The following is a 71777-nucleotide window of genomic DNA, read 5'->3' on the forward strand; positions in this document are numbered from 1 at the left end:
GAGCAGTGGCCATGGCTTGGTCTCCAACGGGTGCCAGCCCAACGAGATGCTCACTCAGGGTAGGGTTTGTGGGTGCAGCCATCCCTGCAGGGCTCGGGGCTGGTTGCATTGCCATGGCTGGGACACCAACGTCTCTCCTGAGCTTAGATAACCATCATGTTGGGGCAGGGCACAGCGCTCGTTCTGCTCCAAGGGTTGCCTACACCTGAGATGCTGCATTTGAACAAACAACCTTGCGATGATGAAATGGGGGAGCTAAATCAGAGAGACAGGAGCCAGTTAAACCATGAAGAGAATGTCTGAGATGAGGGTCAGATGAGGGTGCAGGCCAGTGCGAGGTGTCCCTAGCCTGAAACTGTCTCTCAGCGAGTGCCCAGTCCAAGACTGCTCTCTATAAGATCTCTTCTGGGCCGTTTCCCTAGGTCCAATCCAATCCGCTTGCCAGTAGGTCTAGAAAGCACTTCAGCTCCTAGCTGCTTCTCTGGGCAAGTCCTTGTGTCCTCCCACTGCTGGTAGTGCTGTGCTGCTGAGTGCTTCCATCATTGACCTGCCCTATTCTTTTCCGTGCCAACTCAATCCATGTCTCTACCTCCCGTTTCAGCGGGTTGTGTGGCGAGCGACGAAGTGCTCAGAGGAGGACACCAACAGAAGACAAGTCCTGCAATAGCTTTGAGCGTCAGCAGGAAAACTTCACTTTCTCAGCTCTCCTTTGCTCCGTCTCTTACTGACACCTGCAGGACTTGGGACTTTTCTTTTTGCCAAACCCTCCCTGATGCACCCTGGAGCGGTGACCAACGGGAACACATACAACGCTACCTCGTTAGGAGTTTGTTTGAACGTTGCCACGGAACAAGTCACGGGGCCAGCGCGAGGCCCTGCTTGCATAGTTACCCACACAGGAAAAAGAGATTTCTCCTGAAAAACATGCCCTTTCATGTGGAAAGGGCACACAACGTTCAGGTTGGAGGCTGCAGACACTGAAGGCATGAGCGGTGCTGGATGTGGTGGGGCGTCTGCCACGACTCGCCTGCCTCGAACACCATCACAAATGCTCCTCAGCAACGTTTTTTTTGCACCTTGCAAATGCACGTTGAGCTCAGCAGCCAAATAGTCATAATGACTAATGATTAAAATAGATTATCAGCCTGCATCCTCAGCTGCAAGCGAATACTGCTGCTATTGAAGGCCAGTAAAAGAAGGTGACATCATGACACCCCAGAGGGAGAGCAAACATCCCACGGCTCACTGGCGCAGGTCAGCATCTGCCCAGGCCACGGCTGTGTCCTGCCGTGGCTTTGCTGTCTGCCTCCATAACTGCTTAAAGGACCTGTTTTTCTGCCCATTTGTGGATGTTTTGGCATGGCCAAAGTTTTGCTGTTGCTCTCCTTGCCCCCAGGCTGCCCTCGCTGGTGGTGCTGGGTTGGATCAGGTCCCGCATCCTTCCACCCTGGATGGAGGCCTGCTCTGCACCCAACTGGATGCAGCTCCCTTCCCTCCCTGGCATCGCTGTCACGAAGGCAACGTCCTCTGCTCCACCAAAAACAGGGTAGAAAAAAGCCTGGCCTGATTGAAGATTAGTGTTGGCGACCGATGAGTGCCAGAAAAAGGGCTGTCACTGCCATCCTGCACGGGAGAGGGGGAAAATTACACCTCCTGCCCACCCCCTGGTTGCTAATATGCTGAATAATAAAGTGGTAACATCTCACTGCTCATGCAAAGTCATCCCCGGGGTAAAAGGTGTGTCCCAGCTGGGACACACAAAGCACCACTGTAAAACACATCCCTCTTGCAAGGTTTGGTCGCTACAAACCCTGGAAAATGCAACATTAGTGTTTGCAAAGGATCCTCACAACTGGGAAAAAACCCCAAATTTAATAACTTGTTTATTTATTTATTATTATTATTATTTTTTGGTAAAAGTAAGTTTGCCATGTTAACAAAAACAGAATAGTTTTATTTAGTGTTCGTCTCACACCTGTGACAGCTGCAGCTGTCAGGCACAGAAGTACAGTATTAAAATAAACTAAACAGAGTTGCTCATTGAAAAATCACGCTATGCAAACCTGTGGATTGTAGCATCAACAGTATAAAATGTAACAAAATGGAACTTTTTAAATTTTTTAAGCTTTTAAAGATAACAGTCCAGGCTATAAAACTATATAAGCATTGAATAAGAAATGTTAAGTCAACAAGTCTACAACAGATACATCTTGTAAAAACTCAATAAATTATATATATATTTATAATATCTAGTAACATTTGAAATCATGCACAGTTTTGTACATTTTCTTTTTTCAGTACAAGAAACTCACTGCTTCGAGTACCTGGAATGTACACAATTAGCAGACATTTGTAAGAAAATACCCCCAAATTCTTTTTTTTTAATCCAAAACAAAACAAAAAAAAACTAGAGATCTACCTTCTCAAACTTCCACTGAAGTAACCTCAAACTATAAATTATTTATTTTAGGATAAGGATTTTGTGGCTCTAAGAAGAAAAAAAAATCTTAAAATGAGATGTTTTCATCGTGTTATTCTGAAACATTGATATGTAATATGCACCAGAGAAAAATGGAAAGCAAAAATTCAGGATGCAATTATCCTTGCTTCTTTGTGGCAGTAGATAAACTCTTCTGGACAGGAAAAAACAACAGAACAAACAAACAAAGCCCCCAAAACAGCCATACCTCCCCCCTTGTCAGCTTGATCCATACTAAAATTTCCCTGTTCAATCGTGTGCTTTTAAACAGAAATATCCACCATAGAGGAACAAAACAGCACAGCATTTTCAGCCCAGCATCCCAGGCTTTTTTTTTTTTCCAACATGTTAAATGCAAAAGAAATATGCAGTCATTGCATCTCCCTTACAGAGAGCGTCACTCCTCTATTTTGCGCATGCAAACCCCAAATACAACGGTACCGGCAATGGGGGGAAAAAAAAATTAGCACGCATCATCCAAAGTCAACACTGAGCGTTGCTGCATACTCGTCATTAAGTCGACCACAAAGAATACCTTCATTCGAAAATAGAAAAATAAACACCCACGCCCCCTTAATGCACAGTGGTTAAACTGATGGAAGAAATCTTGGCCTTGGTTTTTTTCTGAAATATGCAAAAATCATCTCTCTGCTGCTATTTGTTTGGTTTTAACCACTGGTGCTGTATTGAAAAATAAACTTACCTTTACTCACTGCAATCCAGGATAAACTAATATTTTTTTAAAATGAATACATATATATATATATTTATAACATTAAATGTAATTTGTTAAAGGACTGTACATCTATACATTCTTTCAATATTTCCCATAAACACAAAAGAAAAATTTGATTAATATATTTTTCTCCGTTTTTAATAAGTTAAAAAAAAAACCCTTAAGCTCGGTGAAATTTTAAAGTTTACAGTAACACTACACTATTTAAACCAATGAACAGATATGTTAATGTCTATAAATAACTTTACAAATATACATGTTAAGGCACAATTTTTAAAACAAAACTGTGAAGATATAAAACAGAACAAAAAAAAATCTCTTCTGTCGCCCAAATCAGTATATCCTAGATTGCAATGCTCATATTCCGAGACTCTCTCCCAGTACGGCTTTACGTTGCATTAGTATAATACATTCTTTTATGTTTTTAATATATTTATTTATATATATACAGGCTATATTTATAGATATATACACAGATTCTCTGGAATAAACCTTTTTGATATAAGTTAAAGGCTCTTGCCTACAGGTACCCGTAACTTCTCTCTCCAGGGCGCCGCGCGGAGCCGGAGCCGCGTCGCCTGCGCGGGAGGGCAGAGGAGCCGGCCCCCCGCGTCTCATCCCGGCGTATCCCGCGGGGACGCCGGCATTCCGCCCTCGGGAGCCGCGCGGACCCCGCCGGCACGGGCAGCTCGGCACCGCGGCGCTGCCGTTCGCTCTTGAAGCTGACTTCACCGTCTTTCTTTTTTTTAAAAAAAGAAATTATTATTACTTGCGTCTTATTTATTTTTTCTTCTTCTTTAAAAAAAAGAAAAAAAGAAAAAAAGAAAAAAAAAAGGATTCCTTCTATGTAGCTGGGTAGTAGATCACGAAGCTATAAAAACAACAACAACAAAAATATAGATATTCTTTATAAATATATGAATCCCTGCAGGCAACGTGGCTTTTCAGCTCCACCAAAAAGGTTCATGTACAGATTGCATAAGCAAAGAATTTCTACATTCTTTACACATTTTTTTTAAAGGAAGATTTTGTGTCTCTTCTTCGTATTGCAGGCACAGAACGGCTACTCTGGCACTCGAGAATACAATACCGGAGCTGGGAAGGTCAGTACCCCCCCGGATTTAACATTCTGTTTAGAAAAAAAAATAATAATAATAAAAAATTATATACGATATATAATCTTGGCAAGAGATTAGTTCCTTCAGGCCAAACAGTGCTTCTTGACTTTTTATACAGCAAATGGGGAAAAAAAAAATTACCCTGAACAGCTCAACAACAACAAAAGTCTTCTGGAATTACCAAGCAGTTTCATGGAAAGATCCTTCACGACGGTTTGTCCTCGGCCCCCGCCATGCCCACGCCTCCGCGGGTCTGCTGTCCGTCCGTCCGTCCGTCCGTGGGTGCGCGTGGCGGCCCTCACGTCCTGACGACGCCGTTGCACTGCGGGTGCTTGGGGAGGCACGGCTCGTCGGGCGGGAGGTCATGTGCAAAGATGGAGTCGTCCCCCGAGGAGCAGGTACTGTGAGTGTCCTCGCAAGCCGGCGAATACTGCTCGAAGGGCATCGACAGGTCCAGGTACTCCTGTGAGGGGAGAAACCCAGGAGACGTTAACGCAGGGATGGATGCGATGCTGAGCCTTGGAGGAGCAGCCGTCCCTCCCCGCGCCCTGCGCCGGAGCCGCACTTACATCGGCGGACGTCACGGTGAGGACCCTGTCCAGATCTTCCACCAGCTGCTTGAAGGTGGGCCGCTGCGACGGCACTGCATGCCAGCACTCCCTCATGATCATGTAGCTGTGGGGAGGGGAAGAGGTCATCACCTGGGTGCCATGGGGCACCTCTTGGAGTCCCTTTCACACCCACCACCCCACCAGGATCAAGGTGGGTGGCAGGAGGACCTGACATCTCTTTAGGTGGTTTCTGAAAGCAGGAGACTCCGGCAATCTCTCTAATCCCAGTAAAATGCTATGGGCTGTGCTGCTTCCAAGACGGACCAGGCAGGTCCTGCTTGTCCCGCTGCTTTTTCCTGCTTGGATCCCTGTGGGAAGTCCCATATGTGCACGGAGACATTCCCTAAAGCTTGGGAAGTTACTGTTGCTGAAGTACCAAGGAAGGAGCCAACTGGAACTGTGACATTTTCTGGGGTACCAAAGGCGCCTCCGAGCAACGCTTCCATCCCTGAGGGGCGTCCCTGCCGCGCGGTGCCAGCAGCAGGAGGAAGAGCTCAGTATGGTTCTCCTGCCAGCGGGGCCGTACGCGCTCCTGGCTCACTCCTCTCTCCACTCCCCCGCGCAAATGGAGTCCATTGTTGGACTAGATGATCTTGAAGGTCTTTTCCAACCATAACGATTCAATGACAGTGGTGGAGCCGGTGGCCAGAGGTTCCCAGGAGGAACCTCAGATTGACCGAGCATTGGGTGGGGAAAGATGGTGGGGGGCGAGCTGCATCTGTGACGTTTCCTCAGGCCCCGGGGAGGCCGGGGAGAGGGCGAGTGGCGCTCGGGACGAGGGGAGGAGAGCCGTGGGGACGCGGGTTACTTACAGGTCGTGAGTGCAGTTGGCGGGTTTGTCCATCCGATGGCCTTCTTTCAAGAGCTTGAAGAGTTCCTCGACAGGAATTCCCGGGTATGGAGACCCTCCCAGGGTAAAGATCTCCCATAGTAGCACTCCAAAAGACCAGCTGGAAACCAAAGAAAGATCTTTAAAATTCAATGAGGTTTTCTCTGCTGGCCTCCCTGCCCCCCCCTCCTCGCCCTGCTTTCTTTCTGTGCAGCCATGCATAGCTAACAAAGTCATCAATAGCATGACTAATTGCCTAGGCCATTTTTACTAGTTACTTGGAGATCTCTGCTGATCCAACTCAATAGCAAAGAAATCCCAGGCACCAAGTCTGAAATTGAAATGAGCATTTAATCAGATAGGTGACAGCCCATCTATTACCCCCAGCTCTTTGTTAGGTCTTCCACCAGCTCCACTGAATGGAACAAATCAAATTATTCATGCACAGCTTCACTGAATCGCTGCCTTGGAACCACAGGCCACTAATTGTGCAAGCCGATACCAAAACTTGCTTGTTACAACACTCATTTCACTGGCCAAGCTGGGAGAAAAATCCCCCAGCAAAAATCAGCGCAGCACTAATGTTACACACTCCGGTCCTGCAGCTGTCCTCTGGTTAAAAGTCCTTTTTCAAGAATATCCTTTGCCTTCTTAGTTTTCTTTTTAAAGACAGGGATTATCTGTCTCTGCTTCTCTTTCATCACACTCACTCTCTTTCCCTAGCTTTGATTTATCTATCATGCCCAATGCAACGTTACCTAAGCATGGGAACGCTGATTTAAGATCAATAAAGCCAAAACAAGTAAAATTTACTGAAATAGAAAATATAAATTTGCTTGTTTCTAAACAGTGAACTCTGGGGAGTGTGCAGGCAGCCTGCTGAATTAGTGTAAAAATGCCATTATCAACCAAATATTGAAATAAAAAAGCCAGCGTGCATATTGAGCTCCTTCAGTCCTAGTAAAGTGGAAACATGATGTCAAACTGTTTCTTAGGCTGCTGTACTTTCCATTCAAGCCAGGAAAAGCAAAGAGCAATCTTTAAGATAGAAGTTTGATAGATTCATTATCTCTTGCAGGCTCTGCTTGCTTACAGCAAGGAGGTACTAAAATGGACAAGAAAAAGAAAGGCAAATTAAGTGAAGCAGCGCAGTTAATCAGTAAATGCCTGTGCCGAGTATTCTCTGATCACTTCTGCTAACACTGGCAAGAATATCTCAGGCTCATCTCACCTACTCCAGTGACCTGCAACCATCTGGGTCACAGCATGAAGGAAGTCAAGGGTAACTTTTTGCACAAATCTTTTTTTTTTTTTTTTTCTAACATGAACTTTTTTGACTGCAGAATGAATCTCCTCATCTATAAACCGGATGAGGAATACCTGCCTGCCTTCCTACAATGTCTCAGAAGCTCCTGGACATCCTCAGATGAAAGCAACTAGATAAGAGTAAAGCAAAACCACATGTGCAAAGCTGTGGCTCCATCCCCTCTGCATCCCCACATCCCGCCAGCGGTGCACGAGCCTTGCTTGTGTTCACAGTGCGCTTGCCTTTGGGATCCCAGGGTGTTTATTTTGCTTTTATTTCATTTTTTTGTTTGTTTTAAGTGTGGGTAATGCTTACACATCGCTCTGGTGAGTGTAGACCCGGTCGAACAATGCTTCTGGAGCCATCCATTTCACAGGCAGCCGACCCTGTAATTAGGAGGACAAAGGCAACGTCCCATCAGCATATTCGCTCAGCCACAACGGCACCATCTGAATCTTCTGTTCTAATCCAGTTTGAAACATTTTCATTAACAATCACATCTGCCTTCCCGGTCACTGGGCAAAGCAAGAGTGGCCACTTGTAAACAGATTAGAGCATTTGATCCCTGGATCTCCCCTGGCTATTTTAGCAGTAAACACACTCTCTGTAGTGGACTCTAAGTCACTGCCAAGGCAGGTTTATGGTATCAGAGCATCTAAATCTTCGCATGGGAACAGCATCCACTGCTCATAAATGCAGCTACTCAGAAGCAGTGCATGCGACAACATTTTCCATCTCTGTGCTTTGAAGCAACAGTCTGGTTTGCAGTCCAAGTGCTGCTTCTGCTGAACAAGAGGGGAAACTTCCCAGAGTAAATTCAAGGGCCAGATCCTCTATGAACCTAATCTTGATCCCCCAGAGTCCAAAGACCAGAGACCTGATGCCAGGTCTCTTAAATCAGGATGCTCTGGTTGACCCCGGAGGGGTCAGAGCAGATTCTTTCTTGCCTGAGCAAGGTTTCTTGCCTATAATTTGGCTTAGGGAAGACGTTATCGTCTTCTCAACCACTATCTTACTGGGGGACACAGCTAAAGATGGGACTTATGTGGGCTCCACAAAGGGTGTTACAGTGTGAGTTTTCCACGAGGTGTAAATCCATTGGAGCCAAAATTATGATTCCAAAGATAACGACTGGCAATTAAGGGAGGTTTCTCTCGGGTGATGTTGGAAAGGATCAGTAGGATTCTGGGCTGGGTTTGCCTGGTTGTTGCTGTGGCAAGGGCAAGGTGGGCTTCCTAGGACCAGCTGTGTATTGAAACTCCTTGCAGTTGCAAGGCTCTTGGGTTCTGCAATACCCTGAACCTCTCCCGTCAGTGCCTTCATGCTACATTACAGTTACAGCTTTGTTCTGTTGCCGCTTCGCCCTTTGAAATAAAAAAAGTTTCTCTTAGTCAAGAGCATCTTTGGCAAAAACGACTCCTTTCAAACAACTGCTAGCACCAGCAGTATCTGTCAGTGAGAAAATGGATGGTGGGCAAGCTCCTGGGGCCAGCCTGTCTACAGGTCAGGGCACCCGCAGATTTCTTCCTCCCAAGGCCCACTAAAACAGGAAATGTGGAATTAGGGCCATTTGCTGTAGTGATGGTCTATTTCCCTGCCAGAAGGAAAACTACACATGCTTGGTAGCTCAGTACTTACATTGGTGGTTTTCTTGTAATAGTCGATGTTGTGAACATCTCTAGCGAGGCCAAAATCAGCTATTTTCATCACATTGTCTTCAGTGACTAGCACGTTCCTGGCTGCCAAGTCGCGATGAATGCACTGCGAAAGGTGAGCAAGTAAATAGATTTGGGCTTGTTAGCTGCTTATGCCCGGAAACACCAGTAACGAGGGGTTTATGAGCTGCTGTTTCATTGACTCCCAAGCTCATAAAGCTGTGGGCACTGCTTAATTCCTCACTTTCCGTGTCACTGCCGCATCATGCATGCTCAACGGGAAGCACCTCTTAGCAACACCTAATCAGTGGTGCCATGGCCACACAGCTCCTCTCGCCAAAGGAGCTGCGCGGATGGGAATCAAACCCTCCTCTTCTGCAGGGCATCTACTGTGACATGAAGCTGCCTCGCTATCCCACTTCCTCCAAGAAGGAGAGTGCAGGTTGATGTTTGGAAAAAAAATACTCAAATTAAGGCATCCTCAGTATATCTTCACTGAGCTTGTTATCTGAGAAAAGAGCTAAATTAATTGCTCTGTGCTGGTAGGGATTTTAAAGCCATCATGAACCAACAGCTCTGACCTAGAGTTACAGGCCAATACAGCTTAAACCTGAAGCCGAACTTGCTTTTGCCTTATATTTCCCTGCCCCAAGAAGATGTCACAGCAGCTGGCACATGGCCCAGTAAGCCCACAGGCCAGATTCTCCGCTTGCTGACGTCAGGGTAGATGAGACGCAACCCCGGAGGCAGGACATGCGCCAACGCAGCAGCCAGCTCGGTGCCAACAACGTACTCCCCGGTGAGCACCCCGGGCCTGGCCACGCAGCGAGCCAAATCCACCAGCAGCTCCGCTCCAACCCAGCCTACACACGCTTGCCACAGCCACAGGCACGTGTGCTACATGCAGGATCCCCATTCCTATTGAGTGCTCTGTGTTTTCAGCAGTCTCAGAAGGCAGCTGGGGGGAACAAGGCTGCACGCAGCTCTTTAATCTAAAGTAATCCCTGCCAAGGTGACCTCCTCTTGTGCTGACACCAGGGAGACGAGAAACTTACAACCTGTGCAATGCTCAGCATGACCACTGCCCATCAAGGATAAGGATTGCCCAGGAGAAAGTCAATTACTCCTACGAGTGGTAGCAGTTCCATTGCTGAGGACGGGTGCTGAGGTTGGGGTTGCTTATGTTTATACAGCTGTGCCTCTTGGAGATGCTAGTGGGCCTGTGGGTGACAGCCAGGGCTCTGGAGCTGCACAGCTCAGGAATGCAGCCTCCACACACTTTCTAGGACTTAAATCTTTTGCAAAAAACAAGGCACTTCATGCTGAAAAAAAGCCCTCTGAAGGCAAAGTCTGCAGTGTTTTGCCTGCACACATGCTGTATTGCAAATATGTGAAAACATGGGTTTAACCAACACTTTCATTGATTTGGGTTTCTCAACTCACTTTCTGAGATGCCAAGTACTCCATGCCACGGGCCACCTGGTAGGCACAGGAAACCAGGTCCTTAAATGTTAGCTGCTCTTCTGGCAGCTTGCAGGTATCGAAAGAATAGTCCATGCCGGGTGGGCGACGTGCCCTGAGGTATTCCCGCAAGTTCCCTTTCGACGCGTACTCCACCAACACGTAGAGGGGTCCTGCAAGCAACGGCACGGTCAGCAGCTGGCACAGCAAAAGCAAGCACCACGTATGGGCCGGGTGAGCTAGGACCTCGCATCTCCATGCCCTCAAAAGTCATGTGGTCAACTATTTGGCCATCCATGAGGCACAGATAGGTGGCTCATTCATGATAAATTTGGAGCAAGCAGGAAAAGACCCTCAGCACAGATGAGATTAAGTGGCTCCAGCCACCAGCCCCTATTCCCAGGGGGACCTGCTGCGGGAGAACAAAGATGTGCACGTGGTGGTGACTGGTGGGATGGAGCCTGGTGGCACCGCAAGGTTTCCACTGCCCCGCAAGTGCCTGCCGGGCATCGAGACGTACCGTCCTGCGTGCAGGCACCGAGGAGGTTAATGATGTTTTTGTGTTTCCCAATCATTTTCATCATTTCCATCTCAGAGACCAGATCAGACAGGTCCTTGTCAGTAGCATCATCTGGAAAAAGCAAGAGAGGAGGAGGAAGAAAATGTCAGAGAGAAAATGTGTGTTTTGTGAAGGAATTTATACAATTGTGGTGTAGCTAAATGGGATTTCGATTGGAAGTGAGTGCTTTAAAAACTTCATTTTTCCTTTTCTTCCACTTTGGGGAGAAGAGTCAAAATAAAAGAAAAGAAACTACCAAAAAATAAGAATATCTTGGTCAAAAAGGAAATCTTCGACCAAAAAGAAAATCTGAATAAATGCAGAGAAAAGTTAATATGCAACTAAGTGAAACCTTTCATCTTCTGTTTCATTTTGATACCTATTAAAACGCAGTTTGGGGATCTGGGACTCATTTGTAGAGCTCATTAGAAGTGAAGGTGATTCCCCTTCTCCTCAGTGCCCCTTAGCAGAAACTTGGGTATTTTCCCATTTTCTTTCCCTGCCAGGATTTACATCTTTACATCCTCTCTAAGGGGAGAGACCTCACCCTCAGGCCTGGGTGGAGTGGGAGAAAGGTTGTTCTTGGTTTCTCCTACTGGATCTGTTTGTATAAAACATGTAAAACTGCTTTGAGAAAAAGTGGGAAAAGGAGAGGAAACTCCACTGCAATATGTCATCCTGCCTTCCAAGGAATCCTCATACCTTTTAACATCTTGACAGCCACCGTGATGGCCTTGTTTGGCTTGTCCTTATCAATCCCAATCGCTTCTGCCATCACCACCTGGCCAAAACACCCTTCTCCAAGTGGCTTCCCCAAGGTCAGGCTGAAGAGAGGAACAAACATGGGTTAGTGGGCACCAGCAAGGTGAGGCTCCTGGGGAGAAGGGGGACCCAGCCCATGGGTTTGACCTACCGAGATCGTGCCAGCTCCCACTTGGGATCAGGAGGCAACTCCAGCTCCGAGACGTTAGCCAGCATTGGCCCTTCGCTGGAGGAGAGGCGCGTGATCCTGACCAGGGGCGTATTGGAGTTCATGGAAGAGTTGGACTCCAGTGACACCTGCTTGGGTAGAGCAAATGAAGTGTTATTGCCAACTGCACTCTGCGCGTAAGTGGAGAAGGCTCATGCCTGAGACATCCCTCTGGGATTTTGAACTAGCTCTATGCACTGATGCCATTCCATAATTCTAAGTTAGAAATGCCACCCTCTTCCCTCACTTCCCCCCATCCTTGCAGGAATGCAGGAGCTCAGCATACATGGTCATGGTCACATCTAAAGCAGCATACACGAGTGGGGGAACTCCCAGCAGCCACATATAACCCTCTGCTCTGCGTGCGCTGGCACAGTAAATGCCCACCAGGATTGGTGGGCTTGCAGCCCGAGCCATGAAACCCATATAACCTCAATCCCTGGTTTTCTGGAGTGCTTTTGCTCGTGTCCTTCTGCAACTATGAGCGGCAGAGCACTTCCGCCTTGCGTGGAGAAAGGGGACCCTCTCCTGCCTCCAGGAGCACTGCTATGAGTCTGCCAGCACCTCACTGAAAGCAGGAGGTGTCACCAACTACAATGCGGTCGTAACAGAAGCAAATGAATAAGATAGGGTTCTGCTGCTAAATTGCAGCCCAGTTATGCCCCTCTCCAGCAACGTCTTTTTGGCAGAGTTTCTTGCCTGGAAATAAAAGCTCCATGAAAGGAAAAATAAACAAACAAAAACCCTCAAAAAAACCCAAAACAAACAAAAAACAAGTGACCTAAGCAAGAAATAGGAATCTTGTATCTACTTTCTGTTACCTGTCTCTTGAGTGGAAATTTGGAGACTTTCTGTACAGTGGGTGTGTTCATGGCTTTTTTGTTTGGCATTTTCATCCTGCAGATAATCACAATGAGCAGCACCAGGATGAAGAGAACAAAGCCAGTGCCGTAACTGAGAATGCCGGCGTACACCGAGCCCGAGTCATCCATTTCCATGAGCTCCTCTGCTGCAAGGCGACAAGAGACGGGAGTCAGGAGAAGGCGGGCGGCTGCCCTCGCTCCGCTCCACACATGCAACACCCACAGTCTGGGGAGGACTTGCTCATCTAAGCCCCTTCTTGGACTAACTACAGCAAAGTGACTCTCCTAGGCCAGTGGTTTTCCACCTTTAGTGATTTCTAGTGCAGTGGGTTTTGTGGTAGCAAACTGAGCTTGCTGATGTTGGCGTGGCTTGTGTTTTTGGGGGGTAATTTTACTGCCCTTTTACGCAATCCTTGGGCTTCTCCAGGCCTTCAGACCACTGGTTGAAAACCACTGCTCTAGACAGAATCTTCACACGTCTGTGCAGTCCCTCCAAACCAGATCTTGCTTCTCCACACATCCACACTAAAAAATCCTGGATGTCTTGGATGTGCGAAGACTGCAGGATGGGGTTTCGCTCTACTTTGCCTACCAGGCCACACTGACAAGAGATGCCGTGTGGACATGGGACTCGAGCAAAGATTTCCACCAGATGAGTGCCTGCCTTGAAGGAGCAAGGGGCTCAAAGGGCATCCAGGGGAAAGGCATCAAACCAGGGAAAAAGTCTCCCGAGAGAAATCTACATAATTATTTCAGAATAATTCAATTCTTTGGGAAAGAGCCAGAAGGGCTGGCCCAGGAGGATTGCTGAGCTGGGAGAAGATGGCACGACCCCATCAGCACTACAGCTGATGGCTACCAGCTAGCAGAGCCTTTTCGGCATGCACGAACCTCAGCTGTGCATCTCCCCTTGGTCCTCTCAGGACAGGCACTTCTACCGCAGAAAGGGGACACAGTGGGGCTGGTTTTCTGTTCCCCAAGGCCGGGTTGGCACCTGAGGAACATCTGGCAGTGGAACGCTTTATAATGAAGTCTTACTGGCGGCGTTGCTGCGTTGACAGCTGCCCTTCATTTCACTATAAAGTTCCATTTCAGGCTTTTTTTTTTTCTTTTGTTCTTTGCTTAAATAGGACGTGTGAGTTCATACATTCTGAAAACATTTTGTAATGGTCGAATGATACAATATTGGAAAATCCTTAAAATAACAGAAACATTAGCACTCTAACCAAAGGGGTTGATTTCTCATCCAGGGGATGGCAGAAGCAGAAACAGAATCAGACACCAAGCTGCTTTAGAGCTGGCAAATAAAGAGAGGTAAGACCAGCAGATCCCACCTGCAGCAGGGGCAGGTATGGAGGAAACCCTCTTGAGCCCCAGTAAAAGTGAGTATGACCGAACCACCGACAGAGTTGAAGTCAAGATTAGAAATGCCAAAGTTTCCAGTTACAAAACACACCTGGAAATGGATGTGTTTGCAAGATAGATCCAAATGTGGTCTATAGCCAGGGAGTCCAAGTAAGACATTGGGATTTCATGTGCCTGCTGCTTTTATAGGGAGCTCCTGAGAATACTCCAGGTCTTTTCCTGCAGGCTCTGCAGGCATATCACCCATCAGCTTCAGCATGAATATTGCCTGAGATGCCTTACAGGATGGTGTTTCCCTTCTCCAATAGCCAATTGTGCAGGTGATGGGACACCAAAGCCTCTTCCCCTTCTCCTGGAGGGCAGATCCCGCTGTTGCATATTCTGTGCTGGCTTCATTGTCGACCAGGGCTTTGCACATGAAAAGCACACAAAATTGAGGTCACTCTGCCTTCGGCTTTTAAGCCTGCTGCAGCTTTCATTGATTTCAGCTGGAGCAAGCAGCATTCAACGCCTCCGGGAGCCAGGACTCCGGGGTTCGGCCCGCAGATGCCTCTTATCGACCTTCTGTTTAAGATATTTATCTGGGCCTGGTCATCCATGAAGCGGAAATAATGCTGCAGGCAGGGAAGGGGGTATCACACCCAGCACTCATGAATCTAATTTTAGGCAGGACAGGAGGTTACACAGAAAGGTTCCTCCACAAGATAATGCACAGGCAGGGTCCAATTTAGGTGCCCTGGCTCATCTGATGGGAGAGTTTCCTTCTCCTGTTGATTACAGAGGCGACATAAGACGAAAAAGTTCTTAATTTTGGCACCTAAATACAGACTCCTTAAAGCAAATGCTGTGAATACCTCCCTGCTATCTGAACCGAAATGTTCCAGGGCATTTTGTATCATTACTGCAATCTAGAAAACGCATTTAAGCCCTGAGATGAAATGCAAAATGAATATGCCAGCTATTAATATGCAACAGGGCTACCTGTGGCTCTCCCTCCTACACCAGCTGTGCAGCGGCACATGCACCCTCTTCTAAGCAAGGGAGCTTTGGCAGAAACTTGGCATTTCTAAGTTAAACATCAGGGCATCCTTGAGAGGAAAGGATAGGACAGCGCAGAAGGAAATACCTGGTAGAACCGTCAGCCAAGCAGAGTGATGTGAGAACCCAATAGAATTCCCTGCGAGACAAGTATATTCCCCAGCATCCTCAAAAGTAACATTTCGCAAGTACAGAATCTCTAGCTCCTTATCCGTTGTGTTAACACCTGCCGTCTAGGGGGGAAAAAAAATACACACATATAGAAAGAGGGAAAACAGAGAATGAGCCACATTCCCAGCAAGTGTGAGGACACCACAGGCAAATTTCAAAAGCAGATTAAGATTTTTTTTTTCCAATGGCCCATCTTCCACATTTATTTATTCATTCCCCTTTGCAACCTGTAGTCAAAAGCAAAAAAAAAAAAAAAAAAAAAAAAAAAGTTCCCTTCACCAGGTTCTTACTCTGTCCCACTAAAGAAGCATGCAAGCAAAAGCGTCCAAACGAAAAATTGCCCCCACAATATGACTGACTGGGGGTTAGTAGGGTGAGTACAGGGGGAAGAGGCGTGTAAGGAAAAAAAGAAAGACAGAAAGAAACAAGAAAGGAGGGGAGATTAGTGGGGAAAGACTCAAGTGCTGATCAGATGAACATCTGATATTTTATCAGTTCATCATGTATCGAAAGACTTTTTGGAATTATTTTCAGAACGGGCATTTTGAAGCCCGTTTCACATATTCACTGTCCAGGTCTTGGAGCTGCAGTGTTGGCTGGTTGCAGGAAGGTGCCTCACGAGGAGCTTTCCTGCAGCATCACTGAGCCGCGCTGCCCGTTTGCTTGCATGAGTCAATGTCGATACGTATTTCCCAAGTGCTACTCAAAAGGAGCAGAGCATGTGTACTCATTTGATCAGTTTTACGGGCAAAACTCTTTAAATGGCTTAGTTTTCCAGAGCTTTGAGCGTCATAGGTCATTAGCATGCAATTCTGTTATCAGCACTCAATTGTAAGGAAGAGAAAGGAATAAAAGCATGAGGGGTTGATAGCAAAATTTGACAGTCATTTTATTGTGGGAATTTTTCTGTGGCAATTGCTGTGTAAGCATTACATTCTTGTAAAAAAAATAGCAAGAAAATAAGATAAAGCCATTCAGCATCAGTTGACAGGGTATAATATAAAATGAATAGTAATTTTAATCACTAGCTTCTTAAAATGTTATAGCTCATTCTTGCAGTTGCCAGGGCCTTGGGACAGAGTCTGTGGTTTACCTGGTTTTGGTTTGCGAATGTGGAGCCAAAATGGTTTTTCGGCTATGCCTACGAAATTGTTGGCTCTACACAGATATTCTCCTTCATCTTGTTCTGTCACATTGAACAGATTTAGGTTAGCATCGGCTTCAGCGTTTTTACTGATCCAAGACTGCAGGAATAGACAGAAACCTGAACTTCAGTAAACCAAACAATACCTCCATCCAACCTATATCAGCTAGGATTGACTATCCATGACTTTTCTCTTTGACTGTGGAAACAACCCCTGTTCACCCTGCGGTGAGAGACCCACCGAAGACCTGGGTGAAGAAAAGAAGTTGCATTTGGCCCCCAACCACATGTAACTCAATTCCCTTCCCTTTCCGGGTGTCCCTCGTGCTTGAGATGCACACGAAATTTCTTTTTTCATAAAACATAACAATTTCCCACTCATCCATCTGACAGCAGTCGCAGACGCAATCGTTTCTTAATAACTCAGCAGACAGGAGCACCAGAGAGGGCTTAAGCAAAGATCTGTGTTTGCAACCCAGCTCAGCAAATACTGTTTCAATTATCAGATTCCAAAATAGCATTTGGAAACAAAATATAAGCAGCGGCGGTCTGAAACTCGCTGCTGACTTTGCCTTTCAGAAACTAGCTGTAATTTTTTCCACTGCTTATAGGAGCCTCTTCTTTACTAAATAAAGCGGTGCATGTAAATCAAGCAAACTTCAGTCTGCAAAGCAGGCTTTTATTTCTCCTCTTCCAAGCTGCCACAACAGCACATTAACTTGTTCCTAAACAGTTGTCTTTCTTTCGGTCGAAAACGCACAACTGTTTCGGGTGGCCTCAGGTAGCTTAGGGAAACTCTAGAAAAATATCAGTTTGATTCTGGAAAAAGCATATAAAATGCTTGCCTTTCCCCGTTTTGTTGTCAGTCTCTCCCATCCAAACTTAGTGCTTCCAGTTGTGGGCCCTGATCCTGCCAACATGATTCAGAGCCTGTTAAAATCAAACTCGGTCCAATCTATAGGGCACTAGAAACTGAGCCCGGAGGCGGCCTGCTGCTGCTGTCTGCAAAGACACCGTGCAGGTTTCCACACCAAAAATGCACGCTGGCCTTGGAAAAGAAGCAGGCCAGGGAAGAGCCTGCGGACAGGACCCTGCTCCAGCTGCGTCAAAACAGCAGCATCTCACAGAACAAGAGGGAGAAAGACCCTAAAAAGCTTAGGAACCGTCTGTGATATACGGGAGAGATGATTTTATCTCATCTTGATTAAAAAATGAGCACACACACCCCAACAACAACAACAACAAGCTGAAAAGCATGGAGGAAAAAAAAACAGGCCCTGCCTGATGCAGCTCAACGGAGGCCCAGTACTGGCGCACAAAAGATGCATCCCAAAATGGAAATGCTCCGTGTCCCAGAGCTGATGCCGGCATTAATACAATTCAAAGCATTCCTGATTAACCAGAAGTAGTAAATAGATGTGTGCTGGTCCTATTCAGCAAAAATCAAACCAAACAAAACTTGTGCTTTCAAGCGCCTGCCCGCGCTCCCCTTTGAGGAATGCAGCGCCTTTGCTGTCCGCAGAAGAGAAGGCATTTGGCAATTCTAATTACCTAGCCACCCCAGTGTTGCTCAAGCTTAATTTTAAAACACTGTTTGTATGGGCTATTTATACGTTCTTTGCCACAGCAAAATGGGAGCTTGTGCTTGTGACACAATCTGCTGTTCGCAGTGGCTCTGAACACTTCCCAAAGGTAGCACTTTATCCCATGAGGACCACACACAGAGTTCGGGGACTATACGAGATGGCATGTGACACAGCCAGCTATTCAGAGCTTGGTCCTGTGCTGTGAAACCAGGGGGAAATTCAAATATGCCTAATTCAAACACATTTTCAGGCAGAGACAGAACCTAGAAAGTTTTATCGACTTGCAAGAAGTGTGGGCTGCCAATCCTGAGGAACTGTCTCCAGCCATTTCTTCCAACCAATCTGTTATTTCAATCTGTGTAATTATTTCCAGGATCTCTGGCTTTTATTATCATATATCTGGCTGATTTACAGTTTTGTAGATACTGTCTGATAAGTTTTTTTTTTTTAATTTTGTACAAGGAGAAAAAGGGTGTGTGGAGCAAGACTGACATGGAGAATGTCCACGCAGAGGACAGATTCAGCTTGAAATGTGACCAATTCTGTTTTCAGATAAAACTGCAGAAGAAAAATGGGTACTATATATTTTAATACATACAAATACAGGGTTACTCAAAAAGGGATGACTTCAAGTGTCCAATATACTTTCTCACTCTGTATTGCCTACTTTTATATCTGCATTTGTTCAGGAAAAGAAACAAGGGCAGTCAGCTCCCTCTGACTACAGTCTGGGAGCTGCCTTTCAGGAAAGCCTTTTAGCAAAGCACCTAAACACACTGACTTTGTTATGTGAGTTTTTGCTTAGTTAAAAAAAGGCCTTCCTGAGCATGGATAGTAGCAATGCTCAAAAATGTTAGAGGCTGCAGCAACAAGACTATTCCATCTCTCGAATGCTGATAGTGCAGTGTTATTTGGTACATGTGTGCTGCAAAATGTTTACTTGGGAAAGAAAAAATGTGTTTTAGTTGGGAGCCTTTTATGTTAACAAGCCTTGAAAATACCTCTCTTGATGCTGTAAAAAAAAAAAGTTATTTTTACACTTTAGGTCAAATGCAATCTGACAGTTGCCCTGTTGTTATACTACATTTCTCAGAGTGGCCTCAGCTCCTAAAACTGCTTTGCTCATCTGCGCCACTACAGTAGTTGTGTTATCTCTGGCAAGCGAAAGGGTTTGGAACATTGACTTTAGGACATTTTTGCTGTACCCGTCCAAAATCATTGTAGCCCACTGTACAGGCTTACGAGAAAGCATTCCCAACAATTCTCCTTGGCTTGTTCTTCGAAATTTTTTCCTTATAAACTTGAAACTGTTAAGTAAAATGAAACTTGGAGTTCTCAAAAATCTTTTTTAAGTAGTAATTGCCGTTCTATGACTGTGGCACTGAGCATATTCTGTCAGAAGTTTCTGGTTACCATTGTAAATCTAGTTCAAGGTTCATTTATAGACATGTAAATAAAGTTGATGGCCTCCAATGACAGACAGCTGATCTCTCTGCCATGAGTACAGCCTAACCAGAGGCACAATGCTTTTCTAAGAAATATCTGCCCAAGGCAGATGCCATCTCTTCAGGACCAAGATCAAGGCAGAGAAAGGACGGCCCCGGGGTGCGAGAGGAAGAAGCGCGTACCAACCTTCAGCACCGTGACATAGGGCGTCCCATCAGGCCCGTACTTGCTGCCGTTGACTTCCACGTGTTTCAGCCACTGGATGTGAGGCTGGGCATCACTGTAGACCTTGCAGTGAAACTCCACGTTGCTGCCGACCACCACAGTCTGGTTAGCGGGAAGCCCCGCTTGCAGGATTGGTCGGTGGGGTGACCGTTCTGCAAGGAAAACAAGGAAATCTAAATTTGCCCATCTTTCTCCAGTGAGGACTCCCCTCTACTCCCTTTGGGGCTATCATAAGGAATGGACAATTCCACTGATTACAAAGAAAGCAAACTCCTCCTTCCATATCCCGTCATGTGCCTGTTAAACATGATCACAATTCAACTGTTAAGGGAAAATAGTGAAATCTCACCTAATACATCCAGTTGGTATGTGTGCCTAATGTTGCCATATTTGTTCTCCACAACACAGGTGTAGTTTCCTCGGTCTGATGGGACAACACTTTCCATCACCAAACTCCACTGCTGGTGTCGCAACTAGAAGAAGAAGTCAAACCATCAAGCCCATGGTAATATATCATCTCTGCCAGAACACTCAAATCAGAAAATTAAGGGTGTGCTCTTGGCTGTGTCTCCTGCAAGCTTGGCCACCATGGATGGACTTCAGAGCAGGCATAGGGATCACAAACAGACTTAATATAAAAAGTAATTAAGACCAATGCATGAAAAGTGTAACACAAGGTAACATGCTGTGCTTGCGACGGGGGCTTGTAGATACTTCCACAACAATAATGAAACCAGCTGACAGCAGCCCGGTACATTGCACATTTCATTAGAATAATGAGTACAGAAGGCATTAGCTAAGGTAATCTCTGATTTGCTGACCCACTTTGCCAGACCATTCTAGGACAGTGAGTCCACCAGCTCAAAGCAAGCATCTCTTGTTTGCAGATCTCTGCTGACTGTTATTACCATAACATGTCAAGGAAACAGTGAAGATGATACTTTATTAGCCCACCTACAATGTATTTTTAATATTTGTTCTATGAGCACATCCAGCATGCCATTAAGCTGATTAGAAATAAATATCTAAAACTGAGTTAGTTCCCTAATTAGGGCTTTCTGCTTAGTCACAGGAGCAGGCAATGGAAATCCCCATAAGTGATTCAGCTGTCATGTGGTTCACCCTTTGGGTCATCTCATCCTATCCCACTGACCACAGCAGAAACCTGGACCATGTCCCTAGCTTACAGGCTTTGCTTCACAGTCTAAGGAGATAAATATGAGGCTTTGTCTTCACTATTGCTTTCAGCTATCACTCTCCCACTCGGCTTTTATCTTCCTTGTCAGGACAGAAGAACCAAATCAGTCAAAAACAGAGCAGAAAACATGCCCTGCCTCAAGTCTGGTCCCTAGGATGTCCGGTCAGTCCCTCACTTTCTGCATTACCTTTCACAAGAGTTGTGTTTCTGGATGCGACTCATGTCAAGAGTCACTGGGTTCTCAACAGCAGAATGAGTGGGTCTGGACTGATTTGCTGGCTCTGTGCTCCTCCAAAAGGGGTGTATACAATGAGTATAAAGGAAATTACAGATATGGAAAGTAAATCTTGAACTAACATAGAAAGCAACCAACACAAAGAGATGTCCTCAGGATGCACAGTCCATAAAAGCTCTTCAAATCTCTGGATATTAAGCTGACGTCTTCTGTTATCCAAAGCAGAATATGTAATTTTATGAAACATTTTGAAGTTGACTCCAAGGATACAGAAGCAGGAGATTACAGTAACGCTGCACTACTGAATGTCAAGGGCTGATGGAAAAAAACAAGAGCGTAATTGCTCCTTGGATTCTAGCTGCAGCAGGTGAAGTCAAATACCAAGTCATTTAACCTCTTCAGCTACATGTAAATTGCCAAGGGCCATTTAAAGAGCCAAGTTACAATTTAAGCCGGAATTTTGGAAACTGAAGTTTCCAAAGTGAAGTTTTAAAGTCATAGGACTAGACAGCTTAGTTCTAGATAAGCCAACAAGCCATTTTCACGCAGTCCCTTGCTCTGTAGACCTCAGTGACCCCAGCGACATTGCCGAGCGTCTTGCCTTTCCGATGGGGCTGAATATACCATTACATTCCAGGCTACATGTGGCAGGAGGCTGTGGCTAAACTGTCTTTAGAAAAAAAATTATGTTGAAGATATCTGGTCTGGCCTGATACCTGCCCATCCAGGACTGCAGAGATGGACCTGAATGCAGAAGCAACATTTCACCCTTTGTAGAGCACCATCCTACATGGTGCATCTCTGTAATTACAGAATAACAGAAGCTCTGAGAACTGAGAACCTGAACCAGGAGTTCAGATCTGAACATGCCAGAAAGTCAAGGAAGTTTGAATGCAAATTTTTGGCTGGTTAGTGGTTCATCTCCATACTGCATTGTCTCATGGTTATGTCTGAAGTCTCTATTTAATCTACTTTTCAGCACTGCAAAACATTTGCCTCTGAACTGCCTAGGAACTACTCCAAGGAGAAAGGACTTCAGACATGTGACCAGAACCCTAATCTGAACTATATTGTAAAAGCAGGTCCAAATGAGGTGTTTAGAATTTGTTAGGACACTTTCAAAGAACTTCTCATCATGGTGTTTGTGGTGTGGACTTTGGAGTCTGAACGGAGACTGGAGGCTCAAACTCAGTAGGCAGAACTTGCTTGGAAGCTCTTCTGAAAGCAGCCTGTTTTGTTAGGTTGAGACTGAAGTCTAGATTGAAAGGATAATAGAAAGGGATGTTTCCCATTTAGGAGAGTCACTGCATTTGATAAAACATTAGAAACACAAAGTGATTTAGTGCAGACGTTTATCAAGTGGGTGAAATACTGAAGATCCCTCTGGTTTATTTGGTGTTGTCATTCTTGTCTCCTTGTGAAACAAACATTTTCAGGCACGCTTGGAAACTCGGCCCGTGTTTGCCAGACTGGTATGTAAGTCAGTGCAACGGCCTGGGGAAGGGATAATCCTCCACCTCCCTCCCCCCTCAATCTTCCCTTCTAGGGTCATTTAACACACACAGGCTTACGATATTAGAGATTCCAACAAGGATTTAACCATTAATGCTCTTTGGGAAATTTCATACGGTAAGTCATATGAATTTTTTTCTCCAGTTAAGGATAAACTATAACAAAACCAGGTTAGCCTGGATTTCATTTTTCAACACCTTTTCTTTTCTCTTTCAGATATTACCAAGGGTTTCAATGAATGGAGAATATCAAAATGCAAATTACGAGAGGCAGGAGTGGAACAGTGGTCAGCCTCCATCTGCTGACCACAGACCTTTTACAACCAACCTTTATACTCTTCCAAACACTGGAAACAAATGAGAAAAATTCCAAGCTCACGGATTTCTGGATTAAAATAAGCTCTGGAGATGGAGCAAGCCAAGCAAATTCTCCCAGAACTGGATCTTGCCCATTCTTTTCAAGTTACCTAATTCTATTATGAAGCTAAGGTGTAAGTGGGAATTTAAATTTTAAACGCATGAGATATTGAGGTTTTCAGCTTCTTTTTCTGGTTCAAATTACAGTTGATATCTAACGGTATATATATTCTAGAAGAGATTTACACGACGCTACTTAGATCTAGCTATGGCTCTACAATGAAAGCCAATAAATAAGAAAAAGAGAATCACAGAGAGCAAAAGATGTCTTCATAGCAAGAAAGGGACAAAGAACTACACCTAGACAGATAGAGAGCATAGGCCAATCTTGCTGTAATCAGCCTGACATAGCCTTCAATAGTTCTTTAAGCACTGGCATTGCAGGAAGGTGCCTCTAGAGAAACAGAGCACAGTGATGTCAAAGACACACTACCATGGTGCCAAGGATGAAACACATCAATTTAAACTCAAGATTAAAACCACTGGGAAGTGGGTAGGGGAATTGCTTTCAGCTTTAGATTTTGTTCTGCAAGCATAATTTAGTGCAGCTGATGTCACATAGTTTTGCAGAAGAAAAGCCGTTCAAATGGCACACGCGAGCCTGAAAGCGGTTCTTGATGATCCTTGCAGCATGCAATTACTAAAAGATGCTTGTGCTTTGTAAATGTTATCTGCAGTAAGATTGCCCCTGGACAGTCTTGCTTCCCACTTATTTTCTCTCCTAAACTTTTGAGAAGATGAAAAGCCAAGAGTGTCCTCAGCCTTGTCAACAGGTCAGAAGGGGAGCAGGGCTGATGAGGGAGCTTCAAAAGTTTCACTAAAACAGTGACATTCAAAAGTTTCACTAAAACAGTGACATTAGGCTACCCCAGGAAATGAATCTGAACTAGCAGGAAACAGCCCAAAACTAGGGAGAAAGGGCAGACTTTTTTGAATCCTTATTTTGGTTTTGGGAGCCCTGCACACTTTGGAAGTGCAGACGCTCTTTCCAGGTGCTACAGATGCAGTGAGTGTCAGCACAGAGCTATTTATGGCACTGATGGAAATGCCTTTTAAAACTCACCTTCTCCCTCAGTAGTGCCCAGGGATGTGCCAGGGCTGGCACAGTACAGGCTGGAAAGCACTGCTCTGGACTCCCTTCTGCTACTCTGATTTTGCTATAAACTGCTACTGTTAGTTTCATCACCCCCAAATAAAAACATGAAGGAGCCTGGTTATGAGCTCAAAGGGAAAAAATAATAGCAATAATAATGAATCAGAGCAACTGATTTTCCTCTTAAATTCCTGACATAATTTGTGATATAGAGCAGTGCAGAAACTCCTAGCCAATTAAAGCTTTTGAGCACAGTGAGCTTTGCTGTCCCTTAGCTCTATCTATAAATACAAGCTGCAGTATTTTCCAAAAGACCTTCTGGTGGAAAGGGAAGTGGGGAGGAAGCAAGCGAGGAGCCAATGCTGTTACTGTGGGTAAGGAGTAAAGGGGACTGCACTGCTTGGCCAAGGTCAGTCATTTACACTGTGAGGATGTCTGTGAGCACCAACATGACAGACCCGCTCTTTGGCCAGGACCATCCTACATCTCCAAAGGACTAGGAGATGGTTTCCACCAGGCATCACTGTGCTTTCCTCCTACATGTAGCAATGCCAATGAAACAGCACGAAACACACTTGCTTAGTCATCTGAGAAAAACAGTCAGTAGAAACCTCCCAAAACCTGTTACACAGAGCTCAAAAACAGTGTCTTACTTTGATGCCCCCGATCCTGTGCTCGCCCTTGAACTCTTTGCCATTTTTCAGCCAGTAAATCGATGGAGTTGGGTTTCCGCCCGCCGGGCAACGGAAGCGAACTGTGTTGGCCGCGGGAACGGCTAGCAGCTTCTTCTCCATCTTATCTGGCCGGGTCCAGAAGGGGACACCTGCAAAAGAGAAGACGAGTTGAGCAGGCGCATGCTGCAGCCGAGGATATCAGCTGGAGAGCAGATGCATCCAAGGAGGCTTTGGCAGGCAGGGAGTGACAGTTAAATTGCTACCTGCTGCAGCGAAGATAAATGACACAGAAATACTTTCCAGCTAAATGATTCTCATAGATGGAGACAGGGTGTTTCCATTTTAGGTTTGCGATGAAAGGTTCATGACCAGGTTCTTGTTTCAGTAATGCCAGTATAAATCTAGAGGAGCTGCTTTTAAATGAAGTGTGAGAGTTATTCCAGATTAGGGTGAGAACTGGGCCTCGGTGCGTAAAAAGATACAGATGTACCTTCAGGATAAGAGTAGCCAAGAAGCATGAACAGCAGAAAGATGTTGGAACAGTAAAAAAATATTGATAGGCCAGCAAGGGAGCAAAAATAAAAGTGTTAGCTGAATGCTCTGGAAAGTTCTGCTTCTCAGTGAGCAGAAATGTACTGCAACCTCCTTAAGGGAAGGAAAGGAAAAAAAAAAAAGGCAATGCCAAACTGGTTTATCATGTTTATGTTCTTAAAGTACAAGTGATTTTAGTTTTAAAGACTCATGTTACCTTTGAACAGGGATAAGTTTTAAAATACCAGTGTTAGCATGAGATACTTTTTATAATCTGCCTCCAGTACAGCAATGCTTCTTGGCATCACTACAAACATTACATATTAACTCCAAATTAAGGCAGCAGCGGCAGCAAACTTATTATACTGCAAAGAAAGAAAGTTAAAAGAAAAACAAGTTGTCTCCCAAGCTTTTTTTTTTTTTTTTTCTTTCTCCCTGCTTAAGGGAACACTGCGGCTGCGCTTGGGGTATTTTTCCTGCCATGCTGTGGAACAGACCAACACGGTATCTGACACTATTTCCAGGGACCGCGTGCATGTGCATTAGTTTTAGCAGAATCTGACAAGCACAACCAACGCTAGCAGGCCTGATGGAGGGTTTTGCAGCGCCTGCCGTTAGTCCAGAGTGGCCTCATCCTTTCCCTATTGCCAATTCAATATTTAGTTTTAATTTCAGCCTGGCTGGATACAACCCAGCTTGGTGGAAACCAGCGGGCGTTTGGCTGCTCACTCACGCACTTGGATCAGGTCTCGCAAAGCGAAGCTGGCGCTTTGGGGAAAGCGCATGAAGGTGAACGGGGGCATCTCACCAGCTCCTGAAAACCCCAGTTTTACAGCTCTGCAAGCATCACAAGGGCAAATACTGAAGGCGCAGAACAAAACTCTGGCTTGGCTCCATGAGCATAAGCGGGGGCTCTTTCCCTACAGTCTCTGGGAAGAGGGAATGCAGAGGAGGCCATTTCAGCTGGCACAACATCTCCAGCAGACAAGTTCCCTGAAGCGAAGCGCACCCCCTCAGCTCAACCAACTCCAGAGGCTCTTCACGAATGAACTGTTTTCCCAGCCTCTCCTACGCGCCATGGCTGCCTGTTGCCTTTTAGCTCCCAGGATTTTGCAGCTGGATTCATATAGCCCAGGCAGGACAACCCCATGCACCCAGCAATTTTAGCGCCTGCTAACACCCGAGACAGTCAGCTTCCCCTGTTCCCGCCTGGCCACCAGGACTACATCTGCTTTAACACCTCTGCAGCTTGGGATACCGGGCCAAAAATCCTGAAGAGCAGAACAGCACGGCCAGAAAAAGTGTCGCATGCCACAGGAGAACATGGGCTAAGGCAAGGCTCGAGGTTGCTGTGAATATCTGAGCTTAGAAAAACCATCAGCCATCAGCAAGGAGCAGGACAGGGTCCAGGAAAGTTTCCAGCACAGGATATTCTCCATAATGGCGGGAACTGAAAGTAAGTGTCCAAGACCACATTGAGAAACAGTTCCTGGGAGAAGCTCGCAAAACATCAGCACTTGTAGTTTACCTTCCCCTAGAGCCTTTTCATTACTTATTTTTAAAGGGGTGAAGATTCGTCTAGTTCTTCTTTCCAGACAAGGTTTGCAAAGTTCTAGAGAGTTCTGGGGAGGAGGAACAAGGAGGGATGAGAAACAGACAACATTTTTACACCAGCTCTAGCTTAATTAGGAGAAATAATACTGCATGCGTGGATGTGAAGAAAAGGGATCCACAAACACTATCACCGATCATCAAACAGAGAGCTCAACAGTACATTTTGTTCACCAGAGACACTGGCCATCCATCCGACTTGAATGACCAATTAAAAAAAAAAAAAACTCAAGCAATACTCGGAATAATTAATAAGCCCAAACGCTCATTTAGCAATTAGGAGCTGCCACAAAACGTTGTACAGACAGAATCAGCTCTTAATTGTGCAATTTCCCCAGCTGACGCCTCCGAGGACACTGCCAGCTTTAATTGGAGATTATAGGGGCTCTTTGAAGATGCTCTGGTGACCCAGTGGGGGCTCCAAGCAAACAGATACAGATACGGAGGGGTAAGGAGCACTGGGGCAGAAGAGCCCTGTGTGAAAAGGGAGTTTTGTTTTTGTTTCAAAGGCAGGAAAAACAGCTGTGGGGAACATAGGTACTGGGAAACCTCCTTTTGCAAAGGCAGATTGCAGTTTGTGACAAGCCTGCGACAAATGCACAGATGATTTAAGTTACTGAAGCTCTTCTTTTTCTTCACCTCTTCATCCCCCAAGGGATGATCTCGTTCTACACTGACACTCAGAGAAGTTGATTAAAGGAGCATGAGCAGAGAGCACAAGACTCCACGCAGAGGCCCTGCCTCCATGTTCTTGAAGGATTTCTGCATCAAATATTCATCCTTTATCACAGATTTCCTCTTCTTCCCTAGCTTTGCCATTTCCAGCACCATCATTCAACACTTTTGGGTCAAATCCCCAAAGTTCATGAGGCTGGCTTCAAACTCATGGCACCACTAGAATCACCTTTCCAAGCTCTTCTAAATCAACAGGAGGACAACAATATTCTTTAAACAACATAAGAAAGACAGAAAATTCCTCTGACATTTTAAGAGACAGTGTTTTGAGGATGGAAGAAAAAGACTACTGGTTGAGCCTCAAGAAAAGGTTACATCCTGCAAAAGCCAGCTAAGATTGGGCTAAGCAGGGCTGAGGCAGGGGTAAAAGCACTCCACAAGACTCCTGTTGAGGACTTCTTCATGCAAATACTCCTAGACTATATCAGATCCTTATAGTCCTTCAAGACCTTCATAGACCTGTGTGGAGACACCTCCTTCCCACATCAGAGCTGCGGCCCATCATGGCGGGTAACTCTTGGTTATATTTTTCTTTTTGCATGAGAAAGGGGTATTATTACCTCCAGTCCTCTGCTGACTACGGGCACGTGTGATGGAGACTGTTGGCTTGGGCAACTCGGTAAGAGGGTGTCTCTGTGCTAGGAGGCTGGTGGGAGAAAGTCCACAGGTTGTCCCTCCAGCATGGGCCCACTCAGGGCAATGCTCTGCAGTGGGGTTTGCAAAGCGGCTCCCGCATGGAAAAAATGCGGGATTAATGGGAGGGCCTCATGTTCAAATAAGACACATTAAAGCATGCTGATGGCATGGAGGTTTGACACCCCAGCATGTTGAGCTTCTCAACCATGCTTAAAGCAGAAGAGAATCCAACTTTTTAGAGTGAGACCTTTAAGCAAAGCCAGCGGTTACCTTTGGGTCTAAAAAAAGAGACAGCGTTAAAGTCAAGAAGACCCAGAATAGAGGCTATAAATACATGTGGCAAAGTGTGTGTTTTCCTTTTCGCTGAAGAAAAACGTGCCTTTCTGTACCATAAAACAGCTCATGTTTTGTGATACCTGTTGCTAAGAGATGAAGTTTACTACAAACCACATAAAAAAAATACAGAACGATTAATTGTGTAAATCAGGAGTCAGTCTCCAGTGGGCACAAATCCTGACCAAGACCGACCCATTCTATGTCTCCGATGGGCTTTGCCAAGCGGTAGGAGGACTGAGCATTTTCGAAGGTGCTTTCCACCTTGCAGGATTCAGCCTCTAATTAGAAGCTATCAGAAAACCACTAACTGCTGCTGACGGCCGCCTGGCTCCGTAACTCACAATTACTGTCCATATACTGCAAGACACGGTGGTACAAATTTATTACAGTGGGAGACCTGTTTAAAGAGTCCTACATGTCCAACGCTTAGGGTAGGAGAAATTTTCCAGTCATGTTGAATTCCTGCCAACGTACATAGCTGATTTGGAGCTCAAATGAAAGACATTTGTTTATTAAAAACACATACACATAGGCAGCCCGCTTTGCAGAAATATAAAGAGCATAATAAAACACAACACTAATGCCTATGAAGCGTGTAATGGTCCTGATTAATGGTATCGGACTTAAAGCAACAAGCACTGGGACTGAAAGAGATTCAGTGTAAAAGCACTGAGAGGCTTAGTGCTGGGGCTCGCTTCCCTACGAGTAACCTGAGCACACCAGGAAAGCCATACGAATTGCTCCTGCTAACGGCATCAGTAAATTTGGCCCTTGGCTAGTGTGAATTTTATTCTCCAAGTTGCCTCCGCCTCCAGCCAAAATGCTGGTAAGGACCAGGATTCAAATGGCTAAATATAAAGCAGGCCAAGATATGCAGGGTGTGTAAAAAGGCCATAACTTTGCTGTAAAAAAAAAAAAAAAAAAAAGATGATAGAACGGGTTTCTCTGGATTTTAAATACAAGGCAAATTCATAACTACAGCTCGTAAAGCCAGATTCACAGATTCAATTTTCAAAAAAAAAAAAAAAGCCAAAAACTAAGCTACTGCTGCTGTTAGGCACCATAGGTGCTACACCACACTGGGAACTACTGCTGAATTTCTAGATAAATATCGTCATGCTGCCAGGTCCTGATAGTTTTATTACCAGTCCCAAGTCAAACCGATTTTAAATGTGGACTATGAGTTCCAGTTTGACCCAGGAAGCAGTCAGATAATATTATTGGAAGACTTCAAAAGGCAAGTAAAAGTGTTATTGCTGTTTCTCAGAGCGGCTACACAGATATCGCCTCAGCACGGATCCATGGCATGGCCAGGAGCACATTGCTGCTCCCCAACTCTGTTGCATCAGACTTGGTCATGTGGAACCAGTCTGATCTCTGAAAATCTGCTCTTGGGGGAGGCAATGGGGGGAGGAGGAACAAATAAAGTGCTATACTTCCCCTTAATACCAAGGTTTTTTGGGGGTCCACATCTCTTTTAAAGAGAATTCTGTACCATAGGAAAGTTCATTACCTGTATCTTCTGATTCATCATCATCATCTTCATCATCACCTGACGAAGGAGAATCTAGAATAAGAAGGAGAAAAAGAAAAGCAGGGAGTTAGGCTTTGTGTCACTGGTGTTTGTGTATCCAGCCCTGTTTTGCATATGCAGAGTGAGAGTACCCCCAAGAAATGCTCTCAAAAAGGACACAGCTGTCCTCGGACTTCCAGTTCCTGCAGCTTTCTGCAGAATAAAAGATATCTCCTAAATAAAGAAACTACAGCAGGTTTCATAGCTCCAAGGATGGAGACTCTACACCATCTTTGCGCAACTTGTTCCAGTGTTCAACCACCCTCACAGTGAAGAAGGGTTTTCTTAAGTTCCAGTGGAATTTCGTCTTTCACTCTTTTGTCCTCATTGCCTCTTGTCCCGTCCCTGTCCTGCTCGCTGAGAAGAGTCTGTCTCAGTACACCCTCCCTTCAGGTATTTATACACACTGATAAGATCCTCCTCAAGCCTTATCTTCTCCAGGCTGAACAGTCCCAGCTCTCTCAGCCTCTCCTTATATGACAGATGTTCTAGTCTTGTACTCATCTCCATAGCCCTTTGCTGGACTTTGTGACATTGATCACAACCCCCTGAGCCCAGCAGTTCAGGCAGCTTTCAGTCCACCTGTTATCTAGTCCATGCTTCGTCAGCTTATCTATGGGGAAGTTGTAGAAAACAGTGCCTTACTGAAGCCAAGGGAAGATAACATCCCCTCATCCACCAAGCCAGTTATCTCACTGCGGAAGACTATCGTTAAGTGCAATTTGTCCATTATAAATCCATGCTGACTACTCCCAATTACCCTTCTGTCCTTCATGTACCTTGAAAATGCACCCACAATTAGTGGCTCCGTCACAACACAGCGAACAAACAGAGCAATGTCTGCTCCTGGCACCCGTTACCCGCAGAGAGGAACGCACACGCTTCACATCCCCATTCGGGCAGACCTTCCAGCTCGCCCCTCCTGCACTGCCGGGCCCAGCACGTTTCCACCTGCAGCCAGTACCAGCCAGGAGCTCTCCGAGCTGGGACAGAAACGCAGCGAGTTTACCGGTGTTCTGCCATCAGAGCGCGGGCGACCAATGCCAAATGCTTCTCCGTGCATGAAACGCTTTTTCTCTTTGCCAGCAAACAGGCAATTCCAAGCGGGAAAGGTTCTTTTCAAAGAGTAAGCTCTCCCTCGCTTTTTGTTTCGCCAGCCTGCACTCAGTACTTTCTGTGTCACCGTGTCTGGAAGTGACAAGTCAGCGTTTCCCATTCACTTTCTCTGTGCTATTCCTCTACCTCAGTGCACCTCCGCACGTCTCCCCACGTTAACTCCTTGCTCATGCCAAAGCTCCTAAAACTTCACCAAATTTCTCTCTAGATGGTTGTTTTGGGGTGACTCCTCAAAATGGCTCACATTATATTCCATGTTATATTCCATCCACAGAGGCACCTCCAGGCTGAAACCAAACACAAGGTAGCAGGGGGAAGTTTCCGTCAGTATCTCACACTGCTCAGAAACTTCCCAAATCCATTTCCTTAATGGAGGCTCACATCTTTCCCTTCCCAAGTTGTCCACAGTAAGTCCCAGTCCTTTTTCCCCTCAATGACTGGTATAAATGCAAGCCAATAACAACATAGCATCAGGCTGTTCAGGTGGCATAATGTAATTCAGTGTCTGGAAGATTTAGCCATTTGCATAATCTGCAGGAATTTCTCTTTTAAATACAGGCAAAATGATAACAGCACAACAGCCTTTATGCCCTGAGGCAGCAGCAAAAGAACTTAGCATTAAACACCAGGAAGGGGAAAACCTATGAGGGTTCAACATGTGATGCACCTATTTCGACTGAGCCAGGCAGTATCTCCTTCATTCCAGGATGTGCTCTCAAGTTTCCTACCATCCTCTAACCAACTAAGTGCTAAAAGCCATGGAGGTTAAAAGAAAAAAAAAAGAGGGAAAATATAACAAACAATATTTTTCTGCAGAATTGGGGAAGAATTTACAGAGACATTCACTGTACAAAGCAGTGATTAACACAGGAATCACTGCCCTGCCTTAGATTACAGTCGCACATCGTGCTTTGCACCTTCTCTTTGGCATCATCTCAAGAGAGACGTTAAGCACATATATAACTGGCAAATACACAGTTCATATATAACTGCAAATCCATGTTAAGGTCCTCCTGGCAGCAGAACCAGAGAAACGCCATGGGGCTTGCTGAAAGCCAAGCGCATGTTGAAGTGTTTCGGTGGAACCTGCAGGTTCACTCAAGTCTCAGCAAAGGCAGAAACGTGGCCAAATACCTACCAGCATCAACAGATAAATGAGCAAATTCTCAGCCCTGCTCTGTAAGGCTTGGTTACTCATATATTAATATGTGATTATAGTTTCCCTCTGTTTCCAAATGTATCAATTGTCACAGGAGGAAAAGAAATTCAGCAGGACAAAGAAGGAGTTTTGGATCTTGCTTGTATTTCAGATGAGAGCTTTTTTAGGAAAGTTGCAGTTTCAGTTTTAAGAGCATCCCACGTTTGGTGCTACATTCCCATCCAGGGTACTCAAGTAGCCACCTTTTCCAGAAAGCGACTGAAAAATTGCTAAGCTGTCCGTTAGCCGTTTACTGAAATAGTAATACTTGACAGAAGGTGGTGGGAACTGGCATCCACAAGAAGTAGACCGTATTTCTGAAAGGGCCTCAATTATGCCAATGAAGGGGCTTCATTTTGCTAGCTATCTGTTTTGAAGAGCTTGGACCTGGGTAGTTAGAAAGCCCTTTTTGCTTGGTAACAACCTAACCTCAGTGCTGGCCAAGGGGTCCAGACTCCTGCTCTGTCTCCTTCGGCCACTAAATCCGAAGGCTGCTCCATGCACAAAATGGTTGTAGAAATGCAGCTTCTGCAAACAGCCCCAGAGATATGTTTGGACATAAAGTTTTTATCTGTAATTCACACAAAGCGTTTGCATTTCAAGCAGACAGAATGCTTTTTACTTGCAGACAAGTGCTCAAGGCCATGTGTGCCAATCGCGTCATTTTTTAAGATACTGAACCTTGCTATGAATCAATCTGTTTCTCAACTGAGAGGAGCGGCTTCTGTCTTCCTCAGCATCTGACGGTCCCTGATGCAGACACCAATTTTGGTTTATGACAGTCAACAGGGAGGCCTCAACAGCCCGCAAAGGACTTGGTGAGATGGGAAGCACGTTCGGCTCATCCGCGAGACCTCCCAGTGCAGCGACACAATGCACCCATATGGGAAAAGTCACCAAAATGCCAACCAAAGTATTTATGGGATCTGCCTGCAACACAACCACCTCCACTGCAAGCTCAAAACTCAAGGCCAGATGCAGAAGACTCGTGATGCGATGCTAGAACTTAGAAGCACTGACTGAAGCGAGACTTCCATGTATGTCACCTATTTTGCACGCATTTTCAATGTGGCCCAATGTTGCTCACTTAGAGCAGTGAAGTCTGTTAGCTCTGATTTAAACCAGCTTAATGCAGAGAGCAACCGCTCTGGCCCCTAACATTAGATATCCACATAAATATTCAAGGAGGCATCACGGCTAATCACTGACAGTACCGTTAAGAAGTGGGAACATACACCACGAATCTCAGATAACAATCTGGTCTCCGGAGAGGAATACCGAGCAATCAATACTAATTACAGAGAAATATCAGAGAATACAAGAGGCGCCACTATTGCCACATAAAGCAGGGCTTCAAAGTCTCCAACAAGCGTGGCTGACAGCTAAAACCGAGACTCCCACATTACCAGCGCTGTGGTGGTAACGACAGCGGGCTAACAGAATCAAAGCCTGCAACGCCGTCGGAGCACAGGTTCGGGTTACGCGCTTGCTCCTAAGCTGTTATTAGCTATTATTAGTGAAGGGGGAAAACACAGGGGCTTAAACTTTTTAAAAGCTCGGGATTATCAGTCTTTCCACTATTAAAAACAATTTCTCACTTTACAAACTCTAGGGGTTGGCAGCTGTTTCATTTGAATGTGGAGCCGGCTGCCCTCTTCTGCTTGCCCACTGCCCCTTGAACTCCAAAGCATTTTAATGTGACTTAAAAAAAAAGAGTAACAGTTCTAACAACCTGCAATTCCTTGGATATTCCCAATAATTGTACCTAGCTAAAGAAAGCATTTCAACGGCCAAATACTTCTTTAACCATTTAATTGAATACGACCTTGAAGCATATGCAGCAATCTCCAGTAATGTTCAATGAAAAGCAGATGTTGGTGAAGGCTTGCTGAAATGAGCATCTATTTTCAAAATGGTTCGAGCACAAAATCCTGTTTCTGCTAAGGAAATCCTCTTTTAGGAATGGATGTAATATCTCAAGTACGTCCCAGATTTGCTATCACATACACCTCTGTGTTTAGTTTTCAAATGGAGCTCCTTACTTTTTTGGGGAACTCAAATTTCTGAATTTGAATTTTTGAATTTCACAGTAGGCAGGGCCCATTGTTTGGGGATGCTTGGTAAAGCTCCAGTAGTGCAAGGGAAAGGAAACATTTCAAAACTTTTTATCCATAGGGAGCCAGTTAATTCTTCTGAAAATTCAGGCCTTTAATCTGAGCTATCAGGAAGATACCTACGTGGCAGTCTAAAATAATGAGGAAGATCTTAGCATATTTTGCTAACTAGATGTGAAGAACAGATTTTTCTGGCACCCTCTGTTTAGCAATCCATGCTTGGACTAGCTTGCAGCTGTTCTGTCCTACTGTCCTAATCACAGAAAATAGTCAGGCAAATGACAGTAGGTGCTTCCCTAACATACCATTTGTCTGCAATATGTGGTTCCCTCTAAGTGCGTTTGATAGCACACAGAGCCTAGGAATACACAGTCCACAGATGAGCTACTTCAGAAACAAGTCATCTGTGATAACTGGGGGAGAAGGAAGCCACATTTATCAGCTAGAACAGAAAGAGCTTTTAGGAAGCCCCAACTTCTATATCCAGTTTTGCTATAGATTTGCCCCACAAACTGGAAAAAGTCACTTAACCTTGCTGAGCCACAGTTCACTCGTTCATAAAAGACTTCAAAGGAACACGTAGCATTGCATCTATTTGAGCGTTCAGGCGGATTTGGGGGTTAGTCTGATTAGCACCCTTTCTAAGCCATCTTAGCATCCAAGCTTTAACATGTGGTATGGACATGCATCACTCTTTGATCATTTGCTTTTTGCCAGTCTAGCAACTGCTAGGACTTGCTAATGAGGTTGAAACCTCATGGGAGAAATAGTGCAATGAACCACCAGGGCTGAACATATAAAGAGGCAAAACTACAGAAAAAAAAAAGGAGAGAAATAACTTTATTCCTGCACATACCTGTTACTCTGACTGTAAAGTTCCCCAGGACCTCATTGGAATGCCTCCGCTTGCAGCTGTACAGCCCTGAGTCATCGTAAGACACATTGATTATCTTCAACAGTTTTTGTCCAATATGAGTTCGGTTGGTAGGTGCAATCCCAATACCATCTTTAAACCAGAAAACAGACATGGAAGAGCCTTGAGTGTTACAGGAGAGTTCAATGGTATCTCCACTTCCGAACACCAACTCTTCCAGAAAGGCAGTCTCACTTCTCAAGTATTCTGCAAAGGAAGAAGAAACAGAAATGAGTAAGCAGGTGTCAGAGAACACAAGAACATTTCAAAAAGAAGCATACTGAGGCTTCCATGTGCCCAGAGTTCCCTTTTTCCAGATTTAAGCCCTTGTAAAGTTCTCTGAGAACCTGGATGACCCAATGACAACCTCTATAGGGTGCAGAAATCCAGAGAAAAGTCTGGATAGAAGTCACAAGCTGCAATAAAATTAATCCAACCTGATAGCTCTTTGTAAAAAAAAAAAAAAAAAAAAAGGGAATGTGTTAAACCATGGGAGGTATCATCTAGCAGTCAGCAAAGCCCACACACATTGGGGTCACAAAGCACCTTTCTTGAGATATCCTGGCAACAATCCCAAAATGTTCTGGTGTACAGTAAAGGTGTGCTTTCTTGTCTTTTTCTTTCTTTGCTGAAGAAATAATTTTCTCTGAAAGTATCAGTATTTAGTCAAAAGAAAAGACAGACAAAACTCCAGGATCTCCTTCCTTCCACATCTGCCCCTGCTTTGATGCTACATGTGCGTTCACAGTCTCTTCCAAACTAGGAAATTCTGGGGTGAAACACAGCTGAGAAGAAGGAACCTGGGGCACCAGGTTACCTGGAATATTCAGATTTAACTGCTCATTTCAGTGGACTTCCTTCCTTCCTTCCTTCGGACTGTACAGATTTTTTCAATGGTACCAACTATGGCTTCCAATTAAAAGACCTCGGACATAGCTTCACACTTGGAGGACTGGGTACTGCTCTTTGGGCGTTGGAACTTGTTAGAAGCTCCTGCTAATTTAATCTACCGGAGAAGAAACCCCAGGCAGCTGCAAAATTCCTCCACATAAAACACTTGGTTTTACCCAAGCTGTTTGCCAAATGATCAAGACTTGTATATTTTGGCTTTTATATCAGAAGCCTACCAAACAGGAACAAGCCCAAACTAAGCATAAGCCAAACTGTACTGATCAACCATCTAAAAAGAAGCCACTTTTTAAAAAGCAATAATGAACCCGTGTTAATGAAAAAGGAACAAACTGCTTTTATTAAATGTACATTGGGAGAGATGAAACGAAGAACAAAGTTTCTTTAGAACCAGAGCAGAGCAACCAGGGTCTGAAGCATCTTCCATGGAAAAGACTGTCACCTCATTTCTGACAACTTTATTTTGACATCTCAGCCCCCAATCTCCCCAGTTGGTGTCTGACAGTTTCCCTGATTCCCATTAAATGCATACTTTAGTCCTAGCAACTTGGAGAAGGACCTGGGAAGACATAGTGGCAGTTAAAAGGAGAATGCTACTAGTGTTGTTTTTTATCTGACCTTTTTAAACAGTTTTGCAAATTTCAGTTTAAATGCCTATGGCTTATACCAACAACAGGATGAGATCAAAGACCTCCACAAACTACTTACATGTGCACTTAAGTTCAGGCATGTGTTTAAGCACTTTGCCTAATTGGGACTCCAGCGAATGAGAGTTTACCATTATTACTTCTCACGTAGCTTTCAAATACAATGCCAAATCCTAAAGCAGAGATGGTCTCACTTCTGCACTGAGAACAACCAGCATTTTAAGCAGGGATCAACACCTCATGTATCCCCATCAGTGCCCCAAGCACCAATGCAGAGAGCCTAGATCCTCCCTGCCTGCTTTCCAGCAACAGGTACCTGATGGCAACAAGGATGGTTCCTCTCCCATTCCTGGTCTTCTGCAGCCAGCAATGACATTTCTCTGTTGGGGACAGGAAGTTGTCCCTTCTGAGGCCATAATCTTTGGCATCACAGTGCCATGCAAAAAGCTGGAAACCTCATTCTGTGAATTAAGTGTTTGCAAGAGCTCTGTGAGTAACTCAGTGCAGCCTGCGTTCGGTAGGGGTATTCAAAGCTGACCTTGGGGACGGAGCTCATCTGGGTCAGGGTTAGATCTCCCTCTTCGACCTCTGATCGAGGCATTCAGAAAATTTCAGGGCGAAACAGCACAGCTTCCAAGCTGGTGTTCACATTTGGGGCTACAAGCGCACATGTCCTGAACCTCAGCCCTGCACCCTAACACCACCATCCTCAGTGCTGGCAAGCAGCTATCTCTGATGCTTCCTTGAAAGCTTTCATCAAACATTTCTATTGCAAGAGAGGTTACAGCGTCCCTCTTTTCCTCTCCCAAGGAAACTCCCACCTGAAATCTAACTGGCCTTAACAGTGTCTTCTCAAAATCCACATTAGACAGTTATAAACACATACTTTCATAGGTATAAATTATCACGGAATTAACTGGTGTAAGGGTTACGGGAGTCCACCCTGCCACTTGCCAGCAGTGCTGGAATTAATGAGTTTGCAGCTTTAATGGGTTCTTAGAGAGAAGGAGGTAATTTACGTTGTGGGCTCCCAAGATATGACTAAAATCTAGCTGTTTTTTAGTTTTGCCAAAGCAGTAATTGGTAGAAAATTACCAGGAGACACTTCTAACGAAGATCGGCTCTTGCAGCACTATCACTGCTGCATGTAGCAAATAATTAACAGAAGAAGAGCCAGTTTTCTGACAGTTTAGTGGAGGAAAAAGGCATGTGGCAGGAACTAGACAGAAATACACCTTCCACAACGAGGAGCAGCTGACCCTGCAATGCTAAAATGCTTTTGTGTGCATTCACTTATAAGGATAAGACACTCCATCTCCTTAGCTGCTTGGCTCATCCCAAGCGATAATTCACGTTCTGTGTGGTTTGTCGTTCCAAGTGCTTAAGCGTGTCAGTATTTCCATCAGATGTCTGCTCCTCTCAGACATCAATGCTTGCTTTGGGCTGAGCCTGGAAACATTTTATTTTGTTTTTAATGTCGGCAGCTCTCAAGGACTGCAGGAGGATGTTCAGCAATTTATTTTGCTGACACTAAAGGCCGGGAAGTGGAGTGGGGGATTCCTGGGCTGCCTCCAGCCCCCTGAACACTTTGAGCCAGCCTAAAGCCCTCCTGTCATCCAGGACATCTGCTTGGACCAATGATGTTGGCAATGCCCAGCCTTCCCACTCCTCCTTGCATGGTGCCAGGAATGACCCTGAGACCGATTCCACGTGGTTATTTCTTTTTACCTGTGTTTTTCCTCCATGAAGAAGATTTATTCATTTGAAGTCTAAGCGCTTGGGAGCCTCTTACCAACCGCACAGGTATAAAGCCAAGGCGACGGACTGACTCTCCCACCACCCTTCTCCTCAAGGGAGCATCCCACAACCGAGGAACATTCATCAAGTATCCAAAAAGCAAAAGGCCCCAGCCCCACCAGGATTCACATGCCGGAGGCCTTGATGCATGTGACCTTGACCGAAACAGTCCTTACACCCAAACCGATCCCTCTATGTCCCAGGAAGTATTTTCCCGAGGGCTTTACAGGTTATTGGTGAATTGAACTATTTGACTCTGGTGGCTCATTTATAAGCAGATTTTAGCCTTCTTCAAGCTGGACAAGTTATATCTGGCATATTAGCGAGGAAAAAGATAGCAGCACTCTATTCATGCCTTACTTCAGATTAATCTTAAAATATTTCCTGTTTTATGTATCCTATTGCACCAAATCCACCATGCCAGCATATATTATGGGACCACAGAGACACCACCATGCTGGAATGTTCTCCTTTTGCGTAAAATAGCCCATGACTAGCGTTAAAAGGAGTACAGAGGATCATTCCTATAACGCAACAGTCTGATGGAAAAACACACAGGAATAGCGCAAAGCACTTCCAGCCTTCATTTCACCAGCTCAGTTGTAAAATCAGAGCAAATAATGTTTTCTTTTTCCCCAGAAAGCACAAATTGAAGGGAAAAAAAAAAAGGCAGCAACCTATATAATTTTTTTCCCTTTCCTCACTGTGACAGCTGAAGAATGGAAAGTCTTCATGTCATGACAAGGAAGTGAACTGCGCATACCCTAATTTATCCATGCTGTAACACAGCAAGTCATGTCGAGAGGCTTAAATCAGCCTTGCCACCCCAAGCCTTTCCACGCAAGGTCGCATCTTTCCTGACATCCCATACTGCCCGCACGTGAGAGCCTGTCTCTGGCAAGGCAAAATATAAACCCTGGTCCCATCTTCCCCCTTCCTCTTCTCCTGGTATCAAGATCCTCCTTGGACCATGTTTTCCAGGGGCTGGCTGGGGAAGAGCCACCAACTCCCAAGGTCTGGGACACTTGGTCAAAGCAACACCATTTTCATCAGAGCTTTTAGCCAGGCTGCCTCCCTCACTGGAACAGCCCTGGGCGCTCAGACTGCAGGGGACAATAACATTAAAATATCCAGCCACTCCCATAAGAGCCTAAACAGTGGTTTATGAATTTGGGTTTAGGAAACCATGCTTACAAATGGTTTGCTGCAGTCATTGCAAGAGGTCACTTTATCTTTCACCTACTGTACTCTCCTGAAAAAGATTAAGATAGGTTTCATTAGAATACTGAAAGGCAAACTGCTTGTACTGTATTATCATTGCAGTAGCCTATGTGGCTGTTACCAGACAACACTTCTTCCAAAGATGCTAAGCAGCATGCTGTGTGGTACTACCATAGAATGATTTTTAGGGTTTTGGAGGAAAGCTTTTTTTTTTTCTAGAGAAATTAAAATTAGGTAGATATGATAGGGTAATCTGATTAGAATAACAAGCAGGTTTATTTCTCTTAGTTATATGCCATTTTCCTCAGAAACAAGAGTTTATGGGAAAAAAAAAACTCTCTCATTTAGCTTAGCTATACCTAATGGTGACTCTGGAAGGACTTTAGAATAGAAAAGCAGATGTTACAAATCTGCCTTATCTACGGAGCAACTGTTGACTCTGTTGTGCAAATCCTAATTTACATCTGCATGAAAGGTTTCAGAGATTAAATGGTATTCAAGGAGGAATATTAGCTTTTCTCCCTCCCTCCAGCCCTCCTTTGAATGGATTTACTCCTGGCAATTAGCTTTCTGTTCCATCGGCCAAGTAGAAAACAGGATTCATCAGGATTCTACAGTATCCTCCTTTTAATGGACTGTTTTCTCAAATAACCCAATTCAGATGCTGAGAGTTAGAATAAGAAATAAATAGACACAGAGTTAAAATAGTTACAAAAACACTTCGGCCAGAAGGATTTCCCTGCCTCGCTGGGAAAGCCCCGTGGAGCAAATCCGAAGGGTTCTCTGGCTACACCTAAGAAAGGGAATGTAAAATTCCCTGAAAAGCGAAGCTTTGGTGCTGCTGCGAGTCCAGAGAGGAGACGGCTGTCCCAAGAAGAGCATTTAGCTGGGTGCTTGCTGCTTAAAGGAACAGAAATCAACTGGATGTTTTCCTTAAAATCTGGGAAGACTATAAAATCCAAACCCTTTTCCTAAGAGTCCCCCAAGCAAAATAAAAAACAACAAAGTGACTGACGTCCTTATCTAGTTATGTCACCGCTCTGTACTCCTCTCTGATTTCTTTTACTGACATAAGTTTTAAAAAACTGCCCTCCACTTCTTTGCCAACAGCCTAGTAATGAAGGGAGCAGGGGCACTTCGGTGGACTGTACCGCACTGCTTGGGATGCCCTGTCATCTTGTTTGTGTCCATCTACCATGGTCTCCAAAGAGAGGTGTCCAACTCACTACCACAGTTGTATATGTGAGTGGGTCCGGTAGTTAGCTGCTAAGGGAGGAATGAGGTCAAACGTCTTGTTGCACTTCACAGAGAAGGCAACTACCCTGCACACTGAGCTGCACAATCGTTACAAAATGCAGCACATGGCATCCTGCCTTGGCACCCAAAGCTGTGAGATCCTACCACACAGTGAGGGTTTGCATTCCAGCTTCTCCCATCCAAGGATCTCCAGAAACTCATCATCACAGCTAGCACACCAGTCACCACCACAGCTTTGCTAGACTGGGGGCCAGAGGGTTTCAATGGACAAATCTTGTCCCCAGACATTACCAGAGGAGTGACGTGGTAAAGTACATGAAAAAAACAGAGCATGGAAACACCCACTGAACCTGCGGTCTTCAACACTGACCACCTTGCTGTTCCTCCTGCTTTTGTCAGGCCAGGCTACCTGGTCAGGCCTTGCAGGCGATGTGCACCAAGCAATCAGGAAAGCTTGTAATGAGACCTGGGCAATAAATGAATGAGCAGTCTATGGAGCATAAAGAAAGGAGAGAAACGGAATCTTTGTAAATATTTTTAAACTCTGCTATATAATCATGAGCAGAACAAGCGGGTGTTGTTGAAGAACTGTTTCAAATTATTTTTGCTGGGATCCCTCTCTCCACCTCCATTTCCTTCCTAGAATCTCGGTAGATTTCATTACATTGGGAGTTCTTGGCGGCACAGGAATACTTTTCGGCTGCTTAATGAATACTAGTGAAATGTTCACCACCTTCCAAGCACCCTTTTTAAAACAATCCATAGCTCATGCAGCCAGAGGTTCAGATTTACCTCAGAGGAACTTTTCGAAGCAAGCAAAGATTTTCCGTTGCTTCACAACTCTGCATCGGGCCTAGTCGGGTCCAGTTACTTGTGATGCTTTTCTCAAGTTAACCTTGAGATCACATGGCAGCAGAAAAAATTTGCCATCAAGCCCCAACCTTTCCCCTTCGGTTCACAGCTATGCAGATACCAGATCCTAGCTCCTCTGAATTTGCCTTGCACTTTTAACGCGCACTCCTCTAATCTTCATTTAATGCAGGCAGCTGGCTGTAAATACCCCAGAACAATGACTTTAATCCTAAGTATCCTGAAGCCTCCCTTTCTCCCCACACCAAAACTGGAGAAAAAAATAAAAAGAACAGCCTCATGACAGCGAGGTGGAGAAATCCAAACTATCGACTGGGCCAAAGGAGCAGAAAGACACAATGAGCTAAATTTTGCCTGGCTTGCTAATTAAAAGCGGAAGCTCCCCTACTCCGGAGCCAGTGTTGGGAGGTGGGGGGACTTTTCATGCTATTCAAAAAAATCGGCCTCCAACTGGGACCATATTCACTCTACATTAATTGTCATTCCAACTACGAGTGTCCTAGTTTCAAAATGAAAACTGCTCTCCAGTGTCGCTAGTGAAAACCAACACCGGTTGCAGGGCATTAAACAAAATTTATTGATTGCACTTTCCCACCCACTAAAACTTTAATAAGCATTAAACCTCCGACTCCTGGCCCTACTTCCTCCCTCTACCCTCTCTCTCTCCATACCCTCTCAAACTCTTCTGTATGGAGATTAGGACTTAATGTTTGGTATTCGTTTATGAGCCTATCAATTGCCCCTATTTCTGGGGGAAAGGAGGAGCACATCTAAAAAAATAACCCTCTCGTAAATGGATTAAGAGAGGCCAAAGGTTTGGGGGGGTGATTTGGAATTTTTCCCAGCTGATTGTGGGTTTTAGATATATTAGAGATCATGTTTAGGTGAACAGAAAATAAATAAATATTCTCCTTTCAGTAGGCTTCCCTGGAGTTACATAAAAAGGTCTTTTTCATGGATTCTTATTTCTCACTAATAAGGCACAGAGCTTTAAGTCTTCCCTGCTAGCTGTTTTCAGTAGGGTAAAAGGGAAAAAAAGTAATAGTTTGGGGGCCACTCTGTCTGCATGCTCTGTAAAACAAACAAAGGCCCAATGTTTGAAATGCAAAGTTCGGTGATTAAGCCCAGAAATCCATATCTAGGCATCAAAACGAATGGCCAAAGATTTTAGGAGTGCTTAAGTGATTGAAATGCAGAGACACAACTGGCTCAGCATCTTTCAAAACCAGGCCTGTAATTTGAATGCCTAAAGTGAGATTTCAGTGCCAGGTACCCAAGTTTGCAAGTCGAACAGTAATCGCCTTTAGTAAAGCCTGAGCCGTTCTAATCTAAAATCACGAATCACAAATGGAGATTTTACTGCCTGGAAGGCAAATCTAACTAAAGCTGCAACGTTTTGTCCACATGCTAAAAAACTCTTCTCTTCTCCTTCAGCATTAATAGAAACAGTTTTGGGACACTGCAAAAGAAAAGCGCATGTCAAAAATTCTTTTATTTCTCTCTTTTTTTTTAAAAAAAAAAAAAAGGATTGCTAAAGGGATTAGACACAGCTTTGAGTTCACTGCTCTGTTAAATCAACCTTACAATATTTTTTCAGCTTGTCTGACTTGCTGTTTCTGTATACATTTGTATTTTCACCTTTCTGCATGCAAATCCCACGCTAGCGTTTGTTCTGTGCTTCTCACAGGAAACTTAGTCAGTTCTTTATTTGTACTAAGTCGACAGAGTTATAGAAAACAGACTTGGAAAACAATCCCTAAATTAGCAGGACTTACTGGCTTACATGCACACGCACACACTCACATACCATCCTATCCAAGTGTGGCGTTTTATCATTTCCAGCAGCGAGAGCAGGGCATTAGGTTCAACAGAACGGATCTTTTAATGGTCTCGCGTAACCGTATCTATTACGGTGGGTTTCTAACTGCACGTAATAAATTAAGAGAGAGTTCAAGGAAGTCATGCGTATCTCTGTTCCCACTCCCTTAGAGCAGCTTTAATATTTGCAACGTAGCACCAGGGTACGGAAATACCAGAATCAAGATGAATACCTCTACACAGAGCCACTCGAGCACTTCCAGGAGGAAACGCGCTTTCTGTGGCAGGTCATTTCCCGTGTCCTGCAGCCACCAGCATGGGCCAACCCAGAGGCTGCCGCATGCGCTTTCCAACACTGGCTTCATCCTCCCCGCTCTCCTGGCTGTCCCAGCTTGGCCATTCCTGTCCCTGCCAAAACCACTGCTCCAATGTCCTGCTCTCCAGCCCCCGCTACCCAAACTGCTGACAAAGTACAGAGGAGCCTCTCCCAGGTCCCTGCTTCGAGAGCTGGTTTCTCACCCTGCACAAATGCAGAAAAACAAGCCAAGACACCATGCAAGGGCTGGACCCATGTGGATATCAGGTGCTGAGGATAACGTTAGGCCAGGTCCACATCCCTGGCTCAGCTCCTTTATCTGCCCAGCATCGCCCTCCAAGCCCTGCTGTGAGTCTGTTCTGTCTCCAGGGTCACTGGAGAGAGGCAGCAACCCAGTGGCAGGGGAAATTCTGCTCCCGCAGGAGACCTCGACGGCAGGATACTACCACTTGTCCCGGCTCCTGCATCTCCTTTCCATCACGGAAACGGCCACCTCCGAGTGCTGGGCAAAGTCATCCCTGCAAAGACTGCACAGCTTGTCTGAATCTAATTTGCTATTCACGGGGAGTGGGGCAGCAGGAGGGGAAAGAAAACCTCTACTTTAAACATTTATGCATATTTTGAAAGTACCTGAAAAGGTTTCGGCAACTTTGGGCCAAGACTAACATTCCAGCTACAGGATTATCTTATGCAATGTGTGTAGATGGGCGCTCTCAGGAAGGATTTGCTGCTGCGCAGGGTGGCAATAGCTAATATCACAGGGGTAGGCCGGGTTATTAGGAGCCTGGCAACAGTGCCCGGACCTCCCTCCACGATGACTTTCCTGCACGATTTTCTCCATTGAGAGGCCCACCATCTTCTCCTCCATCCTTCTCAAATCCCACAACCGCCAGCATGACTATAAATAAAAATGAGGCAGAAATCCTGTTTCTTCACTAAATAATACACACGGCAGAGTCACTGTACAACTCAATAAACACTTTCAAGGACTTTTTCTTCTCGGCTGTGTGTGGGTGGTTATGCAGGGGGGCAGATTCCAAAACATTTTGGGGGCAGGAGGGAGCTTTCAGTTTCCTTTACGTCCTTGTCCAAATAATGGCAATACTAAGCAAACTGCTAGCCAAAAGAAGTTTGAGTGCGATCCTTTCTTCCATACCCGAAGGTTTCCTTTTGCTCCTGTTGCTCTCTCCCCTGTAAGGGGGACAAGATGTGCCCGCTCCAACATTTAGCAAGGCTAAATCCAGGAAAGGTTGAGGGGGACACACTCGCAGCAACCCCACTGAGCTCATCCGCTCCCAGGAAAAAGCTCCATATCCACATTGTATTTAATGAAACTGCAGGATTTACAGTGTATCCCCGCCGGGCAGGGAGCAGTGGGAGGACAAGAAGGACGTGGCAGAGGATCCGCCTGATAAGGCATCTTCAAGGATAACCCAATAAGGCTCATCACCCTTGTCCTCAAGCCAAGGAAATCAGAGCCCAGGAGGCCTGCAACTTATCTTTACACTTAATTACAGATCGCACATGCCTGACGAGAAGTCCTTGCTGCCATCCCGTCTCTGACCCCAACGCCTTTCGGCTGAGCTGCAAGGAGCGCTCGGTTCCCAGCCATCCCTCGTGCCTTCACATGCACTGCACAAACAAGGAGGTAGACAAGAGATTCGCGGCCAGCTGGGGATGGATGCTGAGGGGACACCATCTGCCACTCCTTACTTTCCCCTTCTTTTTATTTTAATTAATCAATTAGCGAAAGGGGAGGCCAAGTGCTGCCCGAGACCTGGGCTGCCAGCCCTGCGGCTCCGCTCTCCCCGGCACGCGGCCGCCCGGGAACCGGCTGACCACACTCAGCAAGAAAGAGGCTTTTTCAGCTTTCCCTGGAAAAAAATAAAATAAATAAATAAAAAGCTTTCATGAAAATCTGCGAAGCCACGCATAGCACACCAGCCCTTAAAAAAAAAGGCATGAATGCATGTTTTATTTTATTTTGCAAGCATTCCCCCTGCTCTGGCTGCATTCATTTGCAGTTACTTTCTTACACGGTAGATGCCAGCTAATTTATGCACCTCCTTTTAACACCACCATCCTGTACTCCTGCACAGATCCCCAGCGCATTAACATCAGTATTTAAACTGGACATGTTTTCTTAAACATTCCTCCTCTTTCATAAACTGCCAAGTGACAGTTGTTTACTGTCAACAAGCCTGGGTACTCTAGACCAGGAGGGATCTGCCCTTCCAAAAGACAGACACATTGGCTACCACAGGAAGATTAAAATCTGGTGGTTTATCTCCTTTTCCCTCCCCAAAAATGCTTTATTTGCGCAGATAGGCGCGATATGCATCAGGAGAGAAGGCATCGTGCTTAATTCCAATCGTTCTTGCAACTGAAAAGCGGCTCACGGACGATTTCTCTGTAGTCGCACATGTTAACGCGAGCTCTTAGCTCCCAAGTCTTCCAGGTGCCACTGCTCGTCACCCCTCGCTTTTAGCTCCGGCACCCCGATTTCCCAAGGGAAATCTGCGGCGATTTCTGCCAACAGCTGGAAATAACTTGCATGCCCTAGGAATCTGTATGGAGCAGTTAAAAGATGATGATAATAACAATAATCAAATTGCTGGCTACTTCAAGACCTGCACGCCCCCGATAAGCTGCAGAAATATTTTGCTGAGAGGGAATTGCTTGTACTTGAGTCTAGCACGTGAAAGCCGGGGGGAGGAAGGGGGGGGAGGGATACTAGAAAACAAACAAACAAAAAAACACTCTGAGAAAAGAAAACTCTTTCTTCCTCCTCTGCCGGTCTTTTCGGCAAGGCTCTGGGAAAGCTCCTTCCCGGGAACACCATGTGCTGGGCTCCTCTATTGTCCCGGGCAGGCGGGAGGCACCAAGTGCTGCCACGTTCCCCGAAATAACCCAGCGCCTTTTCCCATGCCAATGCTTCCCGGCATTCCTCGGGCGCCCCATGGGCCAGGAGAGGTGCAGGACAGACTCCTGCTGGGATGACTGACACCGCCCTGTGGCTTCATTTCGATGGTGAAGGGGGCTCATGCCAGATGACACAGATACCATTGACCATGGCCGCGGGAAAACGGGATGCGATGGTCCATTGTCCGGCACTTGCTTTAGTGGATTTGGGCTGGTTGCATCCAAGTGAATGTGGTGCAAAATTGGTTATGAAAGCACACAGTGCTGAGGACAAATGCAGCTGCTAGATGGACATAAGACTGAAGGTAGAGATGGTCATGGCATGTTTCCAGATGGACAGGAGGTCATGGAGAAGGCCAAGAGTCGCCCAAACAAACGCAGGCCAGGCAGCTCTCCCCACAAACTGGGGAAGTCCCTCTTACCAATGGAGTGGAGCAAACCTCAAACTCCAGCTCTCAGGAGCTTCCCAGTCCTTGGATAGGGAAAGCACGAGGATGACGAGGGCTGATTCTCCTGCCTGGACCCAGGAAATCTCCCATAGGCCCCTGCTTCTAAAAGAAAGGCCTCCCTGGACATGTATTTTGCTTTCCCCCATGGAACTTGATGCTGAAACACCCTTGTGGCCCACCTGCCCGTGCTCTCCTTCACCCCAACCACTGCAGGGACCCTGGAGCCAGGCACTGCTCCCCCCAGGATGCTTCATCTTTAACACCCTCCTTGCAGCTCCACGGTCACCCAAATTCCTCATTTTTTGCCTTCCTTACGGTTACATAAGTCTCTTTTGAGGCATCAGTGGGACTTCATCCACACCAGGGAGCAGAGAGAAATATGAGGTCTGGCCCCAAAATAAGATTCAGCTATTTTGATGACCCCCTCCCAGTTCACCCCAGCTCATGTCCAAAATGCTCAAACACCCTTTACTCTATTACAGTGAGGTTTCAGTCCAATCTCTATAACCTCAGCAGTGCCCTAGCCCTGGGAGTTGTGCTGATTTAACTACAGCAACTGGGTAATTTGGTGATTACCAGGTTTGGGCTGCACAGGGTTGCTTGGGGTAATAAAGGCGAGCAGCAAAACACTTTGGGGAGCAAAAGCACGGAATTAAGATAAGCTGGCAAGTACTTTCTTCTCACCCTGGTTATCAAGCAACCCGAGGTTGGTACCCACCCTCTGCTCCCCTGAGGGTCTCTATCGTGCAATGGCGTGCCGTGACAGCTAATTATTTCCTTTCCTTAAAAAGCATACACAAAAACTATAGGAAAAAAAGAAAAGAAAGAAAAAAAAAGCGTGAATCAACTTTAGGTTTTGATGTCTAGCTCATGGTGTAACTGCTGGGTGAAAACGCGAGCGTTTGCAGGGAAGTTTCCTCCACTGCGCGCTGCTGCCGGCGAGGTTGCACAGAGAGCAATCCTAGACGGCGTCCTTTCTTTACCCGAAAACTTGGAACTCTCCTCACTTCTGAGTCATTAATACTTTTAACCCCTTGCAACCTGCAGAAATGGCAAAGCCCCAAAATCCCACAGATGCTGAGCGTGTAAGCGCACGGTAATCGCTTTGCATACAGTTTGGAGCGATAAAGAAACTACGCTGCGGTTCCAAGATTTCATATAACCTTTCGGGTTAACAACCTTCTTATCTCCCCCCTCCGCTGCCGACCCGGGAAGGCCAGGCCAGGATGCAAAAGCTCCCGCCCCCTCCACTACAAACACCGCATCTTTTTTAGACGAAAATACTTGAAACTGGAGCAGTTGCTGGAGAAGTTTTTCCCACTTTACTGTGTTGCGAGCCTTCAAAAGGCCCCAATATGTTATGTAACCCCAGCACGGCAGTAAACACATTGGCCAAAACAGCCCTCTCCCCACTGAGACTGCAACTGGACCCCTGGGTGCAACAGGGCAGGTTTACAATTGATTACCTTTCACATCTTCAGCTACCCCGTTTACCTAAGGTTTTACCCAGCTCCTATCTCGCGGTTCATGTTTGCTTTTGATATTACAGAAACTTCCCGGTTGGCCACCTCAGCCAAAGAGCAGATTTCTGGTGGGGGGAAAAGCGCAGAGGCGGGAAGGAAATGCTCCTTTTCCCACGTACGGGGTACAGGGCTTTGCATCGCACCTCTGGCACGTACTGGCACCTGGCTGGGAGCTACTGGGGCTGGGGGCACTGGGCACGCTCACTCGGCTTCACTTAAAAGAGCAAAAAAAGGGAAAAAAAGCACATGCCAAGATTTTTCCAGGATTTCCAGATAAAGGGGCCATAGAAGAATTGGGGATGCCGAGCCAGAGGAACGGGCTCCCAAGGCTCAGGAACAGTTACAAGCACATTGCGCTCCCGTAAGAGGAGCCCAACAGGTAGGTCTGTGCAGGCAGGAAAATTGGGAAAAAACAAAAATATAAATATATACACACACATATATATAGATTTACTCAACAAGGTTTAATCAACTGTCCATGTATCAGGTTCAACCTAGCTGGGAAATAGCTGTCAAACTGCCTGTTAGTAGCCGCTTTTCTACTATTTCACGTTTTATCTTTTTCCATGCGTGAAACATGCCACACTTTTTAACGTCGAGTATGTGATGGGTAGAAAGCGCCGAAAGAAGCGCAGAACTGGCAGTGCATGGAGCAGGAGCACACGCTTTGCTCGTGGAGATGTGCATGAGTGTTCGAGAGCCACAGGGGCTGACCCAGCCATGGGCTCCTCGGCGACTCGAGACGCTGGAAACATGTCTGCGAGGGGAAATGCCACCTGTATTTGTAACAGAAATGTCTGGATTTGTAGCATTCATCCTGCGCTTGTTTTACATATGTTCAGCGTAAGCCTGTAAGCGGCAACAGGGGACAAGGCAGCCCCATGCCCACCTGTCCTGTAGCCCCTGTCCGGCACGTTTAAACAATCAACCAGAAGAAAAATGTATCGGCAGGCCATGCCCTAACCTTAACCAAAGCTGAGAATTAACTGACGCCTCCACTCAGTTAACAAGAATTAACTGACGCCTCCACTCAGTTAACACAACACTCCCAGAAACTCTCATATTGGTTAAATGAAGCTTTTCTAAAAGGAGAATCTCATTAAACACCCAGAAACTAAGACCATTCCAGATCTCCATAGAGTCTCTGACTGGAACAGCAGTTGGATGCAATAAGTTTTCTGGAAGGACCGCTTTTAAACATACAGTTTGATACCAAAGTTCACTTTTACAGATCATATATAAATACAAAAGACCTGGTTTCCCAGCTCTATGGAGGGGGAAAAAACCCTCAGCTCATGTTGAAAAGTTTTAGCCCTGTCCAGGCAGCTGGAGGAAAATGGTCCCAATTCAGGAATGCTGCAGACAAGACTTCTTTAGCGTTCACCAAACGGCAAAATCTGTGTTCAGAAAGGCTCCCAAAGAGGCACGTTTGCCCAAAGAGCAGGGAAGATTTTTTAGAGGGAGTCATAAAAGTTAACGTGCCAGTCAGAGGGGCTTAATTTAATTGCATCATTTAATTAGCAGATCAACACTTCACTACACAATTTTAAGATTTGCTTTCATCCCCTTCCCTGTTCAATAGTTGTTAATAAAGTCTTAATTAAAGGAAGAAAAAAAAAAAAAACTCTAGATTTAACTGGAGGGACCTTTGTCCATATGGGTAAACGGTGGTGATATTATACATCTAGCGTCAAATATATCAATGCACTGGTATAGATTTTCCAGGCCACTGTTTGCTAAGTGAAGAATAGACTAAAAAAATAAAACAAAAGCCATATTTCATTATCCGTCACTCATGTCATCTAATTTTATTGCTCTGTAAAATATGCCGGTCTCAACATTAAAGACTTAATCAACTTTCTGAAATCTCCTACTGTTAAAGCAATCCGTAAACCAACTTTCTTCAACAAAACTATCTTACTCATAGATGCCCACTGAATCAAAAGGATGTCAGGTCTCAGCTGTAAAGCAGAAAGCCACATTTCCTTTATAATGGGCTCTTTTTAAGGGACCTTAAAACGCTTCTCTTACGAGAATATGTAAATCCAGAAACCCACCCCAGGAGCGGTAAATGCCATTCAGCACTCGCTGAAATGCAATTATAATTTCATGGTGAACTTTGGAACGTTTAGATACACAAAGCAAAATGACACAGATGATATCACTCTATACCTCGTACCCTCTCTGGCCTGAAACTGAGATGCCTTTAAAATTAAAAATTAAATAAATAAATAAAAAGAGAGAAAGAAAGAGAAAAGCAGAGTTGCTACAAGAAAAACTTGTCAGCCATCACTTCACCACTGATCCCAAGCAGAAAAGTCACAGGCATACATGGCCCAATATTCAAAGTAAGTTAAATCCTGGCATTGGTGACACTTCTAGCATTTTGCCTTGCTTGCCGGGTTCAGCACAGGAACTCGGGTGACAACTGGACTCCAGTACCACGCAAGCAAACCGCGGCTACTGACATGCAGCTCCCCCTCTTCCCATGCAAACTTCCTCAAATATTAACAGCTTCCTACGTAACTTTTTCAATGCATATGCACAGGCTTAGTGGTGAACTAGTAGAACAAAAATTCCAAGAAGTCCAGAAATTCACTTTTCCCGTTTATCACACGTGTACATGCACGAACCAGATAGGGAAGGCAGCCCGTTATCACAAGTTTTTAGAAGAGAAACGCTGCCGTTTCTGCTGGTCCGCTCTCTAAGAAAACAGCCAGCATTACTTGACATTCACCAATCGTACGAAGTAATATCTCTATCTGAATACTAATGCAAATTGGAAGGGCTTTTTTATATTGGTGTCTATTCTGTGGCCGCTGAATAGAGTGACCGCATGCTCAAGGCTGCAAAGGAGTTCACTGACCTCCCTAATCATCTCTGTCATAGCCGCTGAATGACATACACATTCAATCCTGCCTTGCCTCTCTACTTTCATTCATAAAAAAGGGGGGAAAAAAATGACATTGTTCTTCCTGCAGCAGCCCCGAGAAAGGGAGCGAAGAGAAACTCGGCCCAGATGAGGCCCCCGGTGTTTTGAGTTTAGCTCCTATTCAGCGGCAGCCCCGCCATCTGCCTCCTTCCTGCCAGCAGCCCAACACCTCCCCGCGGAGATGTTAAAACCTGCACCCCCTCCACCTCCACTAATAGCTAGTATTCATATTAGCAAACATACACATACCTCGAGAATGCCTCCCTTCAATGTGTGTTTTATGTAGCTGAGTATAGGCACAAAGCAGTAGCTGTTACAGCCTTCACAGCCCCGTGTGGAGAATTAGATCACTAGGGAAAAATCCTTCCAAGCCCCTTTATGGAAAATAAGGCCTTGGACTGTAAATGCAAAACCTAGCGAACAACAACCCTCAGTAATGAGCCAATACCCCATGGCCCATTTGACTAGGAGAAAGAATTTGCCTTTTTTTTTTTCTTTACCATTCAATTGAAAGATTGAGAAGTAAAATGTGTTTTTACTTGGCTCTGAAGGTTTATATTCTTTACAGTTGCTTTTGCAGAAACCCTTTTCTCTACCCGCTACGCGCTGGCCGGGGGTGCTCTGCCCTCGCCTGACGAGTCAATTAGGTGCCACGACAAGCGGCCCGGCCACAGGCCGCTCCACGCGTCCCGCGCGCACGTGGTCCATCCTGGAGCAGCCCGTGTGACGGCGCCGGGTCCGGGCCCATCTCCGCGCACGCCCCGCTCTGCAAGGGCCCAATCCTGCGCCCTGTGAGCATCCTGACAGTGACAACCACTGGACCACGACCAGGAAACGACTCGGAGAAGCCGGGACAGGGAAGCCAGAGCCTGCCTGCAGGATTCCCGCCGGGGCAGCTGCTGATCCGGAGGTGCTGCTCCATTCAAAGGCATCACCGTAGGAATATTTTCCTTCCGTTGTCCCCTTTCCACCAACACACTGGGCAACTTCAGGGCACCTTGCTTGCTCGGTCAAGCACCACCCTAGGACCCACAGATATGAGTGTCTTACAGAGCCGAGTGCTCCCACAACCTCAGTGCCTGGCTGAGAGCTCAGCCTGCTTGGGTGTAAATCCAGAGGACCTGCAGGAAGCCACGGAGGTCGCTCCACACTTTCCTGGGGACTCCCAGAATACTTTGCCGTAAGTGACAGCACAAATACATATTTCAGGCCAAAACAGGGGGAGGTTCTGACACTTAATTTCGCTCAGTGCCCAACAGCGTCACTAGCACAGGCTGCTCTTGTTTCCTCCTAAACACCAATCTCATCTGCTCTGACAAAGTAGCCGAGATGTTGCCCCATAAATCAATTCTTTTGGCTGTGAAAAATGAGCCAAACGAGTTACACTAAGAATCTGGTGTTTTATTAGTACTTTCTCGAAAACAAAACCAACCCCCAGCGTGATTTATAGCTTTAACCAAAAGGGGTATGAAAGTCCTGCCCCCACCCCCAGCCTCCGCGAAGCCCATTTATTCCCCTGTCACTTTTTTGGCAAACTCGCCTCCGACCCTCTCCGAACAATGGGAACTTTCTGCCGGGCACATGCGATCCCCGGCACGGCGGGCTGCAGGGGGCTACCTTCCATTAAAGCGCTTTGAAAAATAAACAGCGACTCAGGTAGCAGCTGAGGGGCATCACGGAGACACGTTTCAAGCACCGCTGCGCGGTGTTGAAACAGCTTTTGCCCAACGCGTTAACTCGGTGGGTTTCCCCCCCGCTTTGATTTCACTCGCGGGGAGATGTAACTGCATCCCCCGAAAAGTTTTTCCCCTTCTCCATGCGATCCCTGCAGGGCGCGCACGGCCGCGCCGCTCCGCTCCGCTCCGCTCCTTCCCGCGCGGCGGCGGGACCCGCGATCCGCATCGCGGCGAGGGGACACTGAGGGAACGAGCTTCTAAGATACGGATGGAGGAAGCTTCTAAGGTAGACAAGGAGTTTCTAAGATACTGAGGCAAAGAACTTCTAAAATACTGAGCGATCATCTAAGACACTGCGGCAAGGAGCTTCTAAGATTGGGAAGAAACTTCCAAGATAGCGATGGAAAGAGCTTCTGAGATAGGGAGGGAACTTGTGCAATAGAGAGGAAACTTCTAAAACAGGGAAGAACTGCTAAAATATTGAGGGAAGGAGCTCCTAAGATCGGGAAAGAACTTCTAAGATACTGCTGGAAGTTTCTAAAACAGGGAAAGAACTTCTGAAATAGAGAAGTTCTAAAGCGGCAAAGGAGTTTCTAAAATACTGAGGGAAGGAGCTTCTAAGATAGGAAAGGAACTTCTAAAATAGGGAAGAAGCTTCTAAGATATTAAGGGAAGGAACTCGTTGAGATCGGGAAGGAACTTCTAAGACAGGGATGGAAGGAGCTTCTAAGATAGGGAGGGGATTTCTAAAATAGAGAAGAGCTTCTAAAAGAAGGAAGGAACTTCTAAGATATTGAGGGAAGGAGCTCCTAAGATCGGGAAATAACTTCTAAAAGAAGGAAGGAACTTCTAAGATATTAAGGGAAGGAGCCCCTCAAACCGGGAAGGACCTTCCAGGACCCCGAGAGACGGAGCTCCCCGGGCGCCTCCTCCCTCCGCCGCCCGCGCCCCGCTCACCTGCGCGCTGGGCGCCGCCGCGCTGCTCGCCGGGCCCGCCGGGCCGCCGCGGCGCGGGGAGCGCTCCGGCCGCCGCCGCCGCCAGGCACAGGCACCACACGGGGCCCCAGGCCGCGGGCATGGCCGCGGCGGCGCGGGGGGCCGCTCCGGCCGCCTCAGGCGCCCTGCGGCCGCATCGCGCCGCTCCGCTGCCGACGGGAGGAGGGAGACGCTGAGACGCGGGGAAAACAAAAGGAAATTTTCGGGGAGAAAAATAAATACAAGGGGGGACGTGCGCAAGCCCCGCGCCCGGCCGCGCAGCGCGCATGGAGGGAGCGCGCACCCCGAGCCGCCGCCGCGGCGCTTCTGCGTGCGCGGGGCGGGCGCGGAGCGGGGCGGCCGCGCTGTCCCCGCCCGACGGGGCCGAGCCGCGCGCGGCCCCGCCCCGGCCCGCGCCCGCGCCCGCTGCGCGCCCCGCTGCGCTGCTCTGCGCTGCGCTGCGCGGGGCGGCGGGGGGGCCGCGCGGCGCGAGCGGCGCCTCCTCCCCGGCGGCTGCAGCGCGCGGGGACGGGGGGCGCCCCGTCCATCCCGCAGTGAGGACACCCGCTCTTCTGCCTTTTTTCTTTTTTTTTTTCTTTATTTTTTTCCTCCAAGCACCCCTGAGATTAATATCGGTCCAAAATCCGACAGTGCTAAGAGCTAACTCTAAGACACCACGGCTGCGCAAAATGTCCTGATGTAGCATGCCGTGAAACGCGTGCTGATTTATTTGTTTATTTATTTGATTTTCAAGGCAAGGGTGTTTTTTTCCAAATGGGTTCCAGCCGACTCCTGTGGGGTCCGTGGGCAAGCTAGGCAGGACATGGGGGAAAAACCACGTGCAAACTTGCCAGGACTTGGATGAAGGGCTCACGGTTGTGGCCACCAGACAACTTGCCCGCTTGCCTGCTTTGCCGGTGGGATCACTGTGCCAAGGACAGGGATTTTACCCTGGCCCGCTGAGCAACCCGTGCTGGTGTTGTACGCACAGGAGTGAGTGCATCCTCCTGGGGTTCAGCTGCTATCTGGATCAGTTGCTTTCAGTGAAATCTGATTAAATGACACTATTAGGGTTTTGGGTAGTGCAGTCATCTCCGTCAGCCCCAGAGACGTCTGACCCAAGTGACATGCATCATTGCAGAGAAGCAGTCCGAGCTGCTTCATACAGGGAGCTCGCAGCTCCATTTAACCCCTAGGACACAACAAATCACTCATCGAAGTCAGAGAGGTGAAAGTCTTCAGAGCCAAAGATAGTGTGTGTGAAGGGGGGCCCCCAAACCAAACTTGCTAAGGGTGGGTCGGGCTTCAGACTCCACACTGGTGCCGCTGTCGCCAAGCCCTATGTCCCCCTTGACACCTTCATCCGGCATGGGGCGTCTGACATCTCAATATCCGTGAGGATTTGTATGGGCCAGTGCTGAGCAGGGCGGCCACTGGGAGCTCCGCATGTCAGCAAAGGGTTAGACGGAAACTATGGGTGGAAAATGCAGACATAGAGACCAAATGGGGTTATTTCACCATCGCAAAGGTGCCCAGGCAGCGTGTCAAATGGACAGATGAGATGAGGTCCGCGTCTCACCCCAGATTAACCAGCCCTTTAATGGTTTCGAACTGGTTTTCATTTGGAGCTAAGAACTTATAACATTTGGAAGCCCTTTGCAACAGGAAATCAAAGCAGCGTTGAGATAGCTCTGCGTGAAGGGCTTCAAGGTTGGCAGCTCTCCCCGGTGGGGATATTTTTAGGTTTCCCATTTATTAACCTCTGGTGCAGCCCCTTCACATGAGGCTGCGGAGCACCGGCCCGCTTAAGCGCGGGTTTTTGGATGCTGGTTTATCCCCACTGTAACAGAGCCAGAGATGCAACGAAAGCCGTGGTTCTGGACTGTGTCTCAGCCACGTTCTTACTATTAAAAAAAAATCAATGTACGTAGTCTAGTAAACCCTGCTCAACACAATTGCATTTATTTTAGGGCTACTATGCTGTGAGACACATACCGTCCCTAGAGTATCCCTTCCGCTGGTGTATGCTCCCTGCCCAAGTGTTTGTTCACCTTTAGGCACTCTCCCTTCCCAGGGCTTTATATTTGTTTAGCCCCTTAATAGCCAGAGCTGCTGATGACAAAAATCACCCCCTTTTCGGCAGTTTTTTCTGAGTGAGTAGCCAAAGTGCAACATGGTGGCGGTGCCCGCTGTGTCAGAGCCAGTTGCTGCTATGGTCCTGGCCCTGGTGCCATCGGGTTACTTCAGCAGGAAGGCTAAACCCAGCATTTTCAGTGGCAGGCCACTATTCCATGAAGATATATATTTAAGCATAAATCTGGCCACAGGAAATAATAAGGTAAGATAATGTCTTTGGTCATTTGTGGAGTAGAGCAGTGAGGCAAGTGCACGTGTGAATGTGCTGGGCTGGACCTGGCGGAGCTGCACGGGGACGTGGTCACGTGAGGCTCTGAATCATACTGCCCTAGGTACACAGAATAAATATCGCCAAATATTTCTTATCAGGGCAGGGATGCATGAGCCAGAGTGAGCATTGAGCAGTGCTTTGCCAGCCCATTCCTTCAGTCTGACTGGCTGCTAGAAGTGCATGTGAGACTGGGCTGAAATATTGCTCCCAACATCATAGTCCATCTGCATGCATAAGAAATCCTGGCTGTCCACCCCTTTGAATCAGAAGGTTAAATAATACCCGTGGATGTGCACATGGGAGTGAATTTTCCAGGGCTCATGTCACTATCCATTTGTATCACTAAGGTGCACTGGAATGGCTAAACCAGTTTTTATTAGCTAGCCAGTCCAAAGGGCCGTGAATCCAAGCAGGTTTATTGAATCTCAAGCTGATAGTCATTGTTGCTAAGATTAAGGACCCAAATGGCTGTCAGGGTAAACACTGCGAAAGGTTAAGCCACCCTGTGAAGGCTTTCTCTGTGCTTGCAAATGGGAAGCATAGCGCTTTGAAAGGTGGTCGCAGCACAGCTTCATCCCAGAGGGTGGATTTCCCACAGAATAGCATGGATGTGAGAAATGAAGGGAGAAGCAATTTGATTTGAAGAGGAATAAGAAGGAATAAGTGAGCTGGAGAGGGACGCACAAAGTCTCTTCTGCAAGAGCTGTGTATGAGGAGCTTCTGGCAGAGGGGAAATGATTTGGCAGCCTGGAGAGAAAACTAGACGTTTTGAGGAAGTAGGTAGAAAAAAAAAATGGAGAGAGCCTGTGGAGGGTGTGAGAAGCAAAAATTCAAAATCAGAACTTGGATCTGAATCAGAATCTGGATTCAGCACGGCCAGCACAGAGCTCTTCCTGGGTCGCTGGCTGACTCTGTGCCCTGCTGCGAGCCGCTCTTGGAGCAGAAGTTCACCCGTCCTGCAGGCCTGGTCACCCTCATCCTCAGAGCCAGCCAAGATCTGGGGCCTGCAGGGGAGAGGATGGAGATGTCACTTCTACCTGTCAGCCCCATCCAGACACATATGCCATGAAATTGGGGACCCGCAGTGCACGGCCATGGTGCAGGGTGAGCTCCAGCCCTTGGCCTCACTAATGACTGCTCCTGGCAGCATGAAATCCTCTCCGGTCTCCAGCCTGTGTGAAAAGCCCAGTGTGGCTCAGCGCAGGCCAGCCGCATGGCCTGGTTTTCACATCCATTTCCCTTCCCCCAGAGGTATTTCGGGGGATCTGCCCCACTCTGCAGTGCTTGAAGGGGATGTGTCATGAGCAGCAGGAGATCTCTCAGAATAAAGAGCCACCAACTAAAATAAATACGAGCTAAGGACATTCCAGCTGAAGTCTTTCATCTGTTGGGGACTGCAGAATTTTAGCCAATATTCAGGCATTACTACAGCACTGTTTAGTCCAGCTATTTCTCAGTGGCACAGTTGTCTTGCTTTAGGGGAAGGCTTGAATACAGGGACAAATCAGTCATTCTTAACGGTGCTTTAATACGGACTGTGTGCTCCCGCAAGACAGTGCTGACACAGTCCCACATCTGACTCCAGCCCAGCCACATCTAGAGGCTGAGTTGTATGTCTATCTCCTTGCAATTCCTGTGGTAGCTTTATTTTTCCAAAAAGTGCAGCCCAAGCTCTGCTCCACTACAGAGATAGGGTGGCTGGATCAGATGCATATTGGTGTATTAAACATACAGGATATGTTTCAGAATAGAGTAGCTGTAAAGCTCTATTTTTTTTTTTTTTGCCTTTGAAATAAAAAGCAGTATGCAAGCACTTTCCAAATCCTATGTTCACATCCAGTAGCTTTGCAGTGGAAAAGCAATTTGAGGGTCTCAGAATACTTTATAAACAGAGATAACTCTTGAGCCGGTTTCCTTGCAGCCGGTCTCCGAGATAGTTACACGTTATTATCCCCCTGTTGCACATGGTCACTCCAAAGCCCAGGAAGGTGAACTGACTCACCACATGCCAAGTGCCGACCTGCAGCTTTGACGGTGGGACCAAATCCAGCACTGTCATAATAAAGTGATAACTACCTTGGGGCGCTCATGCTTTTGCAGAAATGTGATTCCCCTCACGCAGCGCGCGGCATGTCCAGATCAAACATAATGAAGAATGCAATCTGTGGTCAGGGAGGTTTGGCCTCCGCCAGCGCTGCAAGGCCTCTGCATAGTAATTGTAGCATAAATCATTTCATTCATCATTAAGGGAAAAACATTTGTGGTGGGGAAAGCAGTAGTTACATAAGAAATTGGATAGGAGGCAGGTAGGTATTGACTTTAGAACGTTGCGTGGAGCCAATGCCTTTAATCAACAAGGGAAATGTTTGAATGTTAATAGAACTAACAATGAAACCAGAGTCGTGTTTTGACAAGTATTTCCAAACATTCCAGGAACACTGAGATGCTCTAACAACATGTTTCCTAGGGAGGTAATTGATTGCTCAAGTTATAGCACAGTTTGCAACGTGTAAACAGCCTTGCGAGTGTGTGTGCCGACGTGAGAGGCTGCGTCGAGGAAGGACAGGCATCCTCATAGTCCCCATGGATAGGGACACATCGTGATTTTGAGAAAAAAATAAGGGGGAGTGCTTTCTTCCTAAAGCAGAGAAACATCCTGCAGACTTTAGAAGGGAGGTGAACTCAATGCTGGGAGGAATTTCAGGGAAATAAATGGTCACTTCTTGATTATCGTTTTGCAGCAAGAAATGAGCATGATGTTTATTTCCAGAACTGAAAGCCCTGGTGGCTGATCTCCCTCATCTGCTGGACTTTGCCTCAATATTTTGCAAGTTGCTGGTACAGGTCATCTCTATCTTTTCTGAAAAGAAACCCCGAGCCATTTAAAGAGTGATGGGAAAAGCACCAAGGAGATGTCTGTGTTGCTGAGAATCAGCTCTACAAGATCTTCATGACTTTGCCATGCTTTTCACAGCTAATTTTGCTTTAGGTCAATAGATCAGATGAATCATTTAAAAGCATTTGACAACTCTGTATGGCAGGTACTGCTAATCTCAAGAACCTTGTAAAAGATTCACAGACTGGTCAAAGATTTTTTTTTTTTTTTTTTTTTTTTTTTTTTTTAGAAGATGACCTAAGGTTTGCTCCCAGATTTGCTATTAACTGTGTGAAGCTGGAAACTCCCTACCTTCTTTGGGCATCTCTTTCTTCTGCAACACTTTGTCACTCTTAGCATTTTAGGATGAAAACCCATATAACTTCAAGGGAAGTTAGCAAAGCACCTGAATTAGGAACCTAATTGATCTGTATGGTCAATGGAGAGAAATAGATACCTCCAAAACACGTTTCAGATTTTGAACTTAACTTGCTTCTGGTCTTGCCAGTCTCTCTATGTTGGTTATGGAGGGATACCAGAACCTGAAGTGAGTCACTGCTACTAAAGGTCTGGAAAGAGAAATAGGATCCCATTGAGCTGACAAGCATGGTTGGAAGCAGCAGAGAAGGTCCAAGCAAGGTAGAAGAGCTGAGATGGAGCTGTGGCTAACCTGAGCCCTGCAAAATCTGGCCTCAAGTAAGGAGAAGAACCAGGAATGTCAGCGAGCAGTTTTGGCTTTGTTCCTTCTGAGCCTGAGCACTCTTTGCTAAAGGCTCAGTTTCTCCAAACCACCATTTAATTGGAGACCAAACTCTGTGTCCTCCATTTCATGCAATGCCACTTCACATATATGTATCACCTTTAAATCCAGAAGACCTTAATTTCTTTACAAATTGTACACAAATAGGTCTTCAGTACCGCTGAGAAGCACTTTTTTTTCACAGCATAACTCTAGTCTTCCTTAAAAATATGCAGTCAGAATAACTAGTGGTTTTCAATCAGTGGTTTTCAATCTTTTTCATTTGCAGACATCCGCATTTTTTCCAGCAGAAGTTCAGCCCCTTGTATAGTTAAATTGAAGCTTACTGACAATAGGCTTATTTTTCTTGTTAACTTTTGTAGACCATTCAGAAGAAGTCAGTGTACCCCAGAGACCCACAGGCTGCAAAGAAACTGATCAAAAACTGCTATATGCTTGGTCTTTTGTAACTAAATATGCCCTTTTTCCCATATATTTATACAGACTGTCTACCTCAATGTCTATAGTGTCTGGAATCTGTGGGCCTGGTATAGGGTGGACAGAGGTTTGCTCTAAGGCTGAATCTAAATATTATTTAGGTATTTGGAGTTGATTGGGATATGTCCCTATATGGGTTACAGCTATGACTAACTGGGAGCTATCATTAATCAAGAAAACTTGTCTTAATCTTTAGTATTTTTGAACTTGATGAAATAAGTGCAGAAAAGAGTATAAATGGATCAGGAAATTAGCAATAACTGCAGAAAGGCTTGATGTATTTTATATAGAATTGCTTTTAATTGTTTCCTAATTGCCCATGGTGAACTGTTAGATGGAAGGTGGCATGCAAAGTGTGTGCATCATGCAGACTTCTCTACAGGAAAAAAAAAAAAAAAAGGAAAAATGAACAAGGCAAGAAGCTGAGCACTTTAGACACAACAACTAACAGGCAGTCACAGTATCCACTGTGGCTCATACTAGTCCCTTGACTGTGACAGCAAATTAGTGCTGCATAAGCAAACCTAGTATTGATAATGCACCAAGGTAAGACAAAAGGGTTATAGTTTGCCAAGAATTGCTTCTCTTTCAGTTGAGCACACAAATAAGAACTTGGTTAAAAAGGGTATGTTTTCTCTGTGGCCGCTGATGTCTCAAGCCACAGAGATATGAAAATATTTGTAATAGTTGTGCCTTACACTACACTGCGGAAAGCAGATAATCCACGGTCAGCTTGATTTTCCTGTAAGCAGCTGTGCAACTAGCTCTACAAGGAATATTTGTAAATGTAAAAAGTATACCAAAAATCACGCAATCTGAACTTTGAAAATGTATTCTTTTCTGCAGCTGATAAAGCTAATCTTGGAGACAAACAGCAGCATTTAAAAAACAACAGAAAATGGGAATGAATATTTACTTTCTGCTAACTGAGGAGCTTGTATGGTGATAAGAAAGATGAGGATACTACATTCATTTGCTCTTGAATGCTGTGTGACAATCTTCCAAGCCATTCTTTGCCAGAATAGTTTCAGAAATACTAGAGATGCTTGATCTTATCCACTTTGAATTCATGGAAATTTTGAGGCATGTTCCCACAGGTACCCACACTTAATCTGAGCAATCTTGAAATGGCTTCCAGCTTTTAGAAGTTTACATTAACTAAAGATTATCCAATTATAGTTTTTAAGTTCTTTAAAGATAAGGAAGATAAGGTCAGTTGAGAGACATGCTAGGTGACTTAAATAAGCTACTTACATTTCTTAGATTTATCTCATGGTGTGTTGTGAGACAGTTTTAAAGTTAAAAGAGTGGTTTTGACAATTCCGAAGCATATAATACAACACAGTAGTGAAGAGAAATGCACAACCAAGAACAGATGAGAGCCTTTGGTCATAAATGTGACTGCTTTTCAAAAGCACATGATGGCATCATGGATTTCATCCAGTGTTCTACAGTGGCTCTCTGTGACTTTATATTTTGATTTCAGCCAGTAAATTACCTGTAGTTGGACTCAGCCACTTGAAAATAAACCTTGACTTTTCAGGAAATTGTAAGCATTACTGAAAGGCCTGAAGTCTGACAAATGCCTGGTTATGGATCATTGGGAGCAGGAATATTGTGTTCAGAGAAATGAGAAGAGTGCCCAAGAGTTGTCTGTTAGGAAATGGACTCATGCTCTAACTTTAAATTCTCTCGGTCTCTTACAATGTGTGAAATATATTATATTAGTTCCTTCCTTATTGCAGCTTTGAAAAATCTATTTTCCTTCTGTAAACAGTCTTGGGCAGACTTGAGAAACCTGCTAAATATTGGCCTTGTTAAGGCTGAATGGTAAGGGAATGCCAGTTTCCATATCCGTAAAGGGCTCAAGACATGATGTGAAAAGCACAGATTAGTGTAAAGTGTCAAATGGGTAATAAACACATCCCAAAATAAGATGTTGTGGCTTATAATAATGAATCACCCATTAGAAAGCAAAAGAAAAGGTTATCTGGGAGGGAAAATAGAGGCTATGTCTAAGGGAAAGGATGTTTCATGAAGGAATGCCTCATTTCCACCCATGTAGGATGATGTCCCTCTGTGAACAGTCCCCACTCTAGGGCACTGCCCTGTGCCCACCTTGCTCAGGAAAACAGGATGTGAGTAAATGTTGTAAATAAATGCGCTATGCTAAGCAAATATCATGGCTGCATCGTCCATGGCTCATCCAAGGGGCAACCACAGCACAGGGCCATGAGCTTAGGCTGAAGGTGCTCGAAAAGGCAACAATAATAATTTGCCCTCTGCATTCCTTGATCTTTCCCTGTTTTTTTTTTTCTTTCTTTCTTTCTTTTTCTGATTTTCTCCCAGTTTTCTGTCTCACTCTCCCATGAGCTTTAGAAATCCTCTGCCTTGCTTGTGGAGCTGGAGACCCTCAGCAGTCGCCGGGGCCGGTTGAGCAACGCCAGGGAAATTCCACCTCCAGCCGGTTCCCCACTGCAGGCTGTGCCGAAATGCTAACCATATGCTCAGCCCTGCGAATGAATACGGAAAATCCCCCAAATCAAACAGTCTCGCGCAGTCCTTTTAACATTGGGAATGTTTATTTTTTGTTCAATGATGTTGGGAAACTTTAGAAGATCTGTGAATTTAATTGAATGGGGTCAGCAAAATTTGCAAGGCGAAATTCATTTTGCTGGGAGGCTGTAACACTTACTGAGGGGTGAGGGGAGAAGAAAGTTGGGACTTTAATTGTTGTTATGCTGATACTGGATGGAAGAAGATTGGAATATATTATTACTCCTTTGGTGTGTGTACAATAATCACTTTTCCTTATTGCAGTTTTATTTTATTGCAGCAAACATTTTTTTTCCTAGTCTGTATTTGAAATGCTTCAAATTCACCTGGTTTTTGCAATGTTCCACATGAAAAGGAAATAAATGGCTGTGCCTCAATCCCACACTTCTGTATGGCCCTGCATTTTGGGATCTGGCTGTGTGCTGCCACCATGGGCCAACACTGGCAAACCCAAGTCAAAAAAAAAAAAAAAAGATGCTGGGCTTCAGTGTGTGTTAGGTGTTACCTGCCCTCTGGGGTGTCTCGTTACGGGAGCGGATCTGGTGCAAGAAGTCCAGGAGAGCTGTGCCAAGCTCCGTAGAAGGAGGAGGTGGCATATAGACAGGAGGAGGTGGCCTTGACTTGATAAAATGGCCTGGTTCAGGTGTTTGCTGTTTTCTATGTTTCCCACTGCAGTCTGTATAATAATTTCTACTTCCCAAAGAAGATAAAATCTTAAGGGCAAAGCATGAGGACCGCATCTTGTTAAATAAGCGATGTTCACCTTCACCTCAGCTGTGCATACGGCCCTTTTACTCCGGGAGAAAATACAAGAAGCATGATCCATCCACTCCAGGCCAGAAATAGTGGGAAGTTTGTTTTCGCTTTTCCCTTCTTCGTGTTCAAAATGAGTTTAGAAATTGCCTGCACCAACAGTATTTTTAATTCCAGCAGAAAGATGTTGCAAACAGTGAAACTGAGCCCTGGATGAGTTTCTTAGAAATGAGAGAAAGTATGAGAAAACTCGGGAAAAAAAAAAAAAAGGCAAAAAGAAAAAGCTGAATGGGCAAAGGGAGACAGGAGAGCAGAAATTGACCTCTTCTTATGTATTTTTCACCAGGGATCATTTCCACCCTCCAAAGCAATGCAACACTCCAGCGATGGACTGTCAAGGGAACTCCAGAGCTTAGGAGAAAGGAGCACAGTGTCCAGAGTCAGTGCAACTGTGAGTAGAAGACAGCCCAGACTGCAAACTGCTCCAGCCTGGTGTCCCCTTCCCACTTGCTCCATGGTGCACGATCAGGCAAAGCAGACTGCTGTCACCTTTGCAGCTCCAAATCCGCTTGGTTCTTCCTCATGAAAGTGAAGAAGAAAGTTCAGGTACTACTAGTCTCTGGCTCTAACTCCATTGGGATGCTGTGAATTTTCCAAGTGAGGCGAGGATCTGGCTGTGTTTGTTTGCAACTATATTCTGTGCAGCTATTCCCCAGCATTTTGTTAGCATCACAGACTCCCATTTCACAATCAGCATTCTCCTAGCGCAAGGGACCAAGGTGCTCAAAATGAGCTTCACATATCCTTAACACTGAGCAGGGTGGAAGATGGTGCTGGGTGCTCAGCAGGGGGATTAGGCTGTTGCTCCACTGTTCCCGAGGCTCCGCTCTGATCCGGCTCAGCTGAGGAGCCGCTGGATATAGCTAAGTCTGGCTAGGTTTTGGTGATGGTCTGATCAAAAGCAGCCTCTGCAGAGGCCAGAATCCAACGGGCTGGAGGATGAACGTGCCGTGTCCTTGGGGCGCGCTCTCCTTCGGAGGAGGCTCAGCCCATTGCAGCAATGTTGTTGCAGATAACAACCATCTGCATACTTGGCAGTATCTCCCCACTTACATGTCCACCCCCCAAGGCAATCGCTGTCCCTTGGATGGCCTGTTAGACCAGGTTGAAGCAGCACTGATAAGATTAAAGAGGTGAAAGAAAAGATAAAGCATTTGCCCTTGAAAGCGCCTTCGCTCCTGGGTCACTGCGCAGCCCAGCACTGTCACTGAAGCCCCAGTCCTCCTCGGATGGATCCCGGGACCAGCTCCTGCTCCAGCCTGGGAACCCCGCATCTCCCAGCCCCACTGCACCGGAGCAGCTGTGGCTGCCCTAGGGTGTCCATCCACACATACCTGTCCTCGGGCAGCTGACAGGTTTAAGATAAGCTCACACAGCACAGGCTGTCACATCAGAATAGTTCTACGCGTGCAGCTAGTGGTGAAATTTTAAATAAAAGAAGGCTGGGTTTTTGTTTGCTTTGTGTTTACTGAGTTGAGCTTCAGTCACTTAGTTTTAGCTCTGACATCAATGAGGGACAGTAGTGGAAACAATCTGAAGAATGAATTATTTCTTCCTGTCCTCAGCGCTTATGCCTTTCCACTTGTAAAGCTTTGAAGAGTCTGAATTTGAATTCTTCCCTCACCATCAGGTGCTTAAGGCAACTTCTTGGTCCTCCTCATCTATCCTGAGCTACGCTTTGCATGTCCTTTGTGTTGGTTAAGTCCCATGGATTTTTCTACAAGCTTTCTTTGATGGCTGGCTTGTAGCCATCTTCATCTGTTTTTTTTTTTTTTTTTTCTCCGCAGATGCCTCGAGGAGAACTGCCTCTGCAGATGCTTTGCTTTCATTTTTAGCCTCTGTCAGATGTGTGCCTCTTCCTTGTAGGGTGACACTGGAGACTCAGGTGTGAGAAACCTCTGCATCTACTCTGCCATCACTGTTGTGGCTGTGCATACAGCAGGCATGACAGTATTTGATTCCAACCAGGTATCTTCAGTAGCAAACACAAATGGTGGAAAAAGCCACCCAAAGAACAAGGTAAATAGTTGGGTAGATACTTCTCTGTGTGGCCTGACTAGATTGCCATTAACACAACAATTTGTTAGTTTAAAGCTTGCCCAGGTATGTCTCCAGGTCACCTTCGCTATAGACAAGCCTTTGTTGAAATTCTGCACTCTATGCAATAAATTCACTTTATCAGATACTTCAGTCTTCCTAGAATGTTTGCATTCAAAGTAATTTGGTTAGCTCTCTGGAACTTTAGTAGTTTTTTTGTTTGTTTGTTTGTTTGCTTTTGTTTTTTTTGTTAATGTAGAAGTAGCTTACAAACTGGAACCCAAGTGATGGGACTTTAAGTCGTAGGTTTTTGAGGCTCAGAACTCGGTTAACACTGCTGTGCTGACTGTGGATATGATTTCCTTCCAGACATTCCTACTGAGTTGCACGTTTCTGCCAAAATATGTAAATTGCCTTGCTTGGATTCATTTGTTTTCTAATATCAGATTGACTTAGGCATTACCTGTGCTCTCATTAAGTTTGCTTTTTTATTGCTAATTACTTAATCTCCTTTTTTTTTTTTTTTTTTTTCTGCTGATCTGGACAACATTTTGAGCTCTGCTTGTATATCAGAACAGCTTTCATCTAAAAAAAAATGCACTGCTAGTAAAATCTAACCCATATAGGGCACTGCTGCTAAGCCACATGAGGCCTGTGTTGCATCTAGTTACACTTTTTCTCATGCTGAACTCTTGGGCACACCAAGGAGAAGAGGTAAAAACATCTTCATGTGACATCTGTGTCTCTGCTAAAACATCCACCAAGTTCACATTTAACTACACACTGCACCTTGATAATGATATTTGTTCATTTTGCTGGTGTAGAGAAACACTAATAGATCTCTCAGGGTGAATCAGTACATTGACAGCTGAAATAAGTAAAGTGGGTACCCTGCACAAGTGCTCATATTTTAGCTGTATCATTCAGATGCAGAAGCACCTCTTTTCTTAAATAGACCAGCTAACTTTAGGGAAGCCTTTGGCAGAATGAAGCCGAGATAGTAGTTTAAGGGTGAAGCTCCTGCCCTTGAAAACCACCAGGAGTTAAGTACCTCTAAGACTCGAATGGGAATCAATTTAATCAATCTGTCAAAACCTGACCTTGAGAAGTTTTTCTTCTCCAAACTCTGCATTGCAAATGTGTTAGCCTTTCTTAACAAGAGGAAGAAGGATATTTGATGGCAAAGCTCTTTCTCACTTATTTAATTAAGACAATTAATGATTGTTTTCATCAGCAGTTTCTGTTTTCTTTGCCTGTGGCTGAGGGGCAGCAAAGCCCCCTTGGCTCAAAACATGTAGCCTATTCTGCATTTAGCTTTGGGACCCTCTGCCATTTGTTCTTGTTAATGGAAGTTATATACCTAACTTTTAGGCTCCCAGCAGGATGCCAGGATAAGAAATGGTGCTGAAATCTCTGTTTTACTTTGAGTTCACTATCTTGTCCAGCTCTGAGCACTTTATAAACTCCTGACCCAGTCAAAACTGAAGGTAAAGCATTTCTGTAGAAAATGGTATCCAGGAACACATCAATCAGCCAACAGCTCTGTCAAACCCAGTGCTGAAGATCTGTCCATAGCAATTCCTAAAGCTGTATCCCATCATGACTGCAAGTTTGTTTTCCTTTGGCAGATGTGAAGGAGTATGTCTCGAAGTAAACAAACTACAGTCTTGTATCAAAAATATATATACAAAGGGTGGGATGTATCTCACTCAATTACAAGTCTCTACAAGTTAGTCTTCCAGTGTAATTAGTCACATTGTTATCCATGGGGGCAGACAGTCTCCTCCATAGGGTGCCTCCAATGAGGTGAGTCAGAGTGTTCGTGGAGACCTGTCAAAGGTAATTTTCAGATTTACAGATTCCTTGGATACATTTGGGGAATGTCCTTGACTGAAACATTGCTGGCTTTAGGTCAAAAAATGAATTTCATTTGATGTCTAAACATCTGTCCTTATGGTGTTTGAGAAACATCCTGATTTACTTAATTCAAACAGAGGCAGATATCCGGTTAAAATCCCTGGAGCTGCAACCAATATAGGCATTATTTCAGCACTGTGCTTGCAACAACAGATACTCACCATAAAAACACCATTCAGGGGAGTAAAAATATTACGAAAATAAGTGGATTTAATACTCAAATTAAATGCAGATTTAGAGTATGTGAGGAAAGATGGAGTAAGTGGAAATACCCGACAGAATAAATAGACAGAACCCCAGGGACAGCACACTTAAGCCAGGCTGCTCCATAGGGTGCATTTTTATCTCATATATCTGACCTCCTACTGTGCAGGTAAGAAAGGCACTTGCACTGCCAGCCACCCCTGAAAGTGGCTGTGAAAGGAGGGGTGCCATCTCCGAGCAGAGCATGAAGGGTTTTCAAACGAGCTGCAGAAAAGGAGCCTGCTGTTATCAGTAAATGCACCGATGAAGACTGGATATGGGCAGGTTGGGGACAGCGGTGAAGCGTGTCTGAGACACATTAACGCCGTTTCGGGTTACTCCTGCAAATTGTCCATAGCTGCACTCAAGCCAGGTACTTCAATGTCTCTAGAATTGTTATCTAAGTACCGTGCTGCCAGCAAACGGGTCTGTCAATATGCCTTACACTCCTTTTTGAAAGGCATGGAGAGGTTACGTGTCTTGCCTGGACTCATATGAAAAGGCTGGCATAAACACCAGATCTCCCCAAACCCACCAAATCCATTTTTTTTTTTTTTTTAGTGATGCAGACTCATAAAATTATAAAGCTGTAAAGGACCTCCAACTGTCATTGAGTTCTTTCTCCAACATCCCCATTACTTAATCAAAATAGTCTGGGTTACTTTTTTCCTTTACGCAGCTCTACGCAGAGAGAGGTAATGGGTAATTCCTGCAACCTTTCCTTCAGCATACTAGGAACGCTCTGAATATGATTGCTGAGCATCCAGCTATCTAGGGATAACTTATTTATCTCCTTCAGATGAATTAAAACAGAGCAGAAAACGGGATATGGTTTCTGTGGTGGGTCTGGGGTTTTATCATAGCACTTCTGAGGGATACTTCAACTTCGAAGGTCTTACATCTCTAGGTATGCTGGTGTAAACTCTTTGAGGCAGTGCCTTTCTTTAGCTTGGCTGAACAGAGGAGCCCTGGGGGAACATGCCTTCTACTTTCAGGGCTGTGAAGCTGGTTTGATCATAGGGCAGTTGGAAGAGGACATTTTCTTGGTTTATTTTTCTTTTTTTAAAAATTTTTCTTCTAATAGCTGGGGTTCTTCTGAGCACTTCCCTAGCTAGAAAATCTCCATGTGTTAGCAAAGTTGCCCGCGTGCAGCAGAGAAGCACACCCTTTGTTGTCACTGTTGTTGCTTTCTAATGGGACTGAGGAGATCTTCACAAAGCCACTGGGTCAGGATGGAGGGCAGGATCAGACTCGGTGTCCCCTGCTTAGGCTCTTTGTTGTGACTCTCGGGTGTAGACTTGACTGATATTCTTTCCTTCATTTTAGGATAATGATACTAGCTGGAGTCATCCTGACTGAGGTTAGACTCATCTGGTATAAAAAAGGCAAGTTCAGAACAGGCCACCCTCAGACTCTAAACAAGAATGCTGTCGCTCAGTTTATGAATTCAAGATGTCAGTTTTTACATCCCGAGATCTATTTTCTGCTCTGGTTTCTATTCAGAAAGGGCTGTGCCTTTGTAATGAGTAGCAGCTGATGAGGTCTCTCAGCTTGGCATTACACAACTGAAATGAAGAGCATGCATCCAGGAGTCACCGATAAAGCACAGCGAGGAGTAAACCTTGGACCAGGCCCGGCTTCTGGTGCTTCCACGTCCTTCCTGTTCCTGTCTCGCATCTTCCATGTGGTTCCACATACACTTATTTTTCTCCTTATTGCCTGGGACAATCAAACTGGCCCTGCAGATGTCTTTTTGTGCCTGTCCCAAATTTACTGGTCAGGGTGACCAATCTGTGGGTGATTGCTAGAGCACAGCTGTGCTGTAACAGTGATCTTTCCTCATCCTCCAGACAAGGCAGGTCTTCTGGGTTCAGATCATGCCTTTTATTAGGTCTTTTTCTTTTGGTCTAATAAAAAATTTCACTGTTCCTCATGTCTAGTTCATGCCCTCAGGAAACTGTGGCTGCTGTGGCACCTAACCAGCTTGACAGTGATCAGAAGACCCCACAGCATCCTCTCCCTAGCTAAGTCAGTGTGGTCTCTCTCACTCCTCTTGGTCTTCCTAACCCCCCCAGGAAAAGGATTCCAGGGAGCCAGCAACTGATCTAGGTAACAATAGTGTTTTGGGTTCCAGAAATGATAAATAAGTTGGGTCAAACCAAAACATCTTTTCGATTTTTTTTTGGTAAACTGGAAAAAAAAAAGGAAAAAGAAAAGATTCTTGTTAGGTTAACCCCAAATAACTTCTTCACTCCAAACTCAAAATGTTTCATTGTATTTATTAATCTTCTCATTTAACTGTGTTTTCTTTTAATTTATATTCATTTTTTAAAAACAAAAAGATTGGTTTGAGACATGAATGTGAGAATGTTGACATGAAATATGTTGGTATTTCAGAAAAACGCAACACATTTTGTTTAGAAGATGTTGAAACAATGTGTTTCAACATTTTCAGAATTCCCCTCCCACTCTTTTTCTTTCCTTTTTTCTTTTTTCTTTTTTTTTTCCTTTTTCTTCTCGCTGATACTGTTAGCTGATAGTTTGCAAAGAAGTTAATTTTTGGTGAACTTCCTGGTAGTCAGAAAATGAAATACAAGAACAAACAAGAAATGCCCTGCTTAACCCTTAGAAAACAGATCTGCATGGCAATGCACTCCTTTGATGGGTGACCAATACATCATTGTGAGTAAAGGCCTGTGGATGTGATGTGCGTGCACTATACCTTGAGGGGCACCTCCTATGGGTTACATGTCTCTAATCATGGCAGCTTTTCTTGGCATCACCCAAAAATGGAAGGGAGAAAGAGGAGGGAAGAAGAGGATAGAGAAGAGAACAGGATAGGAGAGAAGACATAAAAGGAGAGAAGAGAAAAGAAGAAGAAGGGAGAAGATAGAAGAGGATCCTTGTTGAGATCACCATCTTGTATC

The 71777-nt window shown here is 45.5% G+C and overlaps 1 protein-coding gene across 1 annotated transcript; it reads right to left on the reverse strand.

The window, feature by feature from the left end:
* Positions 1-4106: 4106 nt before the first annotated feature.
* On the reverse strand, positions 4107-54868 carry FGFR3 (fibroblast growth factor receptor 3). The gene is made up of 17 exons (XM_088530521.1): positions 54748-54868; positions 35397-35660; positions 30053-30106; positions 24670-24839; positions 19912-20035; positions 19524-19714; positions 15079-15223; positions 12546-12733; positions 11668-11816; positions 11457-11578; positions 10716-10826; positions 10178-10368; positions 8718-8840; positions 7395-7465; positions 5757-5894; positions 4903-5008; positions 4107-4796 (listed from the first exon to the last, which is right to left on the reverse strand). Exons 1-17 carry the CDS (start codon positions 54866-54868, stop codon positions 4632-4634), a joined length of 2433 nt encoding a protein of 810 aa, XP_088386647.1. The 3' UTR covers positions 4107-4631.
* Between the last annotated feature and the right edge of the window lie 16909 nt (positions 54869-71777).

Source organism: Tinamus guttatus, unplaced genomic scaffold, assembly GCF_059628265.1.
Source record: "Tinamus guttatus ecotype Peru unplaced genomic scaffold, ASM5962826v1 Tinamus_guttatus_pri_ptg000377l, whole genome shotgun sequence".
Taxonomy (NCBI): Eukaryota; Metazoa; Chordata; class Aves; order Tinamiformes; family Tinamidae; genus Tinamus; species Tinamus guttatus.

Excerpts from the sequence above, each read along its gene's own strand:
- FGFR3 (XM_088530521.1), bottom strand. The coding sequence starts at position 54,868 with ATGCCCGCGGCCTGGGGCCCCGTGTGGTGCCTGTGCCTGGCGGCGGCG. Across the intron at positions 8,841-10,177 it reads AGTACTTGGCATCTCAGAAA|TGCATTCATCGCGACTTGGC; the intron begins GTGAGTTGAGAA and ends CACCTTTCGCAG. Across the intron at positions 7,466-8,717 it reads ATTACAAGAAAACCACCAAT|GGTCGGCTGCCTGTGAAATG; the intron begins GTAAGTACTGAG and ends TCCTAATTACAG.